The 60,948-nt window shown below is 33.3% G+C and overlaps 2 protein-coding genes across 12 annotated transcripts in view; both read right to left on the bottom strand.

Moving 5' to 3' along the window:
* Nucleotides 1-255: 255 nt before the first annotated feature.
* On the bottom strand, nt 256-31,750 carry LOC106880994 (activator of 90 kDa heat shock protein ATPase homolog 1). Its single transcript, XM_014931177.3, has 9 exons — nt 31,546-31,750; nt 24,438-24,517; nt 11,138-11,248; nt 9,693-9,778; nt 7,262-7,382; nt 6,110-6,183; nt 5,760-5,909; nt 1,193-1,294; nt 256-683 (listed from the first exon to the last, which is right to left on the bottom strand). Exons 1-9 carry the CDS (start codon nt 31,623-31,625, stop codon nt 459-461), a joined length of 1,029 nt encoding a protein of 342 aa, XP_014786663.1. The 5' UTR covers nt 31,626-31,750; the 3' UTR covers nt 256-458.
* An 18,286-nt stretch (nt 31,751-50,036) lies between these two features.
* LOC106880995 (protein kinase C delta type) overlaps nt 50,037-60,948 on the bottom strand; it is a 141,765-nt gene continuing 130,853 nt past the window's right edge. For all 11 annotated transcript variants that reach the window (XM_052966790.2, XM_052966795.2, XM_089351201.1 and 8 more), the window contains 10 exons: nt 59,649-59,778; nt 58,745-58,890; nt 58,126-58,266; nt 57,091-57,264; nt 56,437-56,528; nt 56,113-56,175; nt 55,359-55,497; nt 54,030-54,218; nt 52,562-52,702; nt 50,037-51,942 (listed from right to left, as the gene is read on the bottom strand). In XM_052966790.2, coding sequence (XP_052822750.1) covers nt 51,811-51,942; nt 52,562-52,702; nt 54,030-54,218; nt 55,359-55,497; nt 56,113-56,175; nt 56,437-56,528; nt 57,091-57,264; nt 58,126-58,266; nt 58,745-58,890; nt 59,649-59,778 — 1,347 coding nt within the window. In that variant the 3' untranslated portion in view covers nt 50,037-51,810. The remainder of the gene's footprint in view (nt 51,943-52,561; nt 52,703-54,029; nt 54,219-55,358; nt 55,498-56,112; nt 56,176-56,436; nt 56,529-57,090; nt 57,265-58,125; nt 58,267-58,744; nt 58,891-59,648; nt 59,779-60,948) is intronic.

Here is a 60,948-nt window from a genome sequence, read left to right as displayed (position 1 = left end):
TTAATTTACTAGATTGTACATTAAATGTACATTTTTTAAACAAAAATTATTAAAAGGGTAAACACATTTGAAAAGAAAAGGACAAATAATTCTCTTTAAATGGGTTTATTCTCACAAAATTGGGGCTTCAATAACTTGACATTAATTAGTTTAAAGTTAAAATCATTGCTTGAGATTCTTTTAAAGCAACATAACCAAATAATGCAAAATAAAAGAATGTAACAGATTTTTATGACAACTATAACATCAAAGTCATTGATTTAACGAATCCTTTAAAAGTGATTTTATTGGATATACAATAAGGAAAAGAGCAATGAATAATGTGATGTGCTAACCAATAGCACACCAGTATGCATTGAGAGTGAGCAGAGTCTACAAGTAGACCTATAGTTTCAGAAGCTTGATAACTTCAAAAAGGGGAAAAAGATATGACATAAGATTATCTAAATTAGCAAGGGTTAGAAGATTTGTGATCCATAACCAAATCTCTGTCTTATGCGTGCCCAATAGTTCTGAGCCCACCCGTCTTGTGTATATTCATATTCTTTCTGTGGTATACCGGTTTGAGTAAGATGTAACATGGTAGAATCGCCCTTTTCTTCAAACTCTAATGTCACATGAGAAAAATGATCCGTTGGCCAGTTTTTTAAACGCCATTTCTGAACAATCTTTTTGTTAGGAACCTGAAAGTAGATTAAATAAAAACGAAGAAATAAAACTGAAGATATATACATATGGTATAAAGTATAAGGGATAATATATTTTTATATTTCTTTCCAAGCACTTTACTCAATACACTGACTTTTCGGTCTTTAATGAGGAATGCCCTTCAAAAGTTACTGAACCCAACTAATTTTTATTTCAGTCCAACAACTGAAGCTTTCCCAAAAGTGTTAGCAATATGGAATTGCAACTGGGAAACAGACCTCACTTAACAACTTACTAGTGCACTATGGCACCTGACTCACTAAGAAAATAATATAATAAAATGCAATCTTAGACATTACACAAAATTTTATTCATTATACAACTTGTAATGTTCTTAGTGAATTTTAACATAACTATTATTGATTCATAAATAAAACAACAAAAATTTCCAATATTATTATTATCTTCAAAACAATAACAATTTATTCTCATATATCAACAATATCACTTTCTTCAAAGCAAAATGTAAATAGTTTTCACTTACAGTTTCAATAAATCTTCCAGTTACAAATCCTGAATACAATGAAAATTCTCCAAGATCTTCAACTTTACATACTACATCTCCACCACTAAATGCTGACATCAACTAATATTTTAAAAAGGAAATTGATCAATTTAGTGAAACTAAATTTGACACACAATGTAATTTAATTATTGGAAAAAAATTTTCTTCGCATAAATATAAAAAAAGTTCTCCTTTTTAAATAGTTCTCACTACATCAATCTCAACAGCCATTTTTTAGCTAAAAGGACCCACAGAGAATGTGGGCCACGCTATTTTACCTCATATATAATGGCTTAAAAGTATACTGTGTAATGAATGTTTTTCTGTTGACTACTTTTCTTACTTTAGAGTACTCTTGCATAATTCACTGTAGTCCGTTTCTTTGTCATTCACCTCATATTGCACCCTCCATCTTTTTTTCTCAACATTAACCTAAATATATTACTTCATCATCATCATCATTTTAACACCCACTTTTCCTGGTTTGCATCAGTCAGATGGAACATGTTGAAGTAACTCTTTTATGACCAGATGCCTTTCCTGTTGCCAACCCTCATCTGTTTCCAAACAAGATAGTACTTCTTTGTACCCAGACATGTTTACATGAAAGCCTGAAAACAAAGCACTCCACTTGCAGGATGGTGAAGACTTGTTGACAACTATTGCAGGATGTCAAGACAAAGAAACACACACACACAATTTGATGTGATGGGTTTCTTTCAGTTTCTTGCTAATAAATTTATTCTCAAGGCTTTGGTCAGCCTGAAGCAACAGTTAAAGACACTTGCCCAAAGTATCATGCTGTGGTTATATCTTTATATATTTACCATTACATATGAGCTCAATAACATTAGATTTTAATGAGTATGAAGGATGAGGGTTAGGAGAAGAAATGATCTAAGTGTAAAGAGCCTGCAGATGATGAAGACCAAGTAAGACATGGGAAGAAGTGGCAGGCACTAATGAGCAATTAAAAGCGGTGGGATACCATAGTAGAGAAGGCTCTTGCTAAAAAATGTGCATGAAATGATAACAACAAGTATATTCCAAAAGAGATATGTTAGTTAATTAGTAAGATGAAATAAGCAACATGATTCTGGGTTCAGTCCCACTGCGTGACACCTTGGCTAAGTGTGTGTGTGTGTATGTGTATATATCTGTATATATATAAAAGAGAGGATGCGTGTGTGTGTGTACGTGAATGTAGTTTATGCACGTCCACAAATTAGCACGCATGTCGCTCCAATTTTAGGAGATGTGTCATGACCTTATGTGCATTTTCGCCAAGTTTTTGTCTCAGAGGCACCCGCGTATAGCTGTAAAAATCGATAATCTTTTACCAATTTTGAAGTTTGTTGACATGGCGAAGTCAAATCTGTGCGTACGTGCATGAAGGAGAGAGAGAGACAGACAGACAGAGAGAAAAAGAAAGAAATAGTGTTTGTGACAGAGGGGGGGATACAGTGTTTGCTAGCGTCCAAAAAAAAAAAAATTAAAAGTGGGTAAGGCAGACAGAAATCAAAGCAAATTTTTCTAAGCAAGACAGAGTTTACTTTGCTAGCGTCTAACAAAAAAAAACAAAAAACAAAAGAACGAAAAAAGTGGAAGAGAGGCAGAAAGCGTATTAGGAATGAAAATGTAGGTAAGGAAGACAGAGTAAGTGTAGAAGGTAAGATGCATTTTTTTCTTAAACATGAGATATAGTTTAAAATATACGATGTTTTTGAAAGACACTATATTCTATAATGAGATTATATATACTTTCTCACACAACAATTCAAATATATTTATTTTAAATCATTTATTTGTTTTAAATTAGAGATAACTAGCAGTATAGCCCGGCGCTGCTCGGGATTAAGCTAGGATTATTAAGTGATCAAGTGCTTTATTTCAAACCAAAATAAGTAACATGGACATCAGATTTGAGCAAAATCCGTTGAAATTGGTTTGGCTGAAAATGGTTTGCTGGCAATTTGATTGGGAAATCCCATAAGGAAAACAATTGCAGCATGGAAGGTGTTTATAAGCCATTTAAAATAACACACAAAAACCGTTAGATTCACTTCAACATTTAAATTTAATTTGTCAAAATATTTTCGTCGCTTTGAGACTGAGACCTGTTCACTGACAAAATTCTGTGCTGCATTTGACAAATTAAATTTAAACGTTGAAGTGAATCTAACGGTTTTTGTGTGTTATTTTAAATGGCTTATAAACACCTTCCACGCTACATTAAATAAAGTTTGATACTTTATAAGCATGAAAATAAAATAAATAAAGACAAAATGTGTAAATTTTTTTTCCGATCTAGGATGTGAGTGTAAAAAGGTTGACAGCAAAATTGAGACTTAGTCTCTCTCTATCACCTTTCAACAAAAATATATATTAGGAAACAGTAGAACAAAGACAGGTGTTAACAATTAACAACATAATAAAATAAGTTTTATTTTGGTGATGCTTGGCTTTACAAAACCTGTATCATTCAGCCTGGTCGCCGCTGGTTAACTTGTAGAGATTCGTTGAGGCATCCCAGAGGAGCGAGTGTTGTCACATCGAAGGCATCATGCTAAAGAGGCTCAGAAAACGCGCGAAGCGCTTTAAGTACTGGTTTACTACGCATGCGCACTCGAGGGGCTTCTGGGAAGGCAAGTCTCTTGCGCATGCGTAGATTGAACTTCCTTAATGGCGGCCATAAAGTATCAAATCTCAATTTAATTTAAAGCAGTAATGGTTGTTTTAAGTTAGGCGGGGAGAAAGTAGAGATCGAAGGATGTAATAAGATTTGAACAAATGAGCATTTCGTCAGTAAACCAACACCTCATATTCCAACTGGTAAAAATAACAAGAGTAGGTAGGAGATTAAAATTCCCTAAGCGAAACAAATTTAATAATATAACGTAAATAATTAAGAAATACTAATAATTCTTTTCCTAAATATCGAAGAAATGACATTGAGTTGTCTCTCTTAGAGTGAAGGAGTTATTTCCCTTACATTTTCTCAAGTTATGTCCCTTACATTTTTATTCTTTTATAATGCGAAATTATTGGGAACGAGCAAAAAATTTAGAGATTCTCCACTCAATAATTCAACATCAAATCATAATAAAACCGAAATGTCTTAAGTTGGTTATCGTCCTTGATGAAATAATGATATTGTCTCTACACTACATAAACATTTCTAATAATTGTATTATTACTTTCTGTTGTGAATGGGTTAACATTAACAATTTAAGTGGCGTTTGAAGCCACTTAAAAGCATTGGGATCTCGCAAAGAAGTAATGAATGGCCAATGTTGATGAGTTGTGAGTTTTCCTATGAATAAAATATTTAAAATTTTATTATAAAATATTATATTTTAAATACATTTAAAAGAAGAAAATGTTCGTTGGGATTCATATATGTGTAAGAAATTGCAGTATCACTGAGCAGAAAACAATTATATGAAGCACCATAGTTCAATACAATTTCATTTAGTGAATTTCCTAAACATTTTACGTAGATGGCATTAATCTATGCAAATTTAAAAAGAGCCAGATGTTAGCTACATATCTCCTTTATTGCAAGTCACCTATTTCTGTCCCTCTACCCAAACACTAACCTTTCATTTGGCAAATAGTCACCTTCCCTAGTACTACTCTCCACTCAGCTGAGGGAATCTTGCTTTGAAAATTATTTGGTGATCACACTGTTGCTGGTGCCATGTAAAAAGCACTCAGTACATACTATAAAGTGGTTGGTGTTAGGAGACTGAGCTGTAGAGATCATGCCAAAGCAGACAATGGTGTTTGGAGCAGTCTCCTGACTTGTTAGCTCCTGTCAAACCATCCAACCCAGGCCAGTATGGAAAACGGACGTTAATTGATGAATGAAAATGAAATGAATGATGTTGGAAGGGATAGTGTAAGAAGACATGGATAATAAAAACCAAACCATTGCATAAAAATTAGCTTCTCTTTCATTAAAATAATTGGCGGTTTTTAATTAAATAATTTTCCTGGATAAAAAATGGGTAGGGGTGTTTGTGAAATGCCATTTGGAGTGTAGAGGTGTTGAGTTACACGGTGTTGAAAACCCTTGCCTTAACATAACAAATGAGACTTGAGTATACTATGAGAAATTGTACACGCATATATTGCCTTCTATTCTGCCAGCTTTTCCCTGTCTATTGTATTATTACTATTCTATTGCTCTTCACCCCTTCTATACTGTCAGTCAGCACAAACTCTTCTTGATCTCCCATCCAACACATCTGTAGCACTGATCATCCTCCATCATTTACTATATTCACAGAGCCTACATTCCATTTAACTCTTAATTATCATCAAGCCCCATTCAACCCTTGTATATATATATATATATATGTGTGTGCGTGCATATGTTTGTGTGTCCCTCCACTGTCATTTGACAACCGATGTTGGTGTGTTCTCATCTCCTGGGGTCGGTTCATTTGACTAAAGGTAGTGCTCTAGCATGACTGCAGTCAAATGACTGAAGCAAGTAAAAGAATAAAAAAGAAACGAATATATAGAAACAAAATATACATACCTCAGGTACGGTGAAAACACGATAAAGATCTGCAGCAGAACAAACAAACTCTTCGTGGGTCTTCAGTGTCATGCAGTCAAAGTTTGTATCACCTGTTTTTTTAGCTTCATTACCATTAATTGTTTTATTCATTTCTCGTTTTACATTGTTCTGTAAATACACAGTAGCGAAAAATATAATTCTTAGCTTGAAGCAGGTGGTTCTCATGTGTAATAGCTAATTTACATACTTTTATATATTAAAGTTTTATATGAACAACCAGATTATAAAATTCTAATTAAAATAAAATTTCTCTTTTCAAGAAAAAAAATAATTTAAGAACAATTATAATAGTAAATATCAATACATACTGGAACAATTAGAGCTTTCCGATCTTTGTTGTCAGCTTTATCTTTAGTAGGTAAAATAATTCCTTGGCTATATTCTATATGAAACAAAAATTATTATGCTATTAAAATTAGAATTATCCAAATAACTTCTGTCACATTCACTTTTCATAATGCTAATTTAACATAGAATACCCAAAGTTTCACAAAGAAAGAGAGAGTACAGAGTATATAGTTATTCCATGAAGAAGGAGTAATATTAAATACAAGTTATCTGAGACATTAAGACATTTACAAAAATAGTTATTTCTAAAATGTACAAATATTATACATGTACATGTAACAATCATATATGGATAGCAGAATAAGTTGTTCCTCTTCATTTAAGATGGTCACTGTGCAACAAATGAAAACTGAAAATTAGAGCTACATTCACCTTAAGCTTTTCTCAAACCATCTTACAGTCAACACGTTACTCTAAAATATGTTACCCTACTTGGCCATCTTATAAGGGTAAAAATGCCCAATCTTTCTGCTGTTTTCACAGCTATACTGCATTTGAAATTTACTTTTTTCTTCAAACATTTAGATAAACTTTATGCTATTTTATCTTTACAGTGAACCTGTATTATATACATTTAATTTCAATTGAAAATCCAATGATCAGAATTCTTCAATACTACAATTGTTATATACCTCAACTGAAAACTCATTTTATACAGGTGGCATTTAAACAAAAGTTTAATAATTTCATGTATTTCCTAGTATTTACCAATAATCAAAGTACTTTTTTAAAAAAAAATTGTCATAGATTAATTTAAGAATAGCATTCCCGTATCAATTTCAGAATGTAATTGACACACATAAGACATGTATTTTAGTTAGAGATAATGGAACAAAAGTATTAAGTCGAAAAGGTCTTTACTTATTAGCTGTTCACCGGACCTAGTGAAATATGTGATTTTATTGTTTTTTTTTGCACAAAACTTGTTTATGAAAAGGATGAACTCAACCATAATTTCAACCCCTGTGGTATTTGACTTCATAAACAAGGTACATCAAATAACTTACAGAAGCAGATATCTAATATGAATTAGAAAGAGAAAAGTGAATGCTTTTAATCTTGGACATTAACATATTTATTCAGACCATTTATATTGAGAATATGTAAACTACCTTCTTTCAAGGATCTAATGTACATGCCAAGCTGTTTCTGCATCTTTTTGACACCTTCAATACGCATGAATTCTTTCACTTTGTATGCTTCATCTCCACTATCTTCAACTGATACATTTATCTGTAAGAAAATATTAAATTTTCCATTATTTACCAAAGTACTCTCATTATATCACAAAACATATTTTGAGGGACTTAGCTCACTGTTGGCAACAGAATAGTTTTGCTGGGTTCAACTCTTCACAAAGCAAAGTTACCAGTGATCAAAAAGTACCATTCCTAAACTAATCTAATAATGGTAACTACCTGATGAAAAAGTACATTTCTGCACTAGTGCTTTTATTCCACTCTTAAATTTAAACCACAGAATAAGGTGAAAAATTTTTTATTTTTTGCCACTTCAGCTTGATTGAAGACACATCATTTCTTTATGCAGATTTACACATCTATAGCATACAATTAGCTCCATAGTGGAGATACAATATATAATAACATGATGAAGAGCTGTTGATAGTTGAGTTAAATGCATATCAGGCAACCCACTAAGTGTTGTCAGTTTGTATCCTGTAACAGACATTGTGCTCTCAATAGCTAAGTCAACCCAGTTGTAAGCATGAAAGAGTAGCTTACTTCACTGTTGACAACAGAGTAGTTTTGGTAGTTAGCAATGCTGGGTCCAACTCATCACATGGGAAAGTTAACTAACATTAAAAGACACCATGCATAATCTACAGACTATAAAGTCATCAGGTATGTTGTGAACGTACTAGGAAATGTCTTTTTATATATCTATTACTGGATATAAGGTCCGTTAAAAATCTAAACAATATATTCTATTCAAACCACCAAAGAAAAAAACTCAAGATTTAGTATATCATGATCTATACAGTGACTATAAGTCTGATGAGTAGACAGCCTATAAGTTTCAATTAATACAATTTTGAAATATTTTTGCAAATTATCTGTAACTATGAATTGGTAAATTATGATGGTATTGCCCAACTGAAATTATCATTCATTATAATGAGATTTTATTTAAATATGTACGAAAAGTCTCAAGCACATTGAGATTACAATAATTAAACCTTTTGGGATAGGGTTTTCCACTTTTCAAATGTGTTCTTCAAACATTTGAAAAATTAGACTATACATGTAGAATGGTAAGACACAACACAAAAAAGGATATCAAGTAGAACTGGAAAGAAAAACAAAACAGTAATTCTAAACAATAACAACACAATGAATATTGTTATTACAGTTTTGAGGAATAAAATTAACTAAATATTCCCATCAATGAATTAAAATAGTATAGTAGTGAGGGAAAATGTTGTGTGCCAAAATCAAATTATGTAATTTATGAAGATTTTCCCAGTTTTTAACACAAGTAAAAAATGCAAAAGACAATAAAGTTAAGACTTTTTCCTTCATCCTTATATGACGTATGCTCTGGAAAATATATATACTTTCTAGCATGAATATTTACTATACAATGATGAAAAAAATAAACAAGTGAATGAATATATAAATAAAATGTGTTTCAGACTTAAAACCCAATACTAATGAGATAATATTAGACAAGAAAATCAACTACAGCCTGGCATTTATAGTTATTCTGAGGGTTTTAGTAGTGTCATTCATGCTTCAGAAATATTTTGAAAGACTGCTTTTTTTTTTTTTAAATATGTATAATAATCTTTCTGTACTGTTGAAGACTACATCATGCACCTTGTTGCAGAAGGTTTTCAAGGACTCTGTTTTAGAAACAAGAATAAATGTAACAACAATATGGCTGAAGGAAAATATTTTAGACAGTATAGACAGTGCAGACAAGTATAGATAGCGAACCGGTTATGTTTTGGCTTCATTAGAACAGCCAGGCTACATGGCAGTGAAACATGAATGCAGTAATGCTGATTACGAATATCAACAATAAGGTTGAGGGAAAATACTTCAGAGGATCTTTCGATATGTTTGTTTGTAGACAAAATAAGATAGAGTCTCACATTTGTAATATAGTGAATTAAAAACTTCAATCAAGTGAAATTACTCATATACGTAGTAGATAAAAATTTTCTACAGGAGTGTTTAAAATCTAAAACAAACTAGGTAGATATAAAATCAAGTGTATTTAGATCATGTGTGGATGACATAAAGGTTAAAAAATAAAAGGCAGTATTATTTGTATAAGAATGTGTGTATTAAAAAATAACAGAACAATGATGGTGAAGTTAAGTACACTTGTCAGACACCAAGTTCAACTACTTAGTAAGGTAGATAACTATTTCATATGTTCTCATAATTGGGTAGTGGTAATAAGGAAAAACTTGAGTCAAAATTTGCGATAACCACCCCAATCAAACATGGATAGCAAAACCAATGCTTTAATAAATGGTCTTCATTCTGAAAATAAGAACAATAATGTAACACTCACATCCAATTCATCTTCAGTATTTTCTTCACTTAAATTTAGGACCTCAGCTTTGCCTTTAAATTTATTATTACTTGTTTTAAATTTTCCTAAATAAAGAAGAAAAGGTTTGTTTGTGAAGCAGAAAACAAATACAACTATTTCATTAGTCAACAAAGTTGGTATCAAAATTTCCAAAAACTCTTCAACTTGGAGAAAACAGAAGAGTAACTGAAAAAAGAAATCCTCCTCTCCTCCCTTCAAGTTAGCTTTTCCATGCTGGCATGGGTTAGATAAGACTTCTCCAGTACAACATCTTATCACTTCCTAGTTTTTTGGGGGTTTTTCCATTCCTTTGTGAATTTTTATCTCCTGAGCTAAGTTTTAACCAATTTTCCCATGTCTTCCTTTCATTTGCATTATGTAGCACATTTTTACATATGCATTATATGTCTGTACCAGCTCTGGCTTTTCTCCTACACATGATTCCTCTTACAGTTTTTCTTCAAGTTCCTTTGTATTTTATCATTCATACTTACTAATATCAAGTAGAGGATATACACCTAAATTTTTTACAACCTTCACCACACATTCTGTGCCCAGCCTTCATTTTCTTGAAGATCAGACAAGCATCAAACAATTTGCTCTTCACTAATGAAAGAATTGCTCTGCTGTCGCAAAGGTAATAACTCACTGACACTTTTCAAACCCATTCCAAAAAGGTTACTTAGCTTTCAGAACATCTTCCTCACTACTAATTAGATTACATAGGCAACAGCAGCTACCAATTATTTTACATGTACTCTTATTGCTAACTACTCCTTTACTCTTATTAGATACTAAGTCTTTCACTCTCAGCCTGCTTGTGATCTTAATGTACTTCTTGTGCTGCCATAATTTACATTCAGTATACCATATGGAATTTCTATCTATTCCTTTCCTGCAAACTAAAAATTTAGTCCTTGCTATATTTACTTTAAGAACTCTTGTTTCCACTTTTGGAATTTCCTCTCTAATTCTTCAACAAATTAAACTGTGAAAAATAGGTGATCAGCATACAGAAGTTCCCTCAGACAGTTAGTCTTAAATTCTTCAGACATGGCCTGGTGAACAATTATAAATAGAAGTGGGCTGAGAAATGAGCCTTGATGAACCGGCATGCTAAATTCTTTCCTGAACCTGTTACTGACCCTCATGTTCTTGATAGCAGCTCTGTACAAGGCCTGCACAAGATCAATATTTTAATGAATGTAGTATGATTGAATGACTGAATTAATATTTCAATGATACCTATTGTAACAATCACAGATCATGGAAAGCAAAGTCAGCTCTGGTGAAATTCCAACTATAAACAGTAAGACATTAAACTTAGGATGCTATAAAATATTCATTCCAGCTCTTAATCGATCATGTCATCAACTTTCCTTCTAGGACAATAAAAATAGAAAAAAAATTAAGAAAATATTTACCAGACCATTCAAGTTTAATATCCCATTCATAAAAGAAAATCAATTTTGCTTTCCTGTTGTTGGCAGTCGCTTCACCTTCAATTTTACTCAATTCTGTTATTTCACAAAAATCTATCAAAAATAAATAAAAGAGTAAAAATGAATCTGTTCTAATGATTTTCAAAAGGTTTTTTTTTAGCATTCAACAGAAAAAGAAAAAAAAATGAATAAATCAGTTCATCAAAATTTAAATGAAGCAAAGAAATGAAATATGTGTGTGTTACAAGGTACTGCGTTGCTCTGCACAATCATGCCACAATCATTTGCAGGATTAGCAACAATCCAAACTGCAAACTATGCAAAATATATAGATACACATCAATAATTTAAATTACTAATTTTCATTTAAATTATAAAGTAAGCTAATAATATAGAATTATCTCTTTATGTGGTTTGCTAAATAGAAACATATAAAATTAAATACCAAAATGAAATAAGTACTGGACTTGATGACTGACTATGGACTATTGGTTTGTCCCAAACCAATAAAAGAATATATTGAGTCAGATTATTCACTATTTACAAGAGAAATAGCTAAATTAGCAATTCAATCTTCATTCATAGCATATCACTAAACACTATTAATCAAATTGATCAACATTACCAACAGCTTTTTGGTTTCTGAACCAAAGGTTCTAGCTTTAATATTTGTGTAAGACTGGTTCCTAATTCTAGGATATATAATTGGTAAATCAGTCAGTTGTATTATTCTTTTATTCTCCTATTAGTTCCAGCTTGAGGGATGTAGCCATGCAAGAGCACCACCTATTATTGGACAAATAGTACGTAAAAATTCAAGTTTGGTGTTAATTTCATCCCTCTGGCAGTCATGCAGTCATTACATAAAATAATTTCATAATTAAAGATTACAATAGATTTTAGGTGATAAAGCAATATATCACTTGTTATTGTCATCATGAAAGATCTGGTTACATATTTTTTTATGTAACATATCACATGTAAGAAACCATTTATTATACATATTTCTTATGCACAAAACATTTTTTAAATTTCATCTTTAAAGATTAAAATTCTTGAAAACTCATTATAAATTGAATGTAAAGAATATCAACATTTCTGAGTAAACAGTTGCTAAACTATGTATTCACCATTATTTTAATGCCCATCAGTCAGAGGAAACATGCTGAAGCAGATTTTCTATGGTCAAATGTCCTTCCTATAACTGACCATCACTTGTTTCCAAGCAAGGTAATATTTCACCCTGATTTTACAAAATATTGGAAATGAATGACATTGCTTGTATGATGGCAACACTTGTTTACAACTGTCACATGATGTCAAGACAAGGAGGCATAAACACACACAAGCTTCTTTCAGTTTCCATCTTCAAAATCCATTCACATGACTTGTTATTCTGGAGCTATAATAGAATAACTTACCCAAGAGTTACACACTGGGACTGAACCCAAAACCACATGGTTGGGAAACAAGCTTCTTAACCACACAGCCATGACTGCACTTATTAACATTTTTATATTAACAATTGCAGTTATATAAAACAGTAAGGGAAATCCTGAGGGAATAAATATCATCATTCAATAAAAAAAAAAGGAAAAGAAAAAACTACAATATCAGCATTACTAAATAGACAGACAGTCAATCTCTCAAACCATAATAATATACAGTATGAGAAAAATGTTGTATTCATTAGCTTATATTGTATATAAGCTAAAAATTCATGCTCAAATGCATAACTTTGGCACAAGTAAAAATACTGACTCCATATTACTCATTCAAATTTCTAACCCCAAAGAAATCTGATTTAATTCAATATTTAACCCTTTATTTGGTAAAGCAAGCAGGATTGTCATAAATAATGTTTCAAGTCCTGTATTTGTGGAGGAAAAACACTGAGGTCAGAAAATGCTCTTACGAAGTATAAATAAATAAATAAAAAGAATCTAAAATGAAAAGATTGAAGAAAAGGAAATTAAATATTAAAGACAACACCCTAGTGCTGGATGGAAAAGATTTTGAAATAATGGATGTGAATACAGTTATAATGATAAGAGAGTTAATACTAAATATAACCACAGGATAGGATATTATTTGCTTACGAGAGGGATATTGTATGCCATTGTATGATTATTAGTTTATTTACTTAGGAGAGGGAATTACAGAAGTACTAATGTGTGTTAAGCAACAGACACAGGCATGGCTGTGTAATAAAAGTTTGCTTCCCATCCACATGGTTATGGGTTTCAGTCCCACTGCATGGCACCTTGGGCAAGTGTGTTCTACTATAAATCAACTAAAATATCTGCAAAACTTTGACATCTAGGAGAAAATACTCAAAACAAAAAAGTAAATATGAGTTCACTTGAAGTCTACTAACAATAGGAAAATAACTTTCTTCAGCATGCAGAAAAAGATTAGGAATAAATCAATCCTGAAACAGTAATACAAATATTTCAGATAGACTGACAGTAGCAAATGATATTTTCTTTGAATGCAGCTGGTAAGGTCTGCTTCATTTACAAAGGAGTTAATGATATATCAAACTGGAAGTTTAGAAAACTCCTACATATGTTACAGAAAGGGCTCTTTCCTTAGAAGAAACTACTGGATGGATGGGTGAATGGACGATTCTCTATCTAGTTCTAATTATTTTTATGATTAGAATTCAGTTGATAGATCAACTGAATTACCTCTTCATTGAATTAGCATGCAAGATGATAAGCATTTTCAACACACGTACCTTCAATATAATTCTCAGGCAGAATCATCACAACTCAGTGAGTGATAAGGTTGTACCTTTGAATTACAAATATAATCCATCTGACAAGCTTTTAGACAATGACCATCTACCCAGTTTCACTTACAAAGTAGGGGTCAATACAAGGCCATAGAAAATATTTTCCCAAAATACCATGCAGTGGGATAATCACAAGATCTAGTGGCTATCAAGCAAACTTCTTAACCATTTGGCCATACTGCACCTGTATTTGTTAAAGTATGTCTTGAATCTAAACAAAAAGATTGTTTATAAATGGACAACAAATACTTAAAATATTGTACATAAACATAGACAAAAACTTAATAAAGATCATGCACCTAAAACAGTGAAATAGAGCAATTCATTCAAAAGCAGTAGTATGGTAGTCAGCTGCCAATAACTTCCAGCCTAGTTTGACTTTTAGTGGATGGCCTAGCTTCAATTAGCACAATAATATACACCAACATAACACTGACACAAACCAACCTTGATAACTATGGATAAGAGAAAGATTGACAAAATATTTTGTCAGTTTTTATCAAAACAAGACGATAAATTGGAAGTTATAAAAAGGCATTAAAGTGGGGGCAGTAAAGCAGAAACAGAGTGAGAATTAGGAATGAAATGGAACTGTGAACAGTTATAACACAGATGATTGTAAGGGAAAGGATAAATATGCATCAACAAACAAGGATTAGAAGTAGTATCATAATTGAAATGGAGAATTATTTTTTGTTTTTGTGGGTGAAAGATTATAACAAAAAATTAATTCCTCTAAGTACCATGACCATTAAAATGAAAGCTGTATCATCTCAACAATGAAAAAAAAAATGAGATTCTAGCAGAAACTGCTAATTGTAATTGATTTTACAGATTCAAAACTTGAGTAAGAACTCACAGTATTCCTATAATAGGTGAGGTCACAACTGAAGACAAAACTGCAGCAGAAATTTTTTATTTAAAAAAAAAGGCCACAAATTAAGAGATGGGATTAGTAGATACCACTGACCCCACATCAAAGAATTGTGATGATTAACCCTTTCATTACTGTATTTCTGTTGAGATGCTCTGTGTTTCTTTCAATTAATTTTAAATATAACAAAGAATTTAGTAAAATAACTTGGTTATTATTAAGCTCGTGTTAGGAACATAAATTGTGACTAAGGTTGGTGGAAGATTTTTATTCAGAACTTATGAAAATAAGACATTTATACTACAGAGCCAGAGCTGGTTTCAGCTGGGTTGGTATCAAAAGGGTTAAAGATTCAGCTATAAGAATTAGATCATCAGTATATATCCGACGGATATCCAGTTTTAAACTCCTCTGTAATAATTCATATGACTATGATGATTAGGAAAGGACTGAGGACTGAACCCTGATGAACTATCTTCATGCTAAATTCATTATTGAAATTGTGAACTCTTTATTCACAGCATCTTTGTATTTACCTAGTACAGCCCTCATAAGCTATTTGTTTCCTCAGTGATCACCAAATTACTGAATGTGATACCCTGTCAAATGCCTTCTCCAAGTCAATGAAAGCCAGGAATGGTGGTTTATTCCTAGTTAAGTATTTCTGCAGTAGTCTCACTAGAAAGATTACATCTGTGGTGCCTCATCTGGTTATGAAGTTAAACTGCATCTCCTCTAGGTCTACTCTGTTACAGATCAATTGTGTTATGACTCCCTCTGTGACCTTTATAACCTGATCCAATAGTTTGATTCTTCTATAGTTGCATCTTTCTAGGGTGTCTCCTTTGCCAAAAAATTGCAACAAGTTTAAATTGTTGAAGGATCACTAACACTTCTGTAGGAGAAAGTTCTGATGGTGACTTCAATTCAAAACCTATGTTTATGTACGATGCATGCTATCAGTACACTGGTGTTTTAATAAGAAGTATGAGCAAGCAAAGCACTTGAAGACAAATGATATTTTCAATTTTAAACAATAGCCTTGGTCATCTCAATGCACTTAGTGACTGGTGTGAAAATGTGTGCAAGAGAGAACACTGAGTTGGTATGATCAGGCGATATGTAAGGATGGGGACAGCCACATAAAGAAATGCCAATCTCTAATTGTGGAGGGAACCTGCAGAAGAGGTAGACCCAGAAAGATGTGGGACTAAGTGATCGAAAATGATTTTCAGATGCTGAGCCTCATGGAGGTGACAAGGGACTAAGACTTCTGGCAATTTGCTGTGCTTGAGAAGACATGTCAAGCTAAGTAAAATCATGGCCATACATACAGGCATGTCCTTTAAGGCCACATCCCTTCAAATACACACACACATCATTTGCCCTGTGTTAAAACTCCACCACAACCCATCTTTCCTACTCCCACTGCCTATGATTACCACATGCAGCAGGCTCCTCTACTCTCCCTTAGATGTCTACCTGCACACTCTTCATGCCCTCACATAATATCTACCATACCCCACCCTTCCAACTTATCATCACTTGTTACAGTCACCTCTTCCCCATCACTAAACATTTCCCCTCACACTCTTATGAAACAGCCTTACTCTATACCTTGTGGGTATGTTTCAATGCATCTCCAACACTACCCGCATCTCTCCCTCTCTCACACACACTGTCTATCTATCTATCTTTCTATCTCTCCTTACTCTCTTTTCTTTTCCAACTGGGGTAACCAAGTATCTCTTCTATAGTAAGACACCTATCTATCCCAATATCATACTTTAATCTCTCAACCAGCAACAAAGCTACCTCCCTCAGATCCACTCCCTTTCCCAACCAAGGGGGTCTTCATTTTGCAAGTTACTTGGTGACTCTGCTGGTGTTGGTGTCACATAAAAAGCACTCAGTACACTCCATAAAGTGGTTGGCATTAGAAAGGGCATCTAGCTGTAGAAGTATGCCAAAGCAGACAATGGAGGGTGATGCAGCTCTTTGGCTTGCCAGCTCCTGTGAAACTGTTCAACCCATGCCAGAATGGAAGACAGATATTAAATGATGACGATGATGATGATGAAGATGACTAACAATGGAAGAGAGCTTAGTTTTGATGCTTTATTTGAATCACATTCAGATAAATTAACTTATCTCAGCCTTAATTTGAATCATCAGAGTGAAAACAAGTAGTGGACAATAAAAAAAAAATCAATGAAAATTAACAACAAAAGAAGTAAATGACCATAAAAGAATTTGATACAACATTATGCAAACTTGGAAAGTTCAAACAATTTACAATGGCTATGGACTAACATAAGACAAAGTATGCAAGTTCTGAGAACCTTAGACAAGAACTTTGCTGCTACAGATAAGTGCATGCAAAGAAAAAGAGGAATGTAAAATGAGGTTCAGATGACCTGGTCATATATTTTTCAAAGAACTAAAGTGAAACTATGTTATATTTCAAATATATTGTTAAAGAGTAAACATGTTTTTACAATCCTTTATTACTATGAAGTATACGAAAAAAATATTTGAACAACACACCCAAATAATCTGAAAGTTCTTGAATAGATTCCTGCATTTCTGATGTAAAACTACATTAATTAGCACAGTGTTTTCATTTAACTGTTAAATAGGGTTCTACTATAGTATGTTATGAGAAATTGCACAAAACTGAAATGTAAATATTCAATTAAGGTTTCAAAAAGCTAAGAATCAACAAAGTGAATCTGATGTGCTTAACTGGAAATTAAAATCATCAATAAGGATACACAATGAAAATGGATTTAAAAAAGAAACAAAGGTTGAAATAGATAAGATCCTAGCAATTTAAAATGGTTTAATAATACTAAAATATCATCATTGAAAAATATTTATGAGAATTTTTCTTAGAGCTCATTAAAATAACTATGTTTTGGTCAAAATGTATGCTGTATTTTAGGTATAACAAAAAAAAATTGAAATTTATATTTCTGTCTCAGATTTTAAATAGAAACAATTACTCTTTTACATCAATAACATAAAATATTTGCAACTCTTAGAAATTACATTTTAAACATTACTTTTTGTATATGCCATTCACATTCCGTTGTCTGTCTAAGCCAACTATCAAATGCTAGACTTGGAACTCACAGTAAAAAGATATACATTAGAGTCTGCAAACATACATTTAAAAAAAAGAAGATAAATTTAATTAAAAGTGGCAGTAAAGGGGAAAGAATTCAATCTCGGTAAAATAGGAAGTGCTTAAAAAATAGAGACTGACCAGTGATATTTAGTCTAGTTTTTCACTCTGGTCTGGTAAAGGTTGCTACAAATAAAAAAGAGAAAATCTCACCCATAGAAAAATAAGAATGATTACACTACTTAAAATACTTGGTAAAATTTTTGTTTAGCATGATTTTTTTCTCACCATCTGTTACTACATTTAGGGTACTGATATCAAAATGTTAGTTTTTCTCCATCATCAATAATTACAGCATTATACTTATAATTCCAAATTCCAATATTTATTTTTTGGTGAGTGACAGTAATGAATATTTCTTCCACCTATATATCTAAAATAATATTTTATATAACTAAAATCATACATTCTTATGTTTGTAGATATTATGATGAAGCAATGCAAATATCACATGAAAGGACAGCATATAGACTGTATTTTGAAAGTGACCCAGAAGAGCCTTTGGTTGATCATGCAGAAGCCACGTGGAAGAGGTGTGTGAAAGGATATGCCTTTTACAATTCTCATAAATCAGAAAGAGCTGATGAAACACCATGATGACTGTTATATCTGCATTTTGATGTTATACAGTAGGTTAATGCGAGGTAAGCAGTTTAGTATCCAAATTAAAAGAGTGGAATTTAATATGTGAAGATAACAGGACTACTGTGTATCAAAAAAGCATGCAGAATTTGCAATTAATTTTCATGTTAATGGAGATGTGTTATACTAAAGACATGACTGTTTACTGCTGTTGGACTGAAGCATGACCTCATGGAATCGTAACTGTTCACAGACAGCTCAACTTAAAGCCTCAAAAGCAATTTCACTTCACAACAGAAACCCAATATCCACCTCCACCTCTTGCACACTAGGTACAAATTGAAAGAAGATTATGTAAATGTTATACAGTTACTTGCGAAAATAAACTACACAGAACTGAAGTGAGACGTATGTATGGATTTCAAGACGTTTGTCTTTATGTCTGATTTGCAGAAGGATATTAAACAAATTGTGTTTCTTTTGTTTATGGGGTTGCAGTGCTTTTGGTGAATCATTACTGGAAAGTTCAATGAAACATTAGAAATTACTGCCAAGAAGGTTAACTGTTGTCTGGTTGCATCTTGTTGAACCTGCAGAAGTTTTGTTACTTCACTTCGTGCAAGCTTGGGATTGATAAAACAGTTTGTAAAGGCCTTTCAAGAAATCTGCCATACACTTCCAAAGCTTTTTGATACCAATATCAATAATGGTATATTTACTGGACCAAAAATTTTGAAAGCAAGGGAAGCAGAATACTGTGCATTTCAGTGTAGTTTATGGATGTCAAGAGATTCACCAAAATATTACAAGGAACTGGTGGGAAAGATTATTGAAACTGATAAGATCATGCCTTTAAAAGGCTATTTTTTGCATAAGCACCTTGACTCTCAGCCAATACTTATACAACATCAGTAAAAGTAGGGAGCCAAGTGAAAGGTTTCACTAAGACACTGCAACAACAGAGAGAAGGTACTAAGATTGCTGGAGGATTACTATGATGGAAGACTAGATACAGTCTCTAATTGCAAAAGATAAAAGTATTCACACAAAAAAAATGTAATCTTCAACACTCATACTATTTAGAAGGTTGCATTATAAAAAGACTAAATACAAATTAAAACTATTTTTGGAAACATTGATGACAGAAAACAAGATGATTTTTTTTTTTTGGCTCAATACCAAAAGATACATATAGACACAAGAAAAACTTCAGGTGAACAAAACTTGTGTTTCTTAGTGTTATATATCAAATGTTTCTTTATGTAATTAGTAAATGATTATCAATAAGTCATTTACACTATTGAAAAAAATTTTAAATTCATCATTACTAGATTTCTTTGGGTTCTAAGCATAGTAATATATCACTCCTGAAAGCAGGTCTCAGCACCAAAGTGTTAAAAGCCTTCCTAAAATATGAGAAACAAGAATTTCCAATCATTTGAGAAATTTTGTTTTTTTTATGCTTTTTACAAGGATAGATTTTCAAACAAAACAGTGATTCTACTGCAAGCTATTAGAAGACATTATACTTAAGGTTTGAAATCTCAGAGTTTTCCATTCTGTCATGATTACTTAATAGTAGGGGAACCAAAAGTAAAAACTATATTTAGAATAAAGCTTGTCCTATAAGTTGGTGGTCATTCCTGAACTTTACTTTTCTTCTTGTTCAGATGTACAACCTATGTCAAATAAAACAGCTTCAAGCAACAAAAAATCCATTCAAATCAACGACAATAAACTGAAAACTGTATGAAATGCCTGGTGAACCAACATTAAAGTATACACTACATGCCAAAATTCTTTTATTAAACTGACATAAAGAAATCCAAAAATATTTCTTACATAAAATTTTAAAACATCTATGAAATCCTAAAGCATAACAGGCATGCAAACACATGCACACACAAAACACAAGGAATACTTGCCAATATAAAAGAATCTCAGTAAAATCAGTTGAAACAGAGTATTCTAAGTGAACCTCTTACCCAACCCAAACACTAAAATAGCATATTATACTTAGTGTAGTGGTCATGTGTGGGTCTCTCTCTGAAAAATAAAGGAACTACCCCCATGAAATGTAAGAAAGACATTATAGGTCATGGTCATCATCATCATCATCATCGTTTAACGTCCGCTTTCCATGCTAGCATGGGTTGGACGATTTGACTGAGGACTGGTGAAACCGGATGGCAACACCAGGCTCCAGTCTGATTTGGCAGAGTTTCTACAGCTGGATGCCCTTCCTAACGCCAACCACTCAGAGAGTGTAGTGGGTGCTTTTACGTGTCACCCGCACGAAAACGGCCACGCTCGAAATGGTGTCTTTTATGTGCCACCCGCACAAGCCAGTCCAGGGGCACTGGCAACGATCTCGCTCGAAAATCCTACAGGAGCCAGTCAGGCGGTACTGGCAACGGCCACGCTCAAAATGGTGCATCTCATGTGCCACCCGCACAAGAACCAGTCCAGGGGCACTGGCAACGATCTTACTTGGCTTGCCGGGTCTTCTCACGCACAGCCCATTTCCAAAGGTCTCGGTCCGTAGTCATCGCCTCGGTGAGGCCCAATGTACGAAGGTCTTGCCTCACCACCTCAGCCCAGGTCTTCCTGGGCCTACCTCTTCCACGGGTTCCCTCAACTGTTAGGGTGTGGCACTTTTTCACGCAGCTATCCTCCTCCATTCTCGAAGAAAGAAAATTAAACTGATTAGATAAATCCATGACTTCCCTTTTTTTCAAATAAAATTTCTTCACAAAATACTTAGCAATTATAAGATGACAGTGTATGATATTTTCCTACACTATAATGACTGGGATGGGTTTTTTTTATGTATAACTGATTGTTGTTGCTTAACACCAGATCAACTCTAGTCAAAATCATGTAAGGTGTTCTTTCCTTATTTAAAGTAGTAGTGTCTAATTTGAGAGCCTTTTGGCTGTTGTTTCTAGCAAGCTAGATGTCTACATAGCTCTTTTGACTCATAAAGTAACTGGTTTTCTAGCAAAGTGTCTTTCTTGCAAGAAAAATTGCAGGCCTTAGCTGTAGGCATGGCTACACAACACTAAAACAGTTATTTCTTATTGCCATTTATTTGGCAACTAGACTCAAGGTATTAATACTGACAATAATGCTAATACCAAACTTGAAATTTTTTAGCTTTATGAGAAGTTTCTTTCAGCAGTCAAACAAATGTTACTAATAACCATTTCATCCAGAAGATAAGACTAGCCAGTCTTGAGCTATCAATGAACATACAATCTTTGTCCTAAACAAAATATAACAGAAATACTTATGTTGTGAGGAAAGTACAACTTTAGCTCAAAGATTAATATTATTTTAATCATTTCAGCAAACATGGAAGACACCTCCAGACATGCTTTGGTTCTACTAGACCCTCTCAGCAAAGCAATAGACTTCACCACACTGACTGAAAGAGTGATGAGAGAATCACTAAATAGATGTACAATATTGTACATACATGGGTGTGAAAAATCATAATTAAGCTGTGATTCAGTCTTTTAAATATGCTAATCTTTCAAGCATACTTACGTATAGCAGTAATTTTGTTTCTATAAATATGGTAAATCTATGCTTCTTGTTCAGAGGTTCAAGAGCAAACAAATTCGGAGTTGTCCCCAATTTTTTTTTTTTTTGGAACGATTAAAAATAACTTGCATCCTTTGTTTTTCATACAAATGGCATCTGTGAGCAATTCACAGTACAGTTGTGATTGGAGACATCAGCTCTCAATGCATATGAAGAATATATAAATTTTCTGTTTTTTTTTTTTTTACATTGAAGGATAATGATTCAGATTTTCCTACAAATGTTTGCTTTTAAAGAAAAGTAGAATTTATATGTATGGTAATGTCTAAAGTTACTGTCTGAAACATTACATAACATAAATTGTTTTAAATGTGCAGCAATTTTGTGAGACATGTTATATATAGTTGAGTGTGAATCTATATAAAATAAATACATTTTGGTAGTAGCTCAAGATTTCATAGAAAGAAAGAGGGAACTAAGAGTGTGTCTAATAAAGAGAGTTGGAAACAACTATCTCTGGAGGTTTCACTTATTGAAAGCTGGAGGTCATGGAATTTATTAGGATTTCTAAGTCACCTCTTCCTTGAGACATTCATAAATACAGTTTAAAATATATGGCACTGAAAAGTTTCTCTAGCTATTGTCTTTCTCATCCCAGAGGTGCAGACATGACCAAGACACCAACAAAATACTATTATAACCCAGAAGCAGAAGATAAGTCATTGCATTGGGTTCATCTCTATAAAATGTTGTGCAAGAAAAGAATCTTTTGCAAGCTTTTAAAAACCAAGGAAGGAGGGGGTTCAAATTATTCATCTTTTGAAAGTTGTAGTATAAAGATGTGGAGTATATGATGTAACCAAAGTAGAGTTGATGGAATTTCCTTATTTGTGATTCCATTTAAGTTTGTAAATCCATATTGAGAGTGAACTCTCAGACCTATATTTATAATACTTTTTGGCTTGCTGTGATACAACAATTTTTTGGATTAAAAACGTTGGAAGATAAATTTGAAAAATTGGATTTTCGTTGTGTAAGATATATATGAAATGTGTAGAAAGCACCAAAGCTCAAATAAATAATGGAGTAAGCAGATTTTTTAATCTACACTGCATTTGGTCTAACCAGAGACATCAAAGTGTAATGCAAGCATTAAGTGGAATGCCCTTTCTACAACCATGGAACAATCAAGGATATGAGCCACCTGCCACTTTTGGATTCTCTTGTTGTTTGAATGATTTGATACAGATACATAGTAATAACTATGGACAGTACCTAATAATTTTAATATTAAGGTTTCTCTGTATATAAATAAAACTAAAGTCTAACCTAGAGTGGATCTATAAACTAAAGTCAGAAACTTAAACAATATCTAATACTTAAAAACATTTTAATTTTAAAATATTAGACATTCAATTATGAAGAAATTTTCCACTAAATGAAAGCTGGACCACATAGAATTTATTAGGTATTTCTTAGCCACTGATAGGGATGTCATCCACCTCTAATTTTGATTTAATGTATGAATAGGATGTTTTTGTTTTGGAATTAAAGTATGTACAATATGTTTTTACTTTGGAATTTCTACTTTTATACTTGTTTACACTTAATATATTGTGTCTTTAATATATTGTGTGTATGTTTTCTCATTATGGCATCAGAAAATCAACATAGATATCTTTTGATCCTGATTTTTAAGACACTGAGCCCGATTGTTAATTATGATATTAAAAAGAGTAAGAGATAATTTATTCTGAGGATTCATTTGACCATGGCCTAGTTGTAGGGGTTCCTAGTCAATCAATAAAACTTGTAATTAAAACGAAAAACAATTGGGATATATATGTTGCTTCATAACTTTATATAACAGAAAGATTTCTTTTAGGATTCCATATTTCCATCTGCAGCCTAGTTCATCTGGTCCAATAGCTCTTGCTATTAACCCTACTGTGTCTCATCTTCAAAACCCCTAACTAGACATTTCACTTAAAAATTTATCATCAGAACTACAACTCACAACTCCATATCTTTCCCTTACAATGACTAGCCTGAAGAAATTTAAGCTAAACACTCTTTGCATTAATCTCAACAGCCAAAGGGAATCTGAAAAGACTATCATCACTGACTTCAAACAGAAAAAGCTTTTGTCACCAGAGACAAGTGAACTAAAATGGACAAAGAGTATGAGACGAAAATGTGCTGACAGCATTAAACAATACAGTAGACTCATGCTAGCATTAGAAAAAAATGAAGCTAGAAAAATAAATCTAAACATCACAAGAATAGCATTACTTACAGTCTTCATCTTGTATAACAAAGCCAGCAAGAAGTTCTGTAATTTTATTTTTGGACCAAGATGTAGCATTTTTTTCTACCCTGAAAAATTAGGAAAGCAATTTAGTATCAATATATTTGATAATGATAGATTTACAACTGATTGAGGTTATAAACTCTCAAATTAGCAATGATGATATGAATGTTTTAATCACTCTCTGATTGATTCCTTTATTTGTAGTTAGACTAATCAGATATTTCTTATATTAAATGAATGCACACAACATACATGTCCAATGTAACTCATCAGGTTACTTCTTACCAACTGTTAAAATTTGGGTTTCAAAAGACTATAACTATGCTATTATATATAGCTTTTTTATATTATTTATTAAAGAAGCTTCAAGCAAATAAGCATAAGACAAAACCTATAAAATCAAAAAAGGCAGCTTTCATTAAGAGGCTATAGAACAAAAGGATATGAAAGTATTAAAACTAGAAAATACTATAAAAGAAAATCAGGAACATCATTGTTTACCACGTCAACAATCTAAAGTACACCATAGTTAAAATTCAACAAATGAATTTGTAAAGCAACTGAATACACCATTTTAGTAGAAATAAACCAAGACATGTAACTTCCTTTTCTGAGGATGAAGCATTGTTTGAAAATAAAATTTAAGAGAATGTAGTATGTAACATTAGGGATTGAATTAAGTGAGATAAAAATTATATCTTGTCCTCAGAAACAGAAGTACTTCAATCAGTTACTCCTTTATAGAGTTGGTATATTTTTATCAACTCCAACTCTAGTAATCCAGTAGTTGCTTTTAATTTTGATTTCATGACACCAAATCCAGACTTTGTCTGAACTCTATAAAATTCTGAATTACTTCAAAATGTACTTTTGAGTAAGTTATTTATAAACTGCTTACTCAAAAGTAAGTAATACATAAAATAATTGGAAATAGACAACTAACAACAGAAAAACATTTAGTGGCTACTATTTTTTTCAGATACAACTCACTAATCTTCAAAATGCTATTCATATTATAATTTATACACTAAAGCTATGCATTTCATGAAGTTAGACAATTTTCCAGAAATTCTGGAAAGGGGGAGATTGACTTGGTCTCTTAAATTTCATTAGCATCATTTTAACATCCACTTTCCGTGGTTGCATGAGCCAGATGAAATTTGCTAAAACAGATTTTCTACAGCCAATTGCTTTTCCTACCACCAGCCACAGGAGAGCTTAAAACTAACTGTTTACACTTGAATTAAATTTTTGTCAGTTTTAAATTATTGCATATTGATTTTGATAAAATTGCATTGAAACCATATATAGTATATCACTTTATTGACCAGATGTCAGATGCTGTAATATACGGCTGGTCACAATGCACTTCCAATTCTTTCTTGATCACACCATTCTTTTCCATCTTCCAAATCATTTAACTAAATCATCTTCCTATCATTGTGAAGGCCTTCCAAGTAGCTTTTTCTTATCTCTTGGATACCACTTAGCAACTGAGTGCTAAGGTGCAGAGATGAAGAGCTGTGGAAAATTCCTGTTCTAAGCTTCACTCACTATCAGAAAGAGAGTAAATTACAGTGCTAGGAGGAATAATGGAAGACTTATAATGGCTATATGTTTGTGAAGTGAAAGAGTCTAAGTTAGGGATAGTAATTGAGTGACCTAACGCTATCCTTCATAATACATGTCTTGATAGGGTGAATAAGGTGTGAGAAAATATGCAGATTTGCTACCACCCTTCACTACACAGGTAGCATGAAGGAGAGGATTGTATGTATGTGTCAGAAAGATGAGAGAGTTAGACAGATCCAATGCCATTCCTAGATTCATGAGCAGTATGATACAGGGAACTGGAGTAGTGGGGGGATGAACAGAGAGAGTATAAGTTATGGGAAGATGTGTGACAGAGATGAATGATAGAGATGGAGAGCATGAGAAATTAGAAAGATTGAGACAAAGGAAGGCATCACAGAGGTAGAGAAGGAAACAGATGGAGGCTAACAGGGAAGAAACTCAACTATGGAGGAATATACAGCACCATTTTAAAGTTTATTTTGCCATGCTTGCACAAGGAACAGATTTTATCCAGCACTGCATTTCACTAATCATTCAATCCTTTTGTCATCTTCTTGAGTCTCAGCATCTTAAAGTCAATCTTCACTTCAGCCTGCGTCTTTCTTCATCAGTCTTTCACAGGTTCCATTCACTTGCACTACTTTATACAGCTATCAGTCTTTATAAACATCACATCAGTGCAGTTTTCTCTCTTGGACACCACCTCTAATACCTCATGCAACCAGTTTTTCCCTAATTCATTTTGTTGCTGTTATGTTAAACTGTCATATGTCTAAATCTGTTTTTTTTTTTTCAATATTAATTTTTGCTTGCAATAGCCAGTTCTTTTGATCAAACTATTGTATCTCCAGCTGCTTCAGATGCCAAGATATCAAAGATTGTCCAAGTGTAGTACAGCAGTTTTGCTATAGAAAGGTGAAACTATTCTTTCTTTTTCTGAAAAAGCAACATTTTGGACTTATGACATTTTTGCATAATAACAACGATTTGTACTCTATTTTTCATGCACATTAACATCATACATACAGTAAATCAGTTTGATTCATTTCTATATAATCTTTGTAAATCCTCAACATTCAAGGCCTATATCTCACTACCAAGCAGCATATACAAGTGTCATACAATCTTCCCTTCTTCACTGGCAGAGGTAACAACTCCCCAAACTTCTTCCAGTCTAATCTTGTTCTGGCTACCATCCTTTAGGATACTTACCTCCACTACTAATTAGATTCACCCAGATAAGAGAAGTTATCAACCACTTCTAGAACTTCTGGGTACTTGAGAGCTTCTATTTCTCAGGTGCTCTTGGTACTTACTGCTTCTGAGCATCTGTTGTATATAAAGTGTGTTTCTCTGACAGCTTGCCTGTTGTTGGTCCTGCAACAACTCTTGTGCATAACCTGGTGCAACATAAGGAATTTTCTCCTTATTCCATTATGGCACACTGAATACAAACAACTCCTGATGGTAGCAGGGCACTCCTTCTTTACTACTTACAAATGTTTTAATCTTCATTTAGTTTACTTTGAGGCCACTTGATTCTTGCTTCCAAATCAGGAATTCATCCAAATCTTTGACTAATTCAGTCATAAGAACTAGATAATTGGCATAACAGGAGTTTTCATGGATGTTGGTTTTAACAACTCTGTTATGACCTGCAGATTTATCATAAACAAGAGATGAAGGCCGATTCAGGTAGACCTATTCTTGTAATCTAGACTTATCACTGTATTCACAGCTCTTACTTCGTTAATCATAATGATGTCAAGTTGGATGGCTGATTCCATGTTGGGTCTAGTCAAGAAATCTCTCTCTTCTATGCAGTCACTTCATTAAACAGTCTCTCTCAAAGCACTTACAAGCCTCTTTTCAACATCAGTAAGGACAAGTACATCATGATCATTCTGAACACATTTTTCCCAACATCTTGAATTTCTCTAGCATGCTGTCTTTCCAATCAGGAACACTTCATACCACTACTCCTCTCACACACATATGCATGCATATATAAAATGTAGTTCTCAAAGAAATTCTTTGGACTATTGTAAAAATTGATTATAAATGCAAAATTTTGGAAGTTTGTTGTTTGGGAAAGAAATAGCATTTTTACATGTATGCATTCAGAGTCAGCAATATGTATCTTTCCTTCAAATATTGTTGAATGGTTCAAAATATTCACTTTGCAATAATGAGATGCCAAATATGTTGCCACAGTGTAACATACTTGGTGTGTTCTACGGTAGACTCAGGGTGAAGAGGAATCCCATTTGATGGGCTGCACCCGTAAATCAAAGAACCGTCCTTGTCATAGTGTTATACTGAGTCAACATCAACAATACAAGTGTCTCTGGAATACATAGCCTCGTACGTTATAATACATATATATGTAGACATTTTGATCAAACATTTTTATAATTTAAACTTAAGTGAGATCCATCCACATGATATTGTGTTTATACCCAAAATAATTATCTCTCTGAACCAGTTCACCTAAGGATTTTATTGGCTCTCAGTGTTCAAATGACTTATTCCACAAGTTTTAAAATATGTGACACGTTATGTGTACTTCAGACGATTGGTATAAATGCATCGTTTAGTAAGTGTCTTAGAGAATCTCTTAATTTTTATATTGATTCAAAACTCAGAGACAGTGCCCCAACATAGCCATAATTCACTATCTGGAACCAATGAGATAGTGTGTGTGTGTATATATATATATATATATACATATATATCTAGCAAACATAACAAATTGGCAATCTGACATTGCATATGAAGTACATGACTGATTTCAAGATAAAGACCTCTTTCGATATGATCATGGCTGTAAATGCATCTTAAGTCACAAAAAGGTCTACTGGCTAAGCTCAGCTCCAATTTCATGGCATTCCTCATCCTCACCATTTTAACCCTTTAGCACTCAGATCATTCTGTCAAAAGTAATGCTTATTTATTCATATTGTTTTTAATTAATCACGCATTATGTGATAGCTTTGAGATTTTGATGATGTGATTAGTTTTTTAATGAAATTATATAGCAGATGGCAGAGGCCAGATCTGGCCAGTTTGAATATAAAACAGGTAGAATATTTTGGTTGGATTCAATGCTTAAGGGTTGATGTCCACTTTTTAACCAATTAAAATAAGCTTTGTCATTTGATCATTTAAGCTTGGATATTTTAATCCCTTTTCTGATTTGTTTATCAATTTTATTTTTTAAAAAAACCCTTCGAACTTCTATGTTTTGAACAAGAGATTCAGAATCAGCAAAATAAAATAAAATAAAATAAAAAAAAACTGATGGTTTTATGGGGACCTGTATGAAAAATGCCTATTACTGATAAAAGCGATAATCTATTGATGAGCTTATGATGGGGGAAGAGGTGTCGCATTTATCAGTGAAACCATTTGCAATCAAAAATACTATCAGGATGTTTACAGAGAAGACTTTTAGCAGAACGAGAAAGCAACTGGGAAGAGTTTGATAGGTTGCTGAAACTAATAAATTTGTATTAATCAAATGAAATTGTGATGTTGAGCATGTGACAGATGCACAGTGGATGTTCAGTAGTGTGGAACTGGGAACAAGGTGGTGCTTTCTAATTGAGGTTGATTCTAAAAATGTAGCTGCCCTTTTACTTGTACTGCTATATATCCTGCCAGAGGCCGATCTGTTGGGATCATATAACAATACTGTTGTTAAGCTATCATCAACATTTGACTGCCAAACATAGAATCATAACCATAGATCCTGTCATTCATGTATGTAATAATCACATAGACGGGAACCAGGAATTTTGCAGATACTCAAGAAGTACGATGGGATACTAAGATTCGTACCTGTCTGATAGCTTATATGGCGATTTGCATTTCACGAAAATGTCTCCGGAACAACTATTACAGGATTTTCATATTTTTTGTCCCTGTAATTAATACATACATTTCTAAAGCTTTAAACCGAGATTCTTATTGCTTTTGTAGTTTCAGTTTAAAGTAAGGGGGAATATGTAAATGCAAGCAAAATATATATTTATACACTTCAAATGCAAACGAAATATTATATACGAAAAAAATGCTGCAGCTGTGAATCTCCTATGCGCATGATTTTATTTATTTATTTATTTATCAGATTCTGAATCTCTAATCCAAACAAATAAGTGATAACTCAGGACAGTGCCCCAACATGAATGACCGTAGTTCACTTATGACTCAAACTAGTCACAGTGTACTTGGAAAAGAGACAAAATGCAAAAGAAACAGCATGTTATGACGTTAATTATTTTCCAAAAGCATAGCGACGCAAGTTTGATGGCTCGAATAGGGATTCAAAATTGCCTCAAGCGTAGCGGCATGGTTCTACACACACAAATAGATAAAATGGAAATGTTCAATTTAGACAGCGAGTCATCGCAGAAAAGTACATAGTACTTATAATTAATAATCCCCACAGAAGCCAGAGTAAAGCGTATACATTTACGAATAGTTTGTCTATTTTTAATGTGGCCGTTGGCACCACTATACCATAGCGTTTTATATAGTATTAAACAATGAAAAGTTCTAGAAACCAGGTAAATCATAGTTTCAGCACAGAGTATATTACATCTATTATTATAAGACATACTTAAAAACAAATTTTAAATTCAAAAAGGGTCCCTAAAATAAATAAATCAAAAGTACACATAGAAAACTAAATGAGTAACATTATACTATGCTTTAACCTATACGAAAGTTAATTTAAACGAATCCAATGAAAAGAGATTTTTCCAGTTAATTTTTTTTCACCGTAAATAAGAATTAAATCAGCTTCTATAATAATTTACATTTTAAATACCATCATTACGTAATACAGAACAGTTATATCACTTTCGAGAGACGATGACCGAATTTAGTAAGATCGACAATAAAATATGCACCGAGAAAAAGGTTCCTGAATGTATTACTATTACCCGATCATGTGCACTCTAGCGAAGACCTTTCTTGATGTGACAAATATGTGGAATGTTCGAGAAGAAACAGAAAATTAAACAATTGGAGAAATCATTATTAAACAATAGCAATTATACTCAATAGAGGTTTATGGGGTTCGTCGTTTTACTTCATCAAGGACAAGATTAAAAAATTATAGAGACTAGAAATAGAAACGAAATCATGTCTCAATTAATGAATTAATAACAAATTAAGATATGATTTTTTAGTAACTTTTCTAAAAGAATGCATTAGATTAAATCCCCGTTTGGTTTTAATTTACCGTAATTTTTTTTTTTCAGACACCCAAAAACGAAAGACAAGAAACCCTACGAAGTGGTGGTGAGGGGGAGGAAAAATAAAGAAGTACCATTCAATGTTCTAGTACTCTGGATATATAGAAAAACTACAGAATCTAATTTATATATTACATACGATCTAATAAAATTATACAGATGTTAAGTGCGCGTGGTTACTGTGAGTTTGAAACACATTTACCGAAACCGGTCTGGTTTGATAGGAATATGCACTGTAAATGAATATCCATACATACCAGTGCCAATTATTCACATTTGTACCATCGGGGCGCACCTCTACTATCCAACGCGGATCCCTTTGGTCCCATTTGGCCATTTTCACAAATTTCACAAATTGAATGAAACAACAGCGTAGGCATATAATATCTCACGAAGTGGATAACAGAATAAGTGAAATAGTGCGAAAATTCTCGAAGTTATAACGGATGAGGAAGTGACGTCAGTTAAAGGAAGTGGCGTCACATATATTTTACCATGACAACAGCTTGTGCGAGGAATGTTTATCACAGTAATCACAAGAAAATCAACAAACGATTATTAATTGCAAAAACAAAACTACGTGATTAAGTTGTATATTTAACAATGTGTTTTTTTTATTTTTTATTTATATCTAAAGCAACTGAGTTGACATTGTAACTGTTCGAAACATACTCTCGATGTGACACAAAGCCACGACTGTCACTGTTTCCAGATAAAATTTCTTTAAAAGCTTCACTTAAAAAAACAAATGGGAGGGAGGAAAAAGTTAGACAAATGGGAAATTTTGTCATCAAAACTTTTGTAGTGCTAAGATGTTTGTTGTTGTGTTATTGAGTGTTTTGTTTAGTTGTAGTTTATGTGTTCTAGTGTTGCTGCTAATCGTAAGAAAGGAAACAGCGAATTTAGTTAGTGCTTCTTTAAGTCTCTTGTATAAACAGAGTATATGTACAATAGTGTCTAGAGTAGAACAAGTGGAAGTTCATGTTGTGATTTGAAGAAAGTGATGTGTGAATTCATTATATCAACGATTTGCCTTTCTAAAATTGTGCTTAGAAGTGTAGTGGACCTGTATGATGGATCTTCTCTCAGCTTTGGGATTGTTATAATTTTGCCAAGCTTACAGACTCTGAAAATTTGAGTGTTGGTATAAGTAATTATAAATGTATGCATTAATTCCTTTGTATGTTCGTGATTTTATCTAGCTTTCAGGTTTCTGTATTGTTTTGTGGGTATCTGATAAGAAGAACGTGATCAAATGGAACAATGGTTTTTCTGTGACAGCAGTTTTACATTTTCCAGATGCCTTTAGCTAGGCCGAAATAATGTCTTCTCCACTTCACCCTTTCTAACCTCTTAGATAACAAGACCACCAACTAGATCTATTGTTTTCAATGATATGTCTATCCTTCTGGATAGTTATAAAAGCATAAACCACCAAGCAAAAAGTTAGTTAGTCACCAGTCGGTGACGACTTAACGAGTCCAGTCACATGGTAACGACTCAGTGAAAACGAAGTCTGGCTGACCAGCTAGAAACTTGGTCAGAGGGAGAAATGAAGTTTACTGTCAGCAACTGTGAGACAACGTCCCACACCATCTCTAATTCTGTTCTCTTACAACATTATTCTACCGCTCTCTGTAATTAATACTAAACAATGAAGAGGACACAAACACAAACTTTACTTCGCATGTTTTTGGATTTATCATAACCTGCCCGTCGCGATATGGTATTTTTCAACGTAACGGTAAATAAATACTTTCTTAAAACTGTAGAGATGGACTATATGTAATCTGAACCTTCCCCCCCCCACACCTTATTTATTAATTTTTTTTTTTACGGAATCCCACGTTTTAGGCTATGGAGATTCCGATTCTGAAAAAAAAAATTTTGAAAACTTTTAACCCCCCCCCACCCACCCACCAAGCAGGCTATTTACATGCTAGAAATAACAGCCAAATCTCACAAAACTAGTGTTAGGGTTAGGGTCAGGGTTAGGGTTTGAGTTAGCGTTAGGTTTACCCTGTGGATCTATATAAAAACCGGGGGGGGGGGGGATCGAAATTTTGAAATTGAGATTTTTGAAAATCTTTTTTCAGAATCGGAATCTCCATAGCCTAAAACGTGGGATTCCGTAAAAAAAACAAAATTTAAAAGGGGGGGTATACCCAGATTACATATACTCCATCTCCACCCTTAAAACTTCATGCATTGTTCATCTTTCCCATCTTACAACATGCAATTATAACAAAAAAATTTTATCGTTACAACTGCTGACTCCGATATTTCATATTATTCTGTACCTAATCAAATTTTACCCGTTACAACTGGTAACTACACAAATTATTATCGTTACATATACTACAGAGTGAAGGAAAGATAGAACGATAGGTGTATGAGAGACAGGGTAGTGTAGTAAGGGTGTTTGGCATAAGGGTTAGAGGATACATGCATGCATACATACATACATACGCACACGCACACACACAAGCTGAAAAAAGTTATTTTGTATTTCACGGTTGACAGGTTCCATTCCTTAACTCTTGGATTTTTATTCACATACCTGGCTGCCTACTGTGAAATATAAGATTTTTTTTTTTTTCAGCTTATCGTACTTCGATACGGAAAAAAATCCACAAACTTCCGCCCCAATAAACCACTATTATTCCTGAAAGTTATTTTCTTTCATATTTTCTATGTATTGCTTGAAGCTCACTTCCTTCCTTGGGTCTTACGTTTATATATATGTATGTATTCTTTAAGTTCGTTTTCGGGAAACGTTTTTGAGTACGCATATAATAGCTCCTATTTTATTATGGCGGCACCAACTTGCAATAGCAGTTTTATGGGGTTGTATCCTACATTATATCGGTACAACCCAATAAAACTACTATTGCAAGTTGGTATCATTATGTCGTAGCCGACATAATGAAATAGGAGCTTTTATTTGCGTACTCAAAAACGTTTCCCGTAAACGGGCCTAAAGAGTGCGTTGTGTAATGTACTGTTTCATGATGGTAAGATAAAAAAAAGTACTCCCTGTCGTGAGAGATAAATATTATTTAATAAACACAATATATATTTTTCTGCGCTGCTATTACTTTCATGCGGCGAAAGCATCTCAAACAGTATATTTTAACACGTCTGGTGCCTTAGCGTAATCTTCAGGTAATGCCTACATGGTATATATAACAAACTAAAAGTAGGATGATAGGGAGAAAGAAAAAATGAGAAAAGCTGAGAAAGAAGTTAAAGTGAAAGGTGGAAGATTGAAAAACCGGAGAACGAAAAAGAAAGCAAAAAGAAGCAAAAGGGTAGAATTAGAGTTATGTCCCCTTCGACTGAAAATGTAAGGCATTAAGGATAGTGGCCTAGAGTCTGCGGTACAGCTGCTCAATTCGAAGAGAATGGTACTTTACAATTCACCAACAGGAACCTAGTCATATGTTTACAATCGCTGAAAATTTTTTTTCCTCTTCCTATCCTCCTACTTTTAGCTCGTTATGCCATATGGGTATTGCCTGAAGATTGCGCTAAGCCTCTAGACGAGTTTAAAAAATACTGCCTGAGATGCATTCGCCGCATGAAACTACTAGTAGCACACAGAAACATATATTGTGCTTATTAAATAATATTATATATATGGCTAGAGTGTTGCACTCACGATCGCTAGATCGTGATTTCAATTCCTAGTCCGGATGGTGCGATGTATTCTTGAGCAAAACACTTCATCTCACGTGGCTCTGCGATCACTTCGACACCCGACGCGTGGTACACAGTGCACCTATTCAGACAACGTCAATTTGATCGAGAGTGTGAGCTAATGTGCAGCACGAACATTTGATCACTATATACAAATCATTGTTCAGCAAAATCTGAACACTCATACGTCGGAACTATTCAAGACATAACGGATTACAACGAGATGAGATGGATTTTTCATTTTGGGTAAAGCAAGACCTGCTGAGGAGAATTGGGGCTCTAGTCAGAATTCGGAATCATGATTCAGGTATATCTGTTACCTTATTCTGCAGCTTTTTAGCTGAGATGATATGCTAAATTCCGCTCGTTTGCTTGATTTCTGTTGGTCCGTTATTTACTTTCAGTGAGAGTGGTGGTTAAGCTGGTGGGGTTACTTCCACTTTCTAGCAGGCTGGTGCTTCTCATATACACACATTAAGTGAGTAGGGGATGAAAAATAACAGATGTCAGTTCGCCTCATCTTGCTGACCACCAGCGTTGGCCAGGGTCATTGGGCAGCCAGAGTGCGAGTGGGGTTAGATGATAGTAAAGTGGTTGCAAAAGATGAAGTTCCCAAATGACAGCCTTTACGACAGTGAGTGAGATACGACAAGCGGTGAGGAAGATTTAGGGTTCAACCTATCAAAAATGGTGTCTCAGGATCATCTTACAAAAGAGCAAAATAATATTATTTACAAAAAATGCCTACATTAATGATCTGCTACGAAACGAATTCAGTTATACCTTCCAACCACTAGCGTAGCAGGGGTGGGGGTAGGGGCGTCACTTTCGGGTCTGTTATAGGCAATATGTGATATTTTGTGGGGTCTGGGGGCAGCAAACGAAAAGGCCGCTCCGGGCGGGACACACTCTAGTTACGCTAGTGCTTCTAACAAACCCGTGGATGAAAATAGACAAAAACTCTCAGCAGAGTTCGAACCGTGTATATAATGTAAAATGTTAAAGATATAAGGAGAGTTTAGTCATGTCGTTATTAAGGCATCACTTGTAATTAACTATAGAACTTGAGAAGCAAAGATAGAAGAATGCACTGAAGTGCTCCCATCAATAACAATTTATGTTATATTTCCGTCCGGTTACGGAAGCAGTGACCCTCCCATTTACCGCAGCATCCAGGATGTGGGAGGGCGCAAAAGAGTCACAGACCGTGGGGCCCCAGATGAAGCACCTACCTCTTACCCATCAGGACCTGACAGTGAACTATCTCTCTCAAGCTGTGGCGTCTGCGACGTTTGTAGGGACTGGCTGCTAACGGCAAAGTTCTTGTCATCGCTGGCAGCTCACCTCACCGAGGTGTTAGATGATGTCCGCGAGGGTACTAGACTTTTCCAACGCCTTAGCCTCGCCATCGGCCGTGGTAATGCCGCAAGCGCGCTGGCTTGCTTCAGGTAGGCTCCGTTGAACCTTGTGATATGCAACCAATTGAAGCACTTGGTGTTGCATTGGTGGGGGGGGGGGGGGTTTGCTTTCTTTGTCTCCTTTTTTCTGCTTTCTTTTTTTCTTTTCTTTCTTTTGTAAAATATATTCCTCTCTTTTACTCTTTTACTTGTTTCAGTCATTTGACTGCGGCCATGCTGGAGCACCGCCTTTAGTCGAGCAAATCGACCCCAGGACTTATTCTTTGTAAGCCTAGTACTTATTCTATCGGTCTCTTTAGCCGAACCGCTAAGTTACGGGGACGTAAACACACTAGCATCGGTTGTCAAGCGATGTTGGGGGGACGCAGACACAAACATATACACACACATACATATATATATATACATATATACGACGGGCTTTTTTCAGTTTCCGTCTACCAAATCCACTCACAAGGCTTTGGTCGGCCCGAGGCTATAGTAGAAGACACTTGCCCAAGGTGCCACGCAGTGGGAATGAACCCGGAACCATGTGGTTGGTAAGCAAGCTACTTACCACACAACCACTCCTGCACTTGTTCCTGTTCATATTTTGAACAAAACTTTTTTTTCCTTTTCATTACCGATACACGTAAAAAATAAACAATGAGTAATGAATGTAAACAAAGTGATAGAAAAAGCCTATCTTACTATAACGGACGTAATGTCCGTCTGTCTGTTCCTGCTTCATGGTCAAACGTCTGGACCAATGGTCACGATACTTTTCGGGATTACAAAGGAGGTAATCAGGAAGGTTTTCAGCGAAAAAAAAAAAAAGGAATGTGAAAAAGTATGATTATTTTAGTGGATATTGAGTTTTGTATTAATAAATCACCTTTGTTTTTTGTTTTTTTTGTTTTTGTTAAAATTCCAGCGACGAGGATTAACTCTGGATTCCGAACCGTGAATTCAGAGGGTTTAGATTTGTGATACTATCCATTTATTTCCCATCGTAGATGGGTAAATTTGCTATCTTACTATAATGGGCATTATGTCTGTCCGTCTCTTTGTTTGTTCCCTCTTCACGGCCAGAAGTTTTGTAATCCTGTTGATATTTATTTCTTTATTGCCCACAGGGGGCTAAACAGAGCGGAAAAACAAGGGCAGACAAAGGAATTGAGTCAATTAAGTAACTGGTACTTATTTAATCGACCCCGAAAGGATGAGAGGCAAAGTCGACCTCGGCAAACGAAATACCGCTAAGCATTTCGCCCGGCGTGCTAACGATTCTAGCAGCTCGCCGCCCTATTATCGAAAGGAATATGGTTCATAATTTAAATAAGGAAATTTGTGAACTTTGAATGTATAAGAGTATAAACAAGCGTAAAATAGTGTAAACAACTAAAATAAAAGTATATCTAAATAACATTTTTTTTCTTAATACTTTTTATGTAGTGATCGAAGGAAACTCTGGCTTTCATTAATAGTGGTCCACATAACCATTCATAATCTAGAGGGTGGGAGCCTATTTCAGTTCCGGAGTGAATCATCATCATATGTCACTTAGTCGCAGACACGTCATATAGCTGCAATATAATGCTGCATCACCAATAATAATGTGATTTCTCTAATCTTTCAAGCCCATTTACACATTTATCAATACATACTGTTATGATTTCCCTCCCTCACTTTATGCCTCCATCATAGATGGGCAGATTTGCTGGTTATAAATAAAGCTTGGACTTTTACTAGAAATTATCATTTGTTATATTCGAGAGCGTTTCGACTGGAGGCAGGGCCAGTGAAAGCAAGGTGCAGTCACTACATCGGTTTGGTGCCCGGAAAACCTAAGTGGGGCCCATGACCATCTTCTGGTCCCTTCATTGTGCCAGGGAATAAATGTTCCAATGTCATTCTTTTGTTTACAGACAATATAGTAAACTTTGGTTGTTATTTTTTGCGAGCGCGGCAACATTCGCTAACTGGCTTATTCACAAAGCAAGAATTTGTTTACTATATAAGTATTTCCCTTTCAAAAAGGAAGCCAATATGCCATACAAACAGTTTAAGCTGTTTAGCAAATGTATCAGGAAAGAGAAGTTATATAACAGATAATATGACAGCGACAACGACGATGTTATAGATAAAGAATAATATATTCGCCAAACAGGTATTTTTTTTTTCGTTGAAATACACATATTCTAAGCAAATAGTTTATCCAAATTTAAATGTATTTGTAAAAGAATTAATGGAACCACAACGAAGCTTCTGGTAAGTTCCAGAAACATATAGCACGTTGTGGAGTATTGCCCGAAAATACTAGTAACGTTCAGAGTGAGAGGGGGGGGGGGGGGTAACTCTCGGTTATACTCAGCATTGTTCACATTGTCAGCCTGTTTCGGTAAATTTGTACAGGTACATCCGCACGCGCTTCACTAAGTAAAAAAAAACCCGATTTTTCGCGTGGAATCAAGTATCCTGACCTCCTAATATACCGGAAACACCTTATTTTGGTTTGGAAAAAAAGTGGGGTGGGTATCGCCCCCCCCTTCCTGGAATTATTGGAAAATGCTTTTTTTTTTCGTTGAATGAATTACGATGAATTCTTAATATGCCACAAAACACTTTTTTTTGTCCAGAAAACGGGGGCGGGTGGGGTGAGGTGCAACCCTCGGAAATTTCACACACACACGCGCGCACCCCATTTTACGGGGAAATTTTTTTGTTTGTTTTTGCTGCTTCTTTCTTTACCAATATTTTTAGATAATATTTTGCAGAATTACATTTTCGTGAGCGTGGATTACAATTTGAAAATTCAAACAAGTTTGAAAAGAATGAGTGAAAATGCTAAAGTTACAGAAACTAGTGGTAACGAAGTTTGAGCAGGAGAGATAAAGAATGATACAGAATTTTCAAAAAACTTGTGGTTAACGTTTACTTTAATTCCCGGTCACAAAAACAAACAAACAAAAAACAAGTGTAATAGGTGTAAGAAAATGTGTATTGAACGAATACGAAAACAAAAATTTGCGCAAACGAACCGGGGGTGGGGAGAGAACTTTCGGAAAATTCACAAGATCCGATTTTTTCCCTCATAACTTTTAGGAAGATGGATATCTTTTATCGAAATTTTATATAAATACCTTTCAAACGGCATAGATTACGATTATAAAGAAATTTGTGGGGAATTTTTTTCCGAAGGGGTGGAGAGAGAAATTTCGACGAGAAAGAAATTCATAAATTATTTTTTTGCTTGAGTGTAATGGAAATAAGTTTGAAAAAAAAATTTTGCTTCATTTATTTTTCGTTTGAGTAATAGAAAAAGGTTTTTAAAAAGATCCCAACGGTGGAGATGTGCTAAAAACAATAGCTAAATCACCCGTAACTTTTTTTTACATATTGAAACCATATTCAACACCGTATTTATGAATTTGTTTCTGCCACCATGATACATGGGATCCTTTTTAAAACCTTTTTCTATTATTCAAACGAAAAATAAATGAATCTAAATATATAAAAAAAGACAACTTATTTCTATTACACTCAACCAAAAAAATAATTTATGAATTTCTTTCTCTTAGAAAAGTCCTCTCCCCGACTGCCCCCTCGGAAAAAATTCCCTACAAATTTCTTTATAATCGTAATCTATGCCATTTGAAAGGTATTTATATAATTTCATCAAAAGATATCCGTTTTCCTAAAAGTTATGAAGGAAAAAATCGGATCATGTGAATTTTCCGAAAGTCCTCTCACTAACTCCTCGGAAAAAATTTTCCACATAACTTTCGGTGCCGGTGTAATATGTGATCTACAAACATGTTTCTGTATAGCTTGTGATCTACATTAATTCAAATGTTATAGTCTGTGATCTACACCAACTTTGAATCTCATTTAGATTTCATTTGTTGGAAGATTTTAAGATCAAATGAGCAAAATCTCATTATTGCATTTTTAAATGATATCTGTGCTGTATACAAGTAGTCACAGTATTCATGTTTCTAGTATGAAATAAAAATCAATACAAAATTTTCTTTTTCTTTTATTTTTTAAATGTTTAACTCACTCCTTTAAATTTAACCATTGTTGATGCACGTTAGGACTGCGGGAAAATATCTCCATCGGATCATTACTTGGTTCTGATCCATGGTTCGCTTCCTGTGCTCGCGACGCTTCATCAATCAAGAGGAGGTAGAAGCTTTAGTGAAAGAGTTCTTCGCCTCAAAGGACAAGAACAAGTATCAACATGGGATCAAATAACTGGCAGAAAGGTGATTTCAGACAATGCAACATGGCAGCCTCTATTTTGAATCCTAAATTGCTTTTGTTGTAACTTAAATAAAGCAAATAAGTTACCAAAATATTGCAAAATTTTTGACTCAATACAATATGTAATACCGAGTGTAAAACGTGGGCAGGATTGAAAAACTCATTTAAAACTAATATCTAATTGCAGCTTACAATATATCTTCAGTTGGGAAATAATATAAGATATTGTCAGAATCGTGAAATATTTGTTATTCGTGTTGTGTTCAAATGCCATCGTAATCAAATTCGCTGACAACAAGGTATGCAATAAGGAAGAAAGAAAAGTCAAGAGACATGATAGGTTAGCTTGGGAAGTTAAGCAGTTATGGTCGATGAAAAGGGTAGCAGTAGTACCAATAATTGTCGGAGCCCTGGGAACGGTGAGCAAAAATTTCGTGAAGTACATGAACAAATAAGGGCTGCAATAAGGGTGGAGCACTTGCAGAAAACAGCACTGCTTGGAACCGCCCAAATACTCAGGAAAGTGCTCGAAGAATAAGAGATGTTACCTTAGTTTACTGGTAGTGAACATCTGACACTGTAGTACATCTCCAGCGTTAGAATCTGTGCAAAGGCAATGATGATGATGATGATGATAATTATAATGGATTCCTCCGTCGTTTGGCTAGATATGAGGTTTCTGCAATTTCTTGCTGAACAACCACACAGATGATTTTGTTTATAGCGACCAAATATTTGTGTACACGTGAGCTCTCTCCATCAAATTAACATTACTTGTACAGGTGCACGACGTGCCACACGTCAGATGACGAAATGATCATAGAGAAATTAAGTGTTTTGCTCAAGAACACAATGCAACGCTCGTTCTGGAAATCGAAATCATGATCTCGCAATCGTAAGTACAACACTTTCTATTCTCTTTATCTACAACTACTAAATCAGGCCTTCTAGCTTCAAAAATCTGTACGTCTGAATATTAAAAATGCTTTCTAGTACTTTACTAGGTTCATGTTCGACCATTTATCAGTATGGTCAATTCCTAGCTTTCTACATAACTCCCAATGGATTGCTCTTCAGAGTTCGTCAGTCTTTCCTTGTATTCTTACTGTGCCTGCAGTGGAGACGCAATGGCCCAGTGGTTAGGGCAGCGGACTCGCGGTCATAGGATCGCGGTTTCGATTCCCAGACCGGGCGTTGTGAGTGTTTATTGAGCGAAAACACCTAAAGCTCCACAAGGCTCCGGCAGGGGATGCTGGCGAACCTTGCTGTACTCTTTCACCACAACTTTCTCTCACTCTTTCTTCCTGTTTCTGTTGTACTTGTATTTCAAAGGGCCAGCCTTGTCACGCTGAATATCCCCGAGAACTACGTTAAGGATACACGTGTCTGTGGAGTGCTCAGCCACTTGCACGTTAATTTCATGAGCAGGCTGTTCCGTTGATCGGATCAACTGGAAGCGACGGAGTGCCAACAACAACTGTGCCTGCATGCCACATTCACTTACTATATGAGTAACAGTTTCCTCTTTTGATTTACATAACCTACATTGGGAATCTATCTCAATTTGTCTATCTTGGCTTTTATCCAATTAGCCCTTCAATTCTTGATTTTGTGCTGCTGCTAACAACTTTTCTGTCTCTCTTTTCAGCCTTCCTTTCTGCAACCATAACCATGTCTCACTATTACTATTTTCTGCAAGTACCTTTGAGAATCTACCATACAAAGCCTTCTCTTGTCAGTCAGATAATCTTTCTTCTGTTTCTTCTGGTTTTTAACTTCATTTGGTGTTTTGGTTTCCCTATGTCCTACTGTGACTCTAGCAGCTCTTAAACTTTCTCCACTATTACCAGCATAGGAAGCTACGTCTATAGCTAACTCCATGCAGTCTTCTACTGATATTAACCCACTTCCATCTTCCTTTCTAGGTAAGTATAATCTTGCTACTCCTGCTATTGGGTAAAATCCTCCATTCATATTAAATTCCTTCCTAGTTCTTCTGTCTAGATTTGCTAATTCAGATTTTTCCACTCTACAAAAGCTGCTGAGTATCTAAGTAACGATACTGCCCAAGTATTCACAGCTTTCACAGGATTCGAACCATTTCGCTTTGAGTTTATTAGCTTCCTCAGCCTTTTGATGTACTCCTCAATTTCCGTTTTCATTTCTATAAACACCTTCCATACTGCAATTGCTTTTTTAAATTTCATTTTATTAATTTATTTATTTTATATCATTTCATTATATGTAAACCCCCCACACTTTATGTTTGTCTTTGTAATTCCGCGTCGACTTTGCCTTTCCGGGTCAATAAATTACGTACCAGTGAAATACCGGAGTCAATGTGATCGACTAGTTCTCTCCCACAAATTTCCAGGCATTGTGCCTATAATAGAAAGGATTATCATTATTATTATTATTAAGGCGGCAAGCAGGCAGAATCATTAGCACGCCGAGACGGAATGCTTAGCGGTATTTCGTCTGTCTTCGTGTTCAGAGATTAGATGCCACCGTTGTCGACTTTGCTTTTCATCCTTTCGGGGTCGATAAATTAAGTACCAGTTACGCGCTGGGATCGATATAATCGATTTAATCCCTTCCCCCAAATTTGAGACCTTGTGCTCCCGGTAGAAAGGATTATTCTGCCAGTGGTTCGGTGCAGTCAGTATGAGTTACGGACCTTAGTTACTTAGGGCTAAAGGTCGTACACGGTATCTCTACGTGTAGTGTTAAAACATAAGTTCTATCATCACCATAACAGGCTGGGCTTTAAAAGGAATTGCTCACAATGTTCTTTTTTTTATTTACTTAAGAAACTTTTGCCATCTTATTGTCTTTTGCTTGTCCTAACCATTGTGCTGACATTAATAACGTAGATTATTTCTGAACGTTTGAACTTAGAGTCTGAACTAAACAATTATTGTAGGTCAAGTGTCAATTTGTACATTTTCCACCTCTTTTTCACTGTCAATTTGTACATTTTCCACCTCTTTTTCACTGTCAATTTGTACATTTTCCACCCATTACTTTATCTGCTTGTGTTGCATACTGTAGAATATCAGTTTAGTATCAAACGTAATGTTCATTTCCAAGTTTGTTGCATTTAAAACTTTTCTCATCGTTTTAAAAAATCTGCAGTTCTTCATTTGTTTCAAATAAGATAGTGTATCACAAATTCCAGTCATGAAAACTAAGAAAATACAGTAGTAAATAAATTTGTAATTATATGCCAAAAGTAATACCTATATAAGTTATCAAGTAACCTTCCATTGGCCGGTTAGTTCAGTAGATACATTCCTGCATCACATAAAGCACTTGTTAATTTCTCTACTTCCCTTTCACATTTAATCAAATCAGCATAGACAGTGATTGCTTAGTTATCAAGAATTACATTTGGGTTGTCTACCTTGATTAACGAGCAAACCCCCAAAATAACTAGTTTTAATCAGAAAATATTTTACAAATCATTATTAATAAAAATTGGTCTCCCTTACTTGAAGAACAATAAAAAAAATTGACGTTCGTGTTTCTTAGACAGAAAAAGTGTTGCAGAAGACTTGCTGGGTTTCGCTATACAAGTTAGTTTTGTTTTAGAAAATAGACACTAATTTCAGATTGAAGAGGTTCACTGGTAAGCGTACCTTTTACGCAAAATATTACCAGCCTTTCTATCGGTGGGCATGTTGCTCTTTTCTGTCTCAAACTGGTACATATAATGTCATAATTCTGAAGTTTTGTTTCAGAAAGATATTTTTTGTTAACTTTCTGACCCTTTCTGACAAGAGACAAATTTGTAGGAAATATGAAAAAAATCTGTAGGTATGACCAATCACTGTTCTTTCGTGCATTTTGTATTCAGTAATGATACAATCAAACTGTTCAGTAAGTTGTAACGCTATTTCTCGCACGTGTCATTTTGGAGTTAATTCCCTTGAAACAAAATTTATCTTAAGTATCGAGTTGCTCTGCAAATTAACAAATATCTTCGCAAGTAAAAAAATTAAATAAAATTAAAATTAGATACCCTCTACATCTGACATAATTGTTAGATTATTTCATATAGTCTGTTACATTAAACTTTTCATTTCATGTTTGTAAAATTAATTCCTTGTAATACTAATATCAACTCTTCAATGGCTCCAGCATATCCGAGCGCTGAACACGTAATATTGGTTTCAAATTTTGTCACAAGGCCAAGTCGATTACATCGACCTCAGTGCTCAACTGATACTTATTTTATCAACTCTGAAAAGATGAAAGGCAAAATATTTCTGTTTATAAGAAAGAAATATATCATGTCAATTTAAACTTTTGGAATGGACAGTAACTTCGATATACTCTAGATTAGCGATCTTCAACCATTTTTTGTACCACAGACTGGTTTTCATTCAAGACAATTTTCCCATTGATCGGAGAATCATGCACGTAACAAAAAACAAAAAAGGGCATAATATATAATTTAATTAGTAAATATCCATTATATATGTAATATTTAGATTATATATTATGTAGAAGTACCTTAGTCTGCGAGAGTCAATAAAATGGAAATAAGATATAAAATTTATTCTTCTTTGTGCAGTCTAGTATAAACGAACCACGACTCGTTGGTTGGAAGGGAGGAGGGGTCTCCTGTCCTAGACAACAGCTGCCACATGCTGGCTAACCAGAGTGACAGTGTAAACACTGATGTCAGTCCAAGAGATTGGAGATGTTTCCTACTGCAGGATGCAGAGGCTCACATAAACTAATTTACAGCACGCTAACGAACATTCGTTAATTATACTGTGTTACCACTGTCAATAGGGTAATGTGTACTGATCTCAGAGTACATATTTACATGAACGTAATGAAGTTCATGGCCAACTTTTCCCTGAAGTTGGTATGTATTATTATAGCTTTTCCCTGAAATCGAGATGTATTACTCTAGTTTTATACGTAAATTTCTCAACTCTCTAACAAGTGTGAGACTTCAAATTTTCTGATAGTGAAACACATCGGATCATTCTGATTTGACAGAAAACAAGTGGCGCTCGCCAAATCAGAAAGATCCAACACATCTTAAACCAAATATAACGTATTTATAAAGCAGTGAAAAATAACATATGGTAAATTTTTTCAAGTATTTATTACAATTAAAAAAAATTGACATTTCTTTTTATTTCAATTTTTTATTTTTTTATATATAAAAGTTGTTAGAATTTTGAAATACCCGACATATTCCCTGAAAGATGTCCAAGTGTCTTCTGCTTGTGGATATAGCTGTGGCAATGACAGGGCTTGTGGTGGTGTGAAGTGAATGGGAGAAGTTCAGAAACTTAAAGTGTGGCATAAACATTTTGATGGAATTGTGGCTGACAAATGGAATATGATAAGGAAAGAAGTGAAGGGAAAGTATGCATTAGAGATTAAATCTTTTAGAATAGTGATGCATGATGGGAATACAGGTCATCAGGAGTGGACAAATTTGTTTTTACAAATACAATCTGGTCTTGATGGTCAGTTAAAAAAAGAAAAAGGTAAGTTACATCATTTTATACATACTGATATATACATTATATGTGTGTGTGTAATGTAAAATCTTAGTTTTCAGGAAAATAACTAAAAGAACTTAAAAGAAGAAAAAAAATGAACAATAGGTCTATATTTTAAAAATATTACTTCATTTTTACAGGTTTACCCATTTGCATCCTTTTTATAATATGTATATCAGTGTTGAAATTTATTTGTGTACACAGGTGGGAGGAGAGAGGGAGAGTTAAAACCTCATAGAAGTCTTAAAAGATGAAAATTAATTTTAAATAAACTTTGTATGAAACTATATGTATTAAATGTATATATTTTTGAATTAAATCAAAACATACTTTGCCACAAAAATTGTCAAATGTTCTAATTTAATTAGGGAAAAAAATAATCCCTTTAAATATTAGTTATCAGACAAAAGAATACCTGGTTCAATTTCAGAAACAAAAACTGAGAAAGAGGAAGAGAGAGTAAATTGTAATTGTGAAAGTTCAGTACATCTATATCTGAAAATAATTGCTATATGTAATAGTTAGTAGAAGCTAAAGCATTTTACATGCTTTCAATTTCTATAAAATTTGAAGAAAATTATATATGTTGTAATATTAAACTATGGCAACATTAAAAGATTAGAGGAAAATCTTTTACAAGTTATTTCAACTACAGTTTACTTGCTTTGTACTTTATTTCTTAATTATTATAATATGCAATCACTTTTACCTGTTTATCTGAATCAGAAGTTACATTTATTCAAGACTGCCATAACTTGTAACTGTACATTTTGTAGATCCATGCTTGCCTTCTTTGGATCAGTATATGTTGATATCATCCATACAATTTTGGTTTGAAGGAATATCTTTCAGCTGATCAAGGCAATTTGTACCCTTATTCATATGCTACATTTATAAATATCTGAAGGGCATGTTGAATTCAAAATTGATCTAAGAATTTTACTGTCTATCAAAAGGATTTACAGAATATATATTTACAGTAAACAATACTTGAACATGAAGTTTGCAAGTTTAGATTTTCTTCCTTATATAAAAAAAAAACCTTGACCAAAAAGTATTTTTTAAAAAACACACTTATGTCCACACAAAATTTCATTGAAGTTTTTTTTTCTTGAATTTATATACTGATCACTATGATTTTATCCATCATGCAATTCAAAAACTTTAATATATTGTCATCAACACAGAGGGGGATTGAGGGCGCAAAAGCATAAACATTCCATAGGTTTATTGAAACACCAGGACCATTTCAAAAATACGGACATTGCAGGGTCAATAAACACTTTGCTCCATAGACTGTGGGTGGGCCATTGACAATATAATAAAACAAGAGCAATAAATAGGGCTAGAGCATTGGAAAATAGAAAAAGGTTTATCATAAATGCTTAAGACATTGAAAACACAAAAAAATCATTGTTTTTAATGCCTTGGGACAAAAACCTGTACCAAATAAATCATTATTAGGGATGTAAGAACAATAGTTTTTAAAACATAAAGCTATTGGGCCTATAACAATAGCTATAGGTTAAATGTATTGGGGTGTTTAAAGTATGATATTCAGTATCTTGACTACACTAAGTCATTGATGACAGAATACAGGACTGACTCAAGTGTTTTAGAGTAGAGCTGGCACAATAAAATATATCTGTTTAGGTAAGTATCATTTTAATAATGGTTAAAAATAAGACAAGCTCTCTTAAATATTGTGGCATTGATTAATAATATATACTGCATCAAGTATGTTAAGATATTAGATTAAGTACAGTTCTAAATACATTGAGACAGGGAAATGGATTAAGTGCCTCAGATAAACTGCAGGTATTAACAATTGGACTGTCAATAAAACTGGGAGCACTAAAAGTACAATATTAATAGGGTTCAGTATCAAACAAATTAAGACAGTGAGACTGCAGTAGTAGATTATCTCAAAATCCATGGTACACTGAATGAAAGAAACAGGTTAGTCTTAAACATATGACAGTAACAACAGTTCAGCAAAAGAGCTATCTTAGAGAATAGCAGATGTGAAGAATTATGGTACCAATCGATCCATTTGTTAATGCACTTTCAAATAAGTGTCACGAATGAACCAAGACATTAAGAATACAACATATCTTAAAGTCATATATATAGAGGGAACAAGAAAAGATCCATCTTAAATGTACTAGGACAGTGAGAATAGAATAGAAATTCTGTCTCCATGATACTGGAACAGTGAATGAACAGGTCTGTCTTAAAAAAAAAAAAACCTAACTAATGAAGGAATAAGTCTCAAAAGTTTGTGCATTTTTAGCGTTATATAGAACCTAGGGATATGCCGTATCATGTTTGGGTAATCTAAGGAAGTAAAAAAGAATCAGTTTTGAAAATTCTTTTCAAAATTTTAATGTTATAAAAATTTTCTTTAAAAAGAAAAAGGGAAAAAGATTGTCCAACAAATTTGAAAATTGTTGGTTGAATAAGACACCGCAAACTAAAACAGAAAAGAAGAAAATTGTATAAAAATTTTCAAATCAATTTTTAAACCATTGATACCAATATATATATATATATATATATATATATATATATATATATATAGTTTTGTTAAAAAGATAGAAACGAAACATTCCTAAACATAAAATACATCAGCAGTTTTGATACATATCAAACAAAGTCCCCTTTTCTTAACCTGGAAGACAATTTTAGATATTCACCAAGCAAAGTTTTTTCCCCCGCTTAAAAAAAATAAAAATAAAAATTATAGGTAAATCTTCCCCCTGCATCCATTAAAGTAAAAGTTTAAAGAATGAATACATTTCAAGTCAAATTAATTTTGCTAAACCGTTTTGGAAATATATAAATTATCAGAACCATTTTGTCTTCTTTTACTAGAAGCTGCTATGTATCTATCTGCTTCTTAATGAATGCACAGGACAAAAGTTTAAAAAATAATTGTAGAAAAACGAAAAATGTCGCCAGTCTAGAAAATCTAACATAATATTCGGTCCTTAAATATCAGCAATGATAAACACAGAATTCACATTATTTCACTACACCCTATTTCAACTTATTATAGTTGAATATTTCTAGTTGCAATATGTAGTTTGGTAGATGAAGGCATATGTAAAATACTGCTCACTCAAGTTTAATATTCTCTATGATGTACTGAGGTGTAAAATTGAAAAAACATTTCATGCCTTTCCAGAATCACACAAGAAGTGCATAAGAAGTATGTGTGTATAGGCATGTGGTGCATGCATGCACACTTTTGTTCTATTTTTTAGTAGAATAGCTAAATTTTAAGGAAACAATTTATGAGGACAATATTGACCACTGGGTGCAAGCGAAGTGTGATATCTTGTTCCCTCACTTAATGATACCATAGAACGTATGGCACCAGTTAGCGTGAAATAGTGAAACTTAAAAGTTTGTGCAAATAATATTCTGATTTTTACAGTACCTGTCAGCATTTGTTGTTGGCAGCAGCAGTGGTTGTTGATGGCAAGCAAAATATTGATGAGACATTATTGAATATTAAAGTTACCAGCTGAAAATTCAGTACTGTTTTTATAAGGAACAGTGTTTTTACGTCAAAATTGGAGTTGAAGCTTTTATTCTTTAGTGCATTCTTTTCACGGATGTATGTATGTCCATGTGAAAAGTTGGTTTTAATTGAAGATATAATTTATTGAAATTGTGTAAGAGCTTCAAAAACACCAATTCTGAACAATATATTTGAATGCACAAATTTTATATTAACATTCCCTTGCAACCAACATAACATTTTTTTTTTTCATTTTTTTTTCACCTCCCACAGCACAAATATAGGATCTCAAAACTAATTTCACATTTTTTTTCAAATAATATTCCAAAGGGGACATGAAATAGCTCCAATTTATTTGGGAAGAAAATAATAAGACAGGTGGTGATAATAATATGGTTTGACAGATCAAGGCACAGATAAATGGCCAATAGTTGTGGATGGTATGCTGACATAAAAATGGACAAGCAAACTAAATATGAATGTGTCTGTACATATTTCAAATGGAGATTGGGCTGGGATGGGGCTTATGAGAGTTTCATTCACACATACATACATATCCAGTCATATACATTTCTTTTGCAAACCATGAAACGGTGATTGTCTGCAAACCAACAAATAGAAGGCAGTAACAACCCAAGATAAACAAAATAAAAGAGAACACATAGAATTATTGTGAAAATTAAGGCTTGAAAAGAAAAGCAATCTTTTTTTGATTTTTTAATATGATATTGTTGACTTAAAAAGTTCCTTCTTTCACTTTTTGTAGTTTAATATCGATATTAGATCTCCTCACCACTAATTTAAAATTAGAGTGATGTGCAGGAGTATGCATTATATACAAGTTACTTAAAAACAAAGGGGTGAAAAAAAAAAGGGTTACACAGGTTTAATAAGAGCAATGCTAAGCACACAGAGGGAATAGTCGTAAGCAACAAGAGGCAAACATATTGTATTGCAGGCCAGGTGGCTGACAATTGCAGTAGTCACAAGCTAATACATACTGACTTCCTTTCAAGTTGAAAAGGTGAGTTGAATCCAAGAAAAACAAATAAAACCAATTTGTCCCTTTCACATTGGATACAAAAGCTTTAAAAAAAAAAGAAAAAAGAAAACAAAGAGGGAGAGGGAGAGAGAGAGCGGGGCAGAGAACAAAATATCCCCCATATTGATAGCTGAATAAAACATACCAATTTGTGTTTCACTGAGTAAAGCATGTATAACTGTTATTGATTAAAATTGAGGGACATACAAAGAAACTGAACTAAGGCAACAGACAATTTATAAAGAGGATGTTAATGAATAAGGTTTCATTTTTTAAAAATTTAATTTGGGGTGGGGGAAAAAAAAAATCACAGCTGAATTTCTTTAAACAGTGAAAATAATCAGATTACAAAATGAAGACAGTTAAAGAATGAGCACAATGCTTTTTTCTTTCTTTCTTTTTTTTTTTTGATACTCCAATATGGAGAAAATGACATTGTAAAAGTTGATGAGAAATTCCATCAGCTATATTTGAAATCACTTCATGCAGAGAACAATGATTTTTAATCATCATTAACATCATCTTCTTAAACAAGTTTTTAAATTTATTTTTTTCTTTTCTTTTTTTTTTTTAAAGAAGTGATGACATATAAAAAGCATTGTGGTGATATTGATGAACATTACAAATACTGCAATTCACGAGCATCAACATTGAAAAAGTAATCTGAGACATGAAATGTGTTAATAGTATTAAATAAGATACCAAAGATTCTCTCTATCACATCAAGAGAGGGCTTGTTTATTTTTTGTGGGGGGGATTTTCCCGAAGAAGCTGAAAAACTAAATTGAATCAAGAATATTTGTGTATGTATTGTGAAGACAAATCAAAATTGTTTATTGCTTCATATCACCCAAACCTTTGTCACTTTACTTCTTCAAGGTCAAAATATTATTGTGTTAATTAATTAAGAGGAATGGTTGAGTTGAGGATAAATTTGAGGCTAGCACAGAGATTGGGATACAAAAAGGTAAACACTTTGATGTTTATTAAGAGGGATGCTCCTTGAGAAAACTATTTTTAAAAAATTGAAAATAAAGACATTGGTTTAGAGGATAGCAGTGTTTTTAAGCAGTAAAACTGAAATTCTGGAACATCTTTTGATCTATTGTTTTACACAATTCCTTGTCTGGTGGTGTCAATTTAGCCACATCCGAAGTGAATTCTTTGTCAAAATTGGTAGAATCAGAATCAGATTTCTACAGAAATGAGAAAAAAAAAAAAATAATGCAATTTTAATATACAGAAGAAATCTAGATATTCATAATGTTCAATGAAATTTTACGCACAAATTTGTAAAGTTCAACATTGAAGACATTACAAAAAAAATTTCATGATCATAAATGGGATTAAAGAGGTTCAAAAGCAAAATAAAATTGAAAAAAAAAGAAGAAAAATATGCATCCTTATTTAAAGCAAATAAGATATGTATGGATGTATTGTAGATATTTTCAATTGTGTGTGGACATTAAGTATCATCCATTTTATGTTTGTTATATTGGAGATATGATGCAGATAAGGTGCTGGACCACTGGTTACATAATAAATTGATTAAAATCTACAACTACTGTTGTGCCATTGGGATAAGACTTAATTCTGCTTCCATTGACAATAGTTCTATTCTTTCAGTTGAATAGTTAACAGTAAGAAGAGCATTCATCTACAAAAATGCTCCACTAACATGCAAATGTCCACACCAGCTCACAGATGTGAGCATGAAAAATAGAGGTAAAATAGATTTTAATGAAAGAGAATAAAAAAACTATCCTGAAATATATTCATTACAATGGTGTTATAAAATATTTCATTAATAATTACCACTCGTGGCTTAAACGGAGGTTCTATTTCTCGTCTCTCCAATTTCTCCCAATCAATAGGTTTGAAGAATGGATGGTTCCGGATTTCACCTTGTGGGCAGCCAGGCATCCCTAACCGAGTGATGGGGTTACGTTCAAGTAACTGTAAGAAAAATATGTTTTTCATGGCATTAAATAAAAATTTTGTGATAGCAAAAGAACATCAAAAAATTTACTTATAATACAAAAATCAAAGCTAACAGTTTAGTGAAAGAAAAAAAAAATCAGGCATGTCATTAAAAATACTATCTACGACATAAGACTATAGAATTACAAAGGAAAAGAAATTAATGCTGACATGTTCATGTCTTTTGTAATGTATGCATAATGAAAATGAGGGGATAGAGACCTACAAAATAGAAGTCATCTGGCATTTTCAATGAAATAACCGAGTGCTACAGACTAGGTCTGTGGCCAGATCAAGGAATCTGCTAAATGAAAAGTATCATAGTGGTGGAATATTACCATGGATAGAGCTATAAAAGCTATAAGACAGGCCTGGAAAGAAAGGGAGTAGCAAAGAGCAATATCAAGCTGCTACAAGCGAAGGAAGATGAGTGTATGAAGCATAGCATAGAGAGAAGTTGAAAGAAGGATTTCCAATATTTGGTACCAAGAGGAGCAGAGGTAGGTGTACAGGATTGCAAGGTTGTCTGTTAGGGTGAACCATGATGCTGATAGGAAAAAGTGTTATTAGAATAGCAGTAGCACTTTCTTCAATAATTATGAGAAAAGATAAGCATGGTGATATTTCTATGAGAAATTGTTGACTGTAGAAAAAAGCAGCTCATCAATCTGATATAGTTGATGTGATGCTGGAAATAGTTGCTGAAATACAACCAATACAAGGTGTCATACACAATGATTGGTGTAGCAGTATAATTATCAATAGCAAAAAAAAAAAAAAAAAAGCTAAAACAAGAAACTACTGCAAATGAACTAAATTTTGAAAGTAACAGTAAAAGTTTAGCACAACTGATTAGAAAGAGAAATTGCTTATATAAGATGAGTTTGGTTTTGTCCCAGGCTGGAGTATCGGAAGAAATCCAGGTTCACAAATCAACTTCTTTAATAGTTCAGATATATCAAGTAATATGCATAGGTGAGTGATGAGTAACGTCTCTGCTTTCTGTCAGGTTAACTTTTTGTTTCAATACTCTAGTTTAGCTCAGTGAGAAAATGTTATAATATTATAGCTTAATTTAGCTAAATGAAAAATGTGATGAGATAAAATCTACCAAAGAATGTTTGAATTTGTGGATGAAATGACATGTAAAAATGTACTTATAGTTATCTATATAGGCATTACTTTAAAAAAGTATCTAATGTATACATAGAGAAATATGCATGAAGATTACATGTAGAACTTCTGCAGTTTAACTGAAGGTTCTGTCTTATTAATATAAGCTGAAAAGGAAAAAAAGTAATACCCCACTAAGACATCTGAATGAATCTGGAGGTAGCCACCGAGGATAGAAAAGGTCATCATACAAAATGGACTGGAAAAGGTCATCTTCATCATCTCCATGGAAGGGTGATTGTCCCATCAGCATCTCATATAAGAGTACACCAAATGACCACCAATCCACAGAAATACCATACTTTTGTCCATGTAAAATCTAAAAAGAAAAATTAAGGAAATATTAAATTTATACACTACAGATATTAAGAACAAATTTGGATGCAAACAGTATTTTTTACTGATGGTTTTTATTACTAGAAGTTTTTTTTTTAAATAGTTATTATTTTGGGGGTGTTTTTCTTTTTCCATGGTGACATGTTTTAAACAATGAAGATGCAATTCACTATATATTCATAAATTACCTCAAAGTATGTTTGAAATGTCTAAAACTGACATATTTAATAATGATGATAAATAATATGTATACACATCATAATTCTAACATCTACTTCTCCATTCTTGCATAGGTCAGACAAAATTCATTGAGACAGATTTTCTACAGCTGTATGTCCTTCCTGTTACTACTCTCATCTGTTTCCTAACAAGGTGTTTTTTATGAGTTTATGAACTTTGGTTCTTTTCTCTAAAACTATATATACACACACACACATATATATATATATATATATATATATATATATATATATATACACACACACACACACACATACATACATGTATATATACATGGGTATATTCATATATATATGTGTGTGTGTGTGTGATATCATAAATCAATGAGTTATAGCATTCGACAAGACCCATTCAATTATTCAAATTGATGTTCTTTCCATTTATAATTTTCATGTTAACATCTTTGTATTTTATTTAATACCTGTGGGTTTTTTTATCTTTGTGCTAGCTAATTTATTTCCCTTATTACTAATTATTTAGTCTCCTTCAAAAATGCATCACTAAAATTTGGCCAAAAATAATCTTCTTTAGTCTCAAAATTTCATCCTTGTGTGGGGTATGTTTCTTCTTGTCAATCTTATAATATTCTACAACTACAAGCTACATTCCTTAAGAAAAGAACTGGCAAAAGATGACCATTTCTTATCCTTGTTCTTCAACAGCTGTTGTAACAAAAATGTCACATTCAAAGAAAATGTCATATTCATGACCACCCCACTTACATACAAACAGTCCTAAAGGTCAAGTTGTATTTCAGCTAGTATATTTCTATGAACTCTAGGTTGCAATGTTTTCAAATGAGTATTAGGAAATAGAAATTATCATTTATATACAACCTTGTATTACATTGTCTCTATTTGTTTTTAATAAAATTCTTGCTTACTTCTGGTGCTATATAATCTGGTGTTCCACAGAATGTGTTCGTTTTGTTCCTATCATCTATTCCCTCCTTACACATGCCAAAATCAGCAATTTTGATGTGGCCAGTTTTATCAAGCATCACATTATCCAATTTGAGATCTCTGGAATGAAAAAAAATTACACTTTAAGATATCAAAAATATTTTCCACTTTGTATTCTTTATCAATTCAGTTATCCTAAAGAGAAACACCTATCAAACTTTATAGCTATAATTCATTTTTAAATTTTACAGTTTTTTCACAAAGATACTTAACTTTATAAAGACACTAAATGATTAAGTCCACCAGGAGGAGAAAAATATATATAGCACTATGTATATAGGAACATTAAAACTTTATACGGATCTTAACTCCTCAGCCATCACATAAACAAATTTTTACACAATACAAATAATGATTCTTTCTTAGACAAAACCTAAAGAGCATAGCCAATTCAGTTGATCTTAGACGATTACTGATAATTATTTAACTAATTTTTGGTACAGTTTAAATCAAATGTATAAAAACTAAACTAAATAATATAAAACATCTAGTCCTGCTCTTTTTGTTGAAAGAAAAGATAATCTACAATCAATCACTTCAATTTCATTAATTTGCTAGTACTTAACTATTTGAACTTAAGATACAAGTTAAATGCTGTAAAATATTTATGTAAATAATGCCTTGTTTACACAGTGAATATTCTTATTTAAAATGAAAGTCTTTATGTTAACTGACCTGTACACTATACTTCGGGAATGTAGAAACTGTAAACCACAAACAATCTCAGCACCATAAAACCTAGAGCAAAAAAACAAGCATGAGGGACATATAGTCAATATATTATAATATCAAACAAAGAATGAACAGCAAGTCATTATTCACTCTTGTTTAAATAATAGTAATTGATAGAAAGCTGCTTAATATTGGCCTGAACATTATAACAAAGCAACTCAAAGGATATTTATGATATATATATATATATATATATATATATGTTTGTATGCATAAATACAAAGTGGAATTTAATATAATGTAAAATAAGATGATAGGATAACATACATGGCAAGTTGGATACTAAATCTGCCGGCTTTCTGGATATGGAACATCAAATCACCACCATTTAGATATTCCATCACAAAGAAAAGGTGTGACTGAAAGTTTTTGGAAAAAATTATACATTTAGTAGTTTGGTAAATATCTGGACAGTTACTGAAAGCATATGTGTTTAACTTTGATTGATGTACGACTAAAATATTATTAAAATTTTAATGTTGATTAAATGAAGATGAAGGCTAATGATGAATTAAATAATATCAAGCAATAGAAAACAACATACTTTATATTATTATTTGTTTATTAGCTACAAGGGCCTGAACATAACTTGACTTATCGACAGGCGTGTAGTATAAGAACCTTATCCTTTCCATCTGCAGTTTTAAATAATAAACACACACATCTAATATGGTTCTGCTGGACTCATTTGTCATACAAAATGCCTTCATAAGAAAACTAAAAGTTAAAATAAAAACTGTTCATTGAAAACTAAAAGAGAGCTGTTCCTATATTGTTTACTAGAGAGTGATAAATGGGCAATTAAAATTGACAGCTACAAAAGGAAATTGTTAGTTACAAAAGGAGATTTTTATTTTAATATGAACGATTTTATACTTTTTTACAGACTACTAAATACAACATAAAATCAATTTTACTTACCTCTGATTGAAAAGAACAGAATAAATGTGTTAAAAATGGATGTTGTGCACCAAGTGCAAGAACTCTCCGCTCAATCATTGTACATTCAACATCATCATCCTCCAATACTACATCTTTTTTAAGAGCTTTTATAGCATAGTAAGTATGGCATTCTTTTAGTTCTGCCAACATAACCTATGTAAGAAATTATACATTAATTATTTTTTTACAATCCACATTCAAATTATTAAGTATATTATTTAAGATGCAAACAATAAGCATTTATTCTAACAGTGATTTAACACTGCCCTCTTTATATTCTAGAAACTGACTTACTTTACTTTTCATTTTATATAAATTTTACTTCTAGATTACAAAGGACTACTTACACATTTATTGAGGTCTTCCAGAAATAGTTTTACAATTTTGTTTATTTTGTTTTTAACTACATGAAAATTGCTTTCTTTAGATATTTACAAGACAATCATTATTTTGCCTTTTAGATTGTCAATGTTTATTAGCTGTTTTGACTCTTTATGCATCTGAATTTCTAGATTTCAGACACTGATAACAGCTGCATTGCAACCATTTTAACTTTTGTTTCTGCCACTAGTCACTGCTTAAACACCTCTGCCAAACAGAATGAGTAGTCAGCTCATTAACATTATAATCCCTGAAGGATTTTCTTCATTGTCGCTACAGTACCCTTCAACTATCTCTCTTGTACACACATTTCCTCAGTGTTAAATACAACTTGGAAGGTAGAGATAATCCATTATCTGGTTTAACACCATCACCTGGCCCTCAGCTACCTTTTTCAGAATCCACTCTGTTGGAAGACATTGGTCTAAATTCCTCATCTGAGACTAACATCCTCCCTTCCATCCTAATTTTGAAGAATCACACGTTAATAAAATTCTATTTTGTACAGTTTTGTTGATTTCTCATACTATCATCAATCAATATTGCATATAAAAATCTTAGCTATAAAGAGTCAAGTAAAATTAATTTTAAATGATCTTAATCAACATGGTATAATGGGAAAATATAATTTACCTTTCCAAAACTTCCTTTGCCTAATACTTGAATTAAGTTGAATTCTTCCAGTTTATATTTCTTTCCTGAGGACATCATCTCATCCCAACGCATATACTCATCAGAATCAGAGTCCTCACCAGCAGTTTTTGTTGATGATCCCTGCAGAGAAACACAGATTTTGTTATATAAAAAGCTCATTTTTGGATTCTATATATTTAGAAATTACAGAAAACTACACAGCCAGTTCATAATGAAACAAGATGTTTAATCTAAATTATTTTGGAAACAATTAAGTTTAGAAGTTTTGGTTTGAGCTTTTCTAAAACTTCTTGTTTAATGAAACAAGGTTTAGCAACACTAATACATCAGAATTTTTTAATTGATTTAAATTCTTTCTTGAACAATTTTATGATTGAAAAACTTATCCAAATTACTTTGATATTGTTAGACAGTATAGCTTTTTTAAATGTAATACTCAGATGAGTATTACATAGTACTGAGATATGAGTATTTCAAGTGTGAATGCATTAAACAGATTAAATAAAATAATTAAAATGATGTCAATGATTATTAATAATTCTATAAAAGTTTATCTAAATCAAAATTATTCAAGGTAAAATGCCTTATTATACATTACCTCTGGCTTCCCTTTCACAAGAGATGTTTTCTTAGGGGCTCCTGATTTTCGAACATTATGTAAGGCTTCTGCAAGCATCTTCTGATTAATTCCACATAGGTTAGATACATACTGCTTGCATTTTTTGTGAACATTAATTCCACATGCTGTAATTAAAAACCAATATCACATATATGTGTGTATATGTTTGTACACACACAAACACACACACACACACACACACAGTCTTTCATTTGTAGAATTATTTACATATTTTGAAAAGAAATAGAATTTTAAACATCACACATACACACACTGAAATGGATGATGTAAAAAAATCTTTAAACTGGTATACAAACAATAAAAAGCTCAGAGCATTAATCAGATAAAATTTCTAAAGATCCAGTACCTGTTCCTGGCAGTAAGATGAATTAAGATATAGAACAATGAGCTTACTACCTAAATACACAACAAAAACTAGAAAAATTTTTACATGGCCACCTGATCAACTAAGAATAGCAGCCTAATTTTCATCAAATCTCACTCAACAGTCTTAAAGAATAAACTGTAATCCCATATATCTCAAAAAAAAAACAAAAAAAACGGTCATAACAGGAATATATTTGATCATATTAGCCCCAGGGTTGTCCTGTATCTGGGAAGGCTGATACAGTGTCAAAACTCATATCACAGTTCTCAACTGTTTCAATATGCCTTGACATTGGATGAAGGCTTTTGTTCTAATGATAGGCTGCATGTAATAACTTTCATGAAACACAGTATCCTACATGAAAGTCATCATACATAGTTATGTAAGATCTCCACCAAGTGAGGAATATTTTACTCAATGATAATAAGGAGCAAATTTCAAACTGCACAATTACTGTATCATACTTCTTGAAGAATAGTTCATAGCACTACTTACACTGACACTTGAGACCTTGTCGAATGATACCATACAACAAGGTACCACAGTGGTCACAAAATGTAGGAGTCATGTAATTGTTATCTTTGAATTGATGGGGCACATCGATTTTGAATCTTTCTGTGAGCATCTGAAAAATATACAAAATAAAAAATATATTACTAATTGTAATAAAGTTAATCTTCTTGAAAAAAGTAGTTTACTCTGATTTGATAATACTCAATGTTGATTGTATCAGTTTCCAGTTTCTGATATGGTTTAATATTGTTATTTGTTACATCATCAATAAGCATTGATAATTTTGAGATGCATATGCAAATCTTCAAATTCTTGTTGTAAAGAAGTAGAGAATTTTATTTAGTTCTCTGACAGGAGATTTTTTTTTAAAGTTAAGAGAACCAAGAAACTACAAGTTTAGAAACATAAAAGGAGTAACATTGTTACATCCATGGAACTAACTTGACCCAGTCTTATTTTACAGTTACCATTACACTCCCATTTAAAAAATTTATATACCGACATTCCAAAACATTATATTCTCTGTCAGATTTCTTCATACTTTACTCCATACTGATACCCTGTACATTGCTTCTAAGCTATTTTGTGAATCAATCTAAATTACAATTCAAATGTAACACTTTACTTATAATACACTTCTTGGCATGAATGACTATAAAAATATTCATTTTTTTTTATATCAATTGCTATGGTTGAATAATCCTATAATTAGAATATTTTTGTATAAAACAGAAGTTTTAAAAAGACTAAGAATGAATACATCAGCTTGAAAAGTATAGTTTTGATGTGATCTCATCAAAAATATTTAAAATTAATGATTTGATCCGCTGGATGTGTAATGTCAGCGTGCACAAACGACAGAGTGTAAGTGCCCTGAGAGAAATGTTGGATATAAGAAGCATCAGATGTGGCATGCAAGAGAGACGTTTGTGCTGGTATGGTCATGTACTACGGATGGATGAGGAGAGATGTGTGAAGAAGTGCCACTCCCAAACAGTGGAAGGAATCTGAGGTAGAGGTAGACCCAGGAAGACATGGGATGAGGTGGTCAAGCATGACCTTTGAACGTTGGGCCTCACAGAGGCAATGACAAAAGACCGAGACCTCTGGAGATACGCTGTGACTGCGAAGACCTAACAAATAAAGTGAGTTCACAGCTGTATCCTACATCAGTTTCACATAACCAGCCCCAGCCCATTCAAAAGTACGTTGGACCATAGGATGACCTGCTGTGTTTACCTTGGATCATAGGGCAACCTGCTGTGCTTGAGGAGACCTATTG

Source organism: Octopus bimaculoides, chromosome 1 (assembly GCF_046866305.1).
Source record: "Octopus bimaculoides isolate indiv1 chromosome 1, ASM4686630v1, whole genome shotgun sequence".
Classification (NCBI taxonomy): Eukaryota; Metazoa; Mollusca; class Cephalopoda; order Octopoda; family Octopodidae; genus Octopus; species Octopus bimaculoides.
The sequence above is the reverse complement of the archived record's forward strand: the minus strand, read 5'-3'. Positions and strand labels throughout refer to the sequence as shown.

What these genes read in the sequence shown, in the direction of transcription:
- LOC106880994 (XM_014931177.3), bottom strand. Translation starts at nt 31,625, where the DNA reads ATGGCCAAATGGGACCAAAGGGATCCGCGTTGGATAGTAGAGGTGCGC. An exon ending in AATGTGAATAATTGGCACTG is followed by an intron (nt 24,518 to 31,545) that starts GTATGTATGGAT and finishes CTAATTTTTCAG; the next exon opens with GGTAGAAAAAAATGCTACAT. An exon ending in GGAAAGCTCTAATTGTTCCA is followed by an intron (nt 5,910 to 6,109) that starts GTATGTATTGAT and finishes GTGTATTTACAG; the next exon opens with AACAATGTAAAACGAGAAAT.